Source organism: Dreissena polymorpha, chromosome 5 (assembly GCF_020536995.1).
Source record: "Dreissena polymorpha isolate Duluth1 chromosome 5, UMN_Dpol_1.0, whole genome shotgun sequence".
Classification (NCBI taxonomy): domain Eukaryota; kingdom Metazoa; phylum Mollusca; class Bivalvia; order Myida; family Dreissenidae; genus Dreissena; species Dreissena polymorpha.
The window spans coordinates 72,711,851-72,783,939 of NC_068359.1; the positions used below are offsets into that span (position 1 = coordinate 72,711,851).

General features: G+C 36.3%; 2 protein-coding genes across 2 annotated transcripts; one reads left to right on the forward strand and one right to left on the reverse strand.

The window, feature by feature from the left end:
• Window positions 1-13,908: 13,908 nt before the first annotated feature.
• LOC127831338 (uncharacterized) lies at window positions 13,909-47,457 on the reverse strand. Its single transcript, XM_052356305.1, has 8 exons — window positions 47,355-47,457; window positions 25,370-25,506; window positions 24,635-24,706; window positions 22,373-22,469; window positions 21,515-21,690; window positions 19,979-20,054; window positions 16,038-16,177; window positions 13,909-14,630 (listed from the first exon to the last, which is right to left on the reverse strand). The coding sequence occupies exons 2-8, from the start codon at window positions 25,467-25,469 to the stop codon at window positions 13,909-13,911; spliced, it is 1,383 nt and encodes a 460-aa protein (XP_052212265.1). The 5' UTR covers window positions 25,470-25,506; window positions 47,355-47,457.
• A 10,680-nt stretch (window positions 47,458-58,137) lies between these two features.
• LOC127831339 (uncharacterized) lies at window positions 58,138-61,743 on the forward strand. Its single transcript, XM_052356306.1, has 4 exons — window positions 58,138-58,566; window positions 58,600-58,833; window positions 60,481-60,578; window positions 61,728-61,743. The coding sequence occupies exons 1-4, from the start codon at window positions 58,138-58,140 to the stop codon at window positions 61,741-61,743; spliced, it is 777 nt and encodes a 258-aa protein (XP_052212266.1).
• The last annotated feature ends 10,346 nt before the right edge of the window (window positions 61,744-72,089 follow it).

Consider the following 72,089-nt stretch of genomic DNA (forward strand, 5'->3'; position numbering starts at 1 on the left):
GATAAAAATTTCTACAAACTGTTTTTCTTTATAGACTAAATTTCCTTCCATATTTTCATATGCATCAGTCGCAAGAGATAAAAGTCGCTCAGCGTATATTTGAAAATTTTCGTCGGTCTTTTGTTTAGTCGTCTTTAATAATGAGAAAGCGTATTGTGAGTCTTGAATTTCTGCAAATCTTAATTTAAGCTGTTCCTTTAAATCTGTCCACGTCCCTGTCGGATCATCAGTCAAAAAACGATGTATGTAATCACTAACAAGCCCTTTACTAGATTGGTAAGCAACAAATTTCAATTTATTCTCATCTAAATTGGTAAGCGTTCCATATTTTTCTACATTTTTAATCCAATTTTTAAATTCTTTTGAATTTCCATCAAATGATTGTACAACCTGTGAAATAGTCTGAGTGCTTATGGCCGTTTTAACATCTTTAATTTGTTCATTCAAATTTTGAAATAACTCAGGGATTATTTGATTTGCCATTTTGATACAAGCGTTAGGAAATAAAACAGTCACTCACCGAAAGTTGCAGAATATGTGTGGTCTGATGTCGTTGTTCCTGGCTCACGGTCGGTGTTACTGTTTACAGAAGTTGCCGAAACGGAGTTTCTTCGCGTTGTTTTTCATGGCTTCGTAATCGTAAGTGGTAGTATTTCTTTGTTCGAATCCTTGGTTCACGAGCACCATTTAACGTCCTGTGTCACGTAATCGTTCGTAGTTCATAGACGACACATAGTTACTAACAATGTTCATTACTCTTAAATTACCGGTATGTAGCCTATCATTCGATATCTCGTCATGCGCGAATTGCCAAGATGACGAGTTTTGTATTAACTCCCATTTTCTCGTGCCGCGCATGGGACAAGTCGGTCCCTCTCTATTTATGTTAATTTCTCTGCATAATACAGGATAAAATATTCAACAACACCATGTATCAGTTTCTAGTCCAATTTAATGTCTAACATACTTAATATTTTCGGTTATACAAATACAGTCTGATAGCTACATGATCGTATCTTTCTCGATCCGCACACTTCCAAGTCTAAACGCTAACTGTCTTGTTTCCCTCTAACATCTGCCCGTGAAACTCAGTTATGAAACCCATTGGTCAGTGTTCTATGTGTGTTTATTTCTAATTGGCTGAATTACAATCTGGACAAGTCACTATTCAAGTATGCACACGTTAATGAGCGTTGTGGTACAAATAATAAATAATGCAAATACAGCCTAAGGCTTGTGTCAACAGCATTGTAACCCCTTTGTTGTTAATGCATACTCGCTACTGATATACTTGTCAATATTTCGTACATAAAGAAAACCCAAATATTTCACCCAATATCTCATCATTATTTGACAGCGTCAAGATGTGGCTAAGGCATTTTGTAGCAGTAGCATCACAACTACATTAGTGGTTTTGGAAGTCTCAGAAGTTGTGGCAAAACAGTTGTCCTCTTGTTCTTCAAATATTTGTGTGGACAATTTTAATCATGGGTGCTAATATTTGTTCAAGGCCTTAAGAGAGCACGTGACATGTCAGACCTGCAGATCAGTGACTCAGACACAGATAATGATGAAAGAAGATGTCTGAATTCCTTGTGTTAACAGTTTGACAGACATTTATTGTGAATAAAAACAGAGTCAGGTGCTTATTATGTTCATCTTTATCGTTTTCTGTTTCTTAAATCAAAATAAAGTTACAAATGTTACAGAATAATCAATGTTATTCGAGCCATTTAAAAGTGATGGAAGTATACGAATCATTTATAATTGTACCCTTAATACTAATCAAGAGGTCCATTGTGGCCCTGGGCGCTCACCTGAGTAGTGTTTACGTTTAAAAGGGCTAATAGTTATGTTTTAAGAAAAGAAAGGGTTTGTTGTTTCAGAAGATATATGAATAAGCATAGTCTAATTTTTAAATTTATGTTTATGTGTTTTGAAACACACGTATTCCCAATCGTAAAAAAATTATGTGTTGGATAAAAGTAATACAAGGAAAGTAATTACATGAGCATAATCAGTAAAAGAAATGGAACTACTTTTTCCACAAATTGTTGTCAGGCTTTGATATCATGAGACGAGATAAGCATATTTGGATGTAATAGGGTATGGCTAGTTACAACTTGTTTTTGCAAGGATAGCTTTTAGAACTGAAAACACCTGGATTTTTTTCAATATAGGGAGTGTTAATGAAAAAGTTATATTTTCATTATTATTACTTAATACAAAAAGAATTGTCATAATGTATCAAAAATGAGCACATAGACGTAATTAATAATAAGAAAATCTACTAGAAATTCAAAATGTATCTTATTTGAAGGTAGCAAACATCTGGTAATGGATCTTCCTCATAGTTACAAATAAGCTACCTTAACTTATAAAATTGTCTTTTATCGTTGTTGAGAGCTCATGAGGAAATACAAATATTCACAAAAACGTTTTTTATCACGTCATCAACTGGCGCAGAAGGCCTATATAGTGATTGGTACGGACGTTCGTCTATCTGCCCATCCGGGTGGCGTTTACTCAAAATAACACGTTTCTAAAACATCAATCATTATTGCTACAAAATTGCCAATTGCATGGATATTTTTTTTAAATATTATCAACGAACCAGCATCTCCCTTGACATTGAACTTTGTTGGACTAACACTAGTTCTTTAAATGATTTGACATTCGTATTCTTAAAATATTTGAACGCACTTCAGCGGTCCTTGTTTTACCTTTGCACTTTACACTGGGATAGGTAATACAACAAAACGTTTGAACCCAGACAAATTAAACACAAACTGGTGCACTTGAACACTTAGTACTACAAAACGTTGGGCAATTAAAACTACAATTCTTGAATAGTCTTTTGTCTTTAAAACAACGTTAACAAATCACACACATATTTCGAAAAATAAAAGCAATTAGACAATACATGGCAAAATTACATTTAAAGAATCTAGCATGCAAATAACATTCACAACTAGTTGAGTGTCATACAAATTATTGTTCTAAACATATTGTTTAGCATCAGAGTCTGCCACCGTTAAATCTGATAACATATACCACCCCATGGCTCATTCTCAGTTGTATTTATACTAAATATTTAAAGATAATGGTAAATAGATACTGCCTGATTAAAACAAGAGATATGTTTGTCAGAAACACAATGCCCCCTACTGCGCCTTTTTGAAACCATACATTTGACCTTTGACCTTGAAGGATGACCTTGACCTTTAACCACTCAAAATGTGCAGCTCCATGAGATACACATGCATGCCAAATACGAAGTTGCTATGTTCAATATTGCAAAAGTTATGGGCAATATTAAAGTTTTCGGATGGACAGACGGACAGACTGGCTGACAGACGGACGTACTGATGCACAGTTCAACTGCTATATGCCACCCTACCGGGGGCATAACAATGGAAAATATTCTGAAAAGAAAAGTATAATTTTAACACCAATTAAAAAGATTCTACATGTGAAAACACTAATAGTCATTATTAAAGCTTTTTAATATCAAATATCAGAAATGCACATATCATATCATTATATGACCCGCGTGATGTGAAAATAGTCTTTTTTTCACTTCTGGTGAGAAGTTAACTTATCAGCTAATAAGAACACGAAAACTTCAATGACTTTGCAGCGGACTGGGTAGCTCCTGACAAGACTGCGCGTATTCGTTTGCTAAGAGCTATGCTAGCCGCTTCTGCCATTATATTGATATTCCCATTTGAGCATGACGCGGGTAATAAAAATAATGTTGAAATAATGTTTGATTAACGGACAAAAACACACAAATACCAGTATTACACCCTCGCAATCAACTTCAAACGCTCTCGAACTCCAAATCGTCGTTTATTCCTCACAGGCTAATCATTAGCGACACTTTCCGTTAAAACTGGTTTTTATATAAGAAGAAACTTCATTCGAACGGAAAATTCAATAAAAGCGGAAAGTTTAATCCCCGACAGTCTAATCTGGGACGACGCTTTACGCACGTGCATTAAGCCCCGTTTCATGGAGCGCGGCTCAAATTTACATTTTCTTTCTTTCTACTCTTCCTTAGGGGAGATTTTCATGGACGTATTCGGCGACTTTGGCGGTGGAGAGATGTTTGGGGACCACTTCCTGCCCATGTGGTGCGCCTTCCGAATGCCCTGCCACCGGCTACTGTGGTACAGGATGCTGTTCCAGTGACAACCGATACATGGTTGCAGCGTTCACGGGCAGCACGTTGCAAGGTTTGTTGCAATGCGTTCGTTTAACGCAGTCTTAGTTGGTAAATTAACGTCGTATACTGAAAATCACGATACAGTTTATACTGATTTTGAGTGTATACCGGTAAGTCTATTTTGTGAAAGGCTTTTCTATTTGCTTAATCGTTGGTTACAGTTTTTATTACGATTCCTATGGTTCAGAGAAAAAAAAACACCTATTATACTGTAACCTAGCCAGAAAAATCTCTAACCACAATGGGGATTGAACCCGGGACCTCCCGGTTCTAAAAAATAGACAGACACTACCGCGTCGCTATAAAAGCTAGCTCATATAGCAAGGCAGTACAAGTTCTCCTTATACTGAACCCTACTACATACACCCCATCCTGTTGAGAAATTCTTCCACGAATTTCCCCATGCCACGACATCTGAGGGACGTCTGACACACATGTTTTTTTTACGTTGAGCGACAATGTAACTCAGCCATAAAAATGCCCAAGCCACACTGGTGTTCGAACCCGGGACCTCCCGGTTCCAAATCAGGCATACACTCTACCGCGTTGCTATAAAAGCTAGCTCCTTTAGCAAGGCAGTTCTCCTTATACCGAACAATGCTGCAATACAAACAAGGCCGACATCTTGCAGTGAACATTTTTAATATGTTTTCTTCGTCATTGTTGATCGACCAATTAATGTTTTCTGTACAGGGGCTGTTTACACCGCGCATTTAATAAAGTATTCTCTTCTTTTTCAGTACGAACTGTTCCACAGAAGCAATGATCTTATGCTGAATCAAAGAAGTTCAAATGTATATTGTGTATTGTTTTTGTTAGCGGATTTATTAAATCACATTTTTTTCGATGTTGTCATTTGTGGTTTCATTTCGGGGATTACGTTTTGTAAGAATAATGTTGATGCCACAAAACCTAGTTTAAGACTTTTTATCTTTTCCTTACTTGTGCAAATCCAAGAAGGTTGTAAATTTAATTTACCAAGCATACATACAAAATATCATAACATTTCACGTGCCTGCACTCAAACTAAATAATTTTGCAGACACATTCGATCTTTTTAGTAGCAGTGATCATGACCCGACTAACGCAACATGCAAGTCAATGCTCAGTGTGACCTTGACCTTAATGTTCTTACATGCAGTCTACCCTTGGTGAAGTGGACCATTGTAACAAGTTTTTATATAATTGCACATGAATGATTAAGTTAACACCGCTTTAAACATGTAAATTATGCACAAATTTGAACGTTTCAATCTAATAGTGACCTTGACCTTTTGAGCTTGGGACAGCAGTCTTACATGGCACACTTTGTCCCTAATGAGTGAATATTTCTGATAACTTATTTTAAAATTAAGTTGTTTTTTATCTTGTTAAGTGACCTACATATTTGATACATGAATATGGGTCGCAAACAAAATCTCTCCCCATGGTTACTGTTTGGATATAGAAATATTAAAGTTTGTATGTTGAATTTTAAAATGATGTCTAAATGAGACATAGGCCCTTCATGCGACACATCGTCTTCATATGGTAAACATTTCTTATGAGTTACACCCATTTTATCATTTCACAGCTGAATCAAGTTAAATCACAAACAAGAGGGCCAAGATGGCCCTAGTTCGCTCACCTGAGAGGAGTCAGTTCATTCAATCTTAACCAAACGTCAAACTTGACCTAGATATTGTCCAGACAAACATCCTGGTCAAGTTTCATCATTATTGAACCAAAACTCTGGCATATGGAGTGATTTTGTTTTTGTAAGATTTGACCTGGTGGCCTATATTTTGAGTTGACCCCGCTAACCAAACATCAAACTTTGCTTACAAAAATAAATATTATGACCAAGATTCATAAAATCTGAAACAAAATTGTGACCTCTAGAGTGTTTACAAGGATTTTACAAAATATAATGAAAATTTGGACAATCTAAGGGCAATAATTATGGCATTAATTATGTGATATATATAAAACCAATCTTTTCACCAAGTTTCATGATGATCGGGCAAAAAATGTGACTTTTAGTGTTCACAAGCTTTTATATAAATATAAGAAAACTGCCCCCCCCCCCCCCCGCCGGCCATGTTATTCAACTGACCGGAAACATTTTCAAACTCAACTCTCATATCAAAGAAACAAATTTTCTGACCAAATTTCACGAAAATTGGGCCACAATGTGACATCTAGAGTGTTCACATGTTTTCACTATATACATATAGAGAAAAATACCCCACCCACTGGCAGCCATGTTTTTTCACCGATCTGGACCATTTTCGAACTCGTCCGAGATATCAATAAAACCAATTTTTGACCAACTTTCATTATGGTTGGGCAAGAATTGTGACTTCTAGAGTGTTTACAAGGTTTCTCTATAGCCAAATAAGAAAAACTGCACCCCCCCAGCAGCCATGTTATTCAACTGACCGGAACCATTTTCGAACTCAACTCTCATATCAAAGAAACAAATGTTCTGATCAAATTTCATGAAAATTGGGCCAAAATGTGACTTCTAGAGTGTTCACATGTTTTCACTATATACATATAGAGAAAAATACCCCACCCACTGGCAGCCATGTTTTTTCACCGATCTGGACCATTTTCGAACTCGTCCGAGATATCAATAAAACCAATTTTTGACCAACTTTCATGATGATTGGGCAAAAATTGTGACTTCTAAAGTGTTTACAAGGTTTCTCTATAGCCAAATAAGAAAAACTGCACCCCCCCCCCCAGCAGCCATGTTATTCAACTGACCGGAACCATTTTCGAACTCAACTCTCATATCAAAGAAACAAATGTTCTGACCAAATTTCATGAAAATTGGGCCAAAAATGTGACTTCTAAAGTGTTCACATGTTTTCACTATATACATATAGAGAAAAATGCCCCGCCCACTGGCGGCCATGTTTTTCACCGATCTGGACCATTTTCGAACTCGTCCGAGATATCAATAAAACCAATGTTTTTACCAACTTTCATGATGATTGGGCAAAAATTGTGACTTCTAGAGTGTTTACAAGGTTTCTCTATAGCCAAATAAGGAAAACTGCACCCCCCCCTGGCAGCCATGTCATTGAACTAACCGGAACCATTTTCGAACTCAACTCTAATATCAAGGAAACAAATGTTCTGACTAAATTTTGTGAAAATTGGGCCAAAAATGTGACTTCTAGAGTGTTCACATGTTTTCACTATATACATATCGAGAAAAATGCCCCGCCCACTGGCTGCCATGTTTTTTCACCGATCTGGACCATTTTCGAACTGGTCTGAGATATCAATAAAACCAATGTTTTGACCAACTTTCATGATGATTGGGCAAAAAATGTGACTTCTAGAGTGTTCACATGTTTTCACTATATACATATAGAGAAAAATGCCCCGCCCACTGGCAGCCATGTTTTTTCACCGATCTGGACCATATTCGAACTGGTCAGAGATATCAATAAAACCAATGTTTTGACCAACTTTCATGATGATTGGGCAAAAATTGTGACTTCTAGAGTGTTTACAAGGTTTCTCTATAGCCAAATAAGGAAAACTGCCCCGCCCACTGGCCGCCATGTTTTTCAACGGTCCGGAACCACTTTTGAACTCAACCAACATATTATTAAGACAAACATTTTGACAAAGTTACATGAAGATTGGGCATAAAATGTGACTTCTACAGTGTTTACAGTTTTTTTCTTTTTTTTGACCTAGTGACCTAGTTTTTGACCCGGCACAACCCAGTTTCGAACTCGACCGAGATTTCATTGGGACAAAGCTTCTGACCAAGTTTCATGAAGATCGGACAATAAATGTGGCCTCTAGAGTGTTTACGAACAAATGTGGACGGACCGACTGACAGACGACGGACAAAGACCGGTCACAAAAGCTCACCTGAGCAATCAGGTGAGCTAAAAAGCTTATTAAGCACAATTGTATTTATACCCTGAGAAATCAATGTCATAATTTTATTAACATTTTATGCTTATTAACAAGGGCTGTTTGTAAAACATGCATGCCCCCCATATGGGCTCTCCGTTGTAGTAACAGCCATTGTGTGAATATGTTTTTTGTCACTGTATGTCAATGACCTGTGAAATGTATCCAATTGATAGTGCAAAAACCAATCAGGACCTATACTAATCAATTATATCCATTATATGATTGAGTCTTTGATTTTTTGGATTCCTTTCACACATTTTGACTTATTTGACAATATGTGAAACGTGCACACAATTTGTAATGTTTTATTTATTAATGGTAATGAAACATGTTATTTATAGCAGTTAACTCCCCTAGTCAATGACCACCATAGATAGCAATGCAATCTGATTAAAAATAGCCAAGGCTTGTGTTGTGTATTGGGCAAATGTATACAAGTGCAACTTGACCACATGACCAGTATCATGTGTTTACCACACACAGAAGTCAGTTATGTAATAGACCATTAATTCCACTCCCAACTTTGGCCACTTGCCAAGATACTGACCAGTATCAGATGGGGTTGTGAAACTGTGTAAACAGTGAACACCAGTCCATGTAATACTGGCCTACCACTTGTACTAGTTGATTTGGAGTTAATACAGTAATGCATGTACAAATGAGACACTAAGCTCAAAAGTTAATTAATGTGCCTCTGAAAACTAACCAGAGAAGTGGGTTTAAATTTACAATCTTTACTTGGCATTTGAGGAAATCTGAACTCTCAGGGTTTGGATAGAACATCCCCAAATTAACTTTTCTTTACACTTTTCTTTCTTATTTTTGTTCAATACACAAATATTAACCTAACTTTACAAATCCTGTACAGTAAAGGAAACTAAATCTAAGTTGATATTTTAATATGCTTGATCCTATTTATGTATTAACATTGTTTTATACATACAAACTGTGTTGCTGTTTTTCAATTAACAAGCAGATTAAAAATTAATTATATTTTTATGTATAATTTGAATTGACAAAATTAAATGCAAGTTGCGTAGCAAGAATCACATGTTTGATTTATTGTCAGTGAATCGTGACATTTTCTCAATGTTTCAAACCACCAGTTTGTCAAAGCTAGAAACCGCTTGGATGGTCAAGCTAAATAGAATTGACCCAGCAAATCACAACTGTCCTGTTGCCATATAATATTACATATCATATTACATTGGTTTTTTAAATGTTGAGTTCTCACGTCATTTCCATAAACATAGTATTTACTGGCACAGAAACAAAGGCTTATACATCATTATGAATGAACATGTGTCAAAAATTCAATTTGTAAGTCTCTTTACTGGACAGTGTGAAAACAGTATAAACTAGTGACCTGAAAATCAATAGGGGTCATCTGTGAGTCACGATCAATGTACCTATGAAGTGTCATGATCCTAGGCAAAAGCGTTCTTGAGTTATCATCCGAAAATCATTTTACTATTTCGGGTCACCGTGACCTTGACCTTTGACCTTGTGACCTCAAAATCAATAGGGGTCATCTGCGAGTCTTGATCAATCTACCCATGAAGTTTCATGATCCTAGGCGTATGTGTTCTTGAGTTATCAACCGGAAACCATTTTACTATTTTGGGTCACCGTGACCTTGACCTTTGACCTAGTGACCTCAAAATCAATAGGGGTCATCAGCGAGTCATGATCAATCTACCCATGAAGTTTCATGATCCTAGGCGTATGCATTCTTGAGTTATCATCCGGAAACCATTTTACTATTTCGGGTCACCGTGACCTTGACCTTTGACCTAGTGACCTCAAAATCAATAGGGGTCATCTGCAAGTCATGATCAATCTACCCATGAAGTTTCATGATCCTAGGTGTATGCATTCTTGAGTTATCATCCGGAAACCATTTTACTATTTCGGGTCATAGTGACCTTGACCTTTGACCTAGTGACCTCAAAATCAATAGGGGTCATCTGCAAGTCATGATCAATCTACCCATGAAGTTTCATGATCCTAGGCGTATGCGTTCTTGAGTTATCATCCGGAAACCAATTTACTATTTCGGGTCACCGTGACCTTGACCTTTGACCTAGTGACCTCAAAATCTATAGGGGTCATCTGCGAGTCATGATCAATCTACCTATGAAGTTTCATGATCCTAGGCATATGCGTTCTTTAGTTATCATACGACAACCACCTGGTGGACGGACCGACATACCAACCGACCGACCGACCTACCGACCGACCGACTGACCGACATGAGCAAAGCAATATACCCCCTCTTCTTCGAAGGGGGGCATAAAAACACAATACAAACACTGTCATGCATACATAAATTGATATGATGCTCATACATACTCATCATGATCATTCACAAGTTATTACACTTAAATGGCATTCATATGATGTATGTGTTTACACAATGAAATACAACATTCTGTAGTATTAAAGGGGCTTGTTCAAAGTTTTTTGAGTTCTCGAAAAATGTTATTATAAAGGATTAGCTGTCAAATCTACAGTATTTATAATTATTATAAACTCAAAAACGGTAAAGAAATGCATGAGCTGAGATTTGAACCAATATCCATTTAGAAAAAAATCTACTGCATGACCAGTTTAAATGGTCATTGGTCGATCTGTTAACAGGTTCCTATTATACATGTGTATACATGTGTACTATCAACAACATACTAGTATACAAAATATGCATGATGTTAACAAAACCTTTTGTAAGCACACAGCATATTGAAAACAATGTTAGCACTCTCATTCACACTTCCTGTCTTTTGTAAGAGAACACAGCATTTTGCATAAATGTACAATCTTGATCACAAATACCTTCTAAAGGAACATTGAACAGTGCATACATGTATCACCTTATTGGAGCAAAAAGGTTTCATGTGCCTTCTACCGGTGAAACCGGTAGGGGACAATAAGAGTAATTAACGTAAAACATAACTCAATTGACTCTGTTGAAACAAACAAACATATATTGTGGAATGTTCATAAATATCATAAAATTATTGGCCTTGATCACTAACGTTCTTTGAGGAATGGAATTAGGTCAGGGGGGAAAATACATCACAACTTTTGTTTATAACACCATGAAGTAAATTTAAAGTCAGCACCTGTTGTAGTTTGTGAAATTACAAACAAAATATATATGAAATAATGTGCTTAGCATGTATATCCGTATTATCGGCCCTCTTCATGAATACATACACATTTTGGAAGTGAACAAATACAAAACACGCATGTGTTATATGCCAATCTATAGTTAAATGTGTATTCTTGGACATAACAACGAAAATTGCATTTAAATCGGCAATGTTTTGACAAAATAATGGCTAGACTTAGCTCCCTGTAGTAATCAGTGTCATGTACAATTGTCTCATAGTATCGGCTCTTCTGACTGGTTGCTAAGATTTGTTACTATGCGCTTGTGCTTGATCTAAAAAAAATAACTTATTGGAAAAAACTAAACTCTTGCTCATGTTGTTCTTAAAATATTTTTAGATTTTATTCAAAAATTAGCGGCAAATAAACCATTTGATAAAGCTACTATTAATCCATAAACAAACTAACATAATTGTGTGTTAAGTAATTAAAATTCATAGCATCACCCTGGAATAAACATGACCTACTCTCCAATGAACACCGGAAATCATGAGAATGATCATCATAATAGTCATGGATAACCATCAAATAAATTACAACTTCTTGGAGGTTTTTCGTTAAAGGCACGATACTATGAGGAGGACCTATACTATGAGAGTAAGGGATAGTAAGTCCTTTGCTTTGCCATTCTATAAAATCTTATTTGATTCAGTAGCTAAGGCAAATAACAATATAACACAAATTAATTATGGGCAAGTTGTTGTACCCTTTATCTGATATTGGACTCACACACATAAAATAAACATATAAAATCACACACAAATTACAAATACACCATAAAAATACAAAAAATATAACTTACATCATGAACATATACCATTTGCAACAGTAACTGAACTTAATTTATTCTTTTCCATTTATTATTATTTTGTAAAACTTTAATGCAAATAAATAATAAGTGTGTTAAAATAATTGTAAAAATTCTTAAAAATTAAAGCTATTATAATTCAGCACAGTCTACATTCCAAAAAAGATTTTGTACATAAAATGAAAATAAAAATGTTTAAAACAATTTTTTATTATACTATTTCATTGTTTGCAAAAATAATTAACTGTTTAAGTTTATTCAAATATTCAAGCACACACAGATTTTTTTTACTTTGGAACGAGTCGTAATAAAAAGAATGTTCAAAGGTCAACATGTACAATTTTATGCATGAAACAGAAAATATATACAAAATTTAATATTGTCTGTAGAAAACAGCAAGCAATTAGATATCTTTAACAAATTCTGTCATGGAGAGCTTATTTAAGGCGAAGAAAACATTAACATGTCTGTTTGAAAGTGGATACTAGCATGTGTGCTATTGGTTTGCTCGTTTATTTAATTGGTGATTTGGTAATATATGTTTAAACCCCTCCCTTTTACATTTGTTAACTAGTTTTATGTAGGCAATTAATCAAGCCAGTTGTCAAGATTTCAATTCTTAATGATTTAAAACGAGGGTAACCTTAACCTATGAACAGAGGATAAATATTTTGTATTACATACAACATACTGTTCTGCATATTTATAGCCATTTGATTTTTGTCTTATCATATAAGCCTACCTTTATGTCAAAACAAGAGGGCCATGAAAGCCTTCAAGCGCTCATCCGAGTTTACGGACACCAATTTTTAAAGACATGATATGGTGATCTAGTTTTTTAGTCTTAACTTCAAATAAAATTTGCCACTCTGGAGGCAACAACAGTTTTTCTAAGATTTCACCTAGTGACCTAGTGTTTTATTCTCTACCATGGTATTTTTAAAATAAACCTTCTGAGAAAGTTTCATCAATTGAATTGAACGGTGATAATTAATTAATTTGTTTTCTTACTCCTAAACTATCCTGAACGACAGCAGCGTATTTTAATTAAAGGGATACGAGAAAAATAGGAGCAGTTTAATTGTATTTAAAGTCAAATTAATTGCAAATGCATATGTCAAATAAATAGGCGACTCAAATAAACATCGGTACGCGTTTGTTCATTGCTATCTCCTTGAAAGAGCATTCAATTAAATGATGCAAATAACCGGAAAGGATAATAAGCAGAAAGTAAAAATTTAGCGGAAATAATTTTCGTTGAGAAAAATTTTTTTTTTTTGGAAAGTAACAAAAACAAAATTCAGTCGGGCCGATTTAAGTGGGTCGGTCGGGTTAAACCAAACAAAACAATTTTTAAGGATGGCCTAATTTAACATATTGTATAATAACTTATTGCATGAAATCAGAATTATTTGTTTTATATTGGTTGCCAAAGTGGGGTATGCATTTACTTAATACTGTTTCAATTATATATTTTTCAATGAGGCCATTTACGTAGAAAGATCCTTTTTTATACCTTCATAATGTAAAAAGTTTACTTCTTTATTTAATTTTTTATAAATAATAGTGAAGTCCAAAGCTAGGTCTGGATGTAACCTACACACAAATTTCAAAACACATATGTTATTGAGCGAAATACTTTTATAATATTTTTTTAGCAACAGTTTCCTTGAAATGACTGGCCCCAAATGGAATCCTAAATATGGTAGTCTTAGATGGTATCATGGAGGGCTCCCTTGTCATCTATGTTTGAGCTTAATGCAGAATGGCTCTACTAACTTGTTTCATTTTGATCTGTCATGTCATAAGTTCCCCTGTTAGTGCCAAAAAGCCAGCGAATCCACTTTCCTACTCTCTTGCGAAATCCTATTAACAGAACTATTATAATCATAAAGATGACAACCAATGTGACTGCAATGATCACATTGCGCGAACCAGAATTGTTATCAATCAAATTGGGTGAGCAAGGCAGGCCTTTCAGAATGTCATAGATACAATCTGTCCCATCCGTACTTGTGAAAGAAATGTTGTTGTCCCTCCCACAAGGCAAATTGTTCAGGGTAACACAGCAATGTGAATCATTGAAGCTAACAACATAACTGTTTTTGTGGTCTGGATCCACCCATCCACGGCCACGGCCAACAAGAGTGCTACACCCACCAATTGTTACATTGCCATCATTAACATTGTAATCTTTGTGTTGAGAAATCGGAAAACATGTGTGACTGCGTCCTACTGTGGCAGACTGAGGACTTTGCATAGGTGGGCAAGCTTGGACAAATGACATTCTTAATAACAACACCCAAGCAACAAACACAGTCTTACAGACATTCAATGGAAGTTTGACGTTGTCAGTTGATTTTCTGGCAGTTGCATCTGTTTCTCTTGCTCTTTCTGTAGAAATTCTTGTCAAGTCCTTTGTGGATCTGAATTCCCTTTTATTACGCTTGTGTTGAGGCTCAGGGTCTGATGCTGGCTCTTCTGAAGAGGAAACATCTGGAAACACACACAAATGTTACCTTGTTTTTTACTCCACATCAGCGATTTCGAACTATGTAAATATATCACTGAAGACAAATAATCTGACCAAGTTTTATACAGAAATATAAATTCTTTTGTTTACAAGGTTTTTGTTTTATTTCCAGACTGACCTAGATTTTTATTCATATTACCCAGTTCTGAACTTGACCATGATATCATTAGGTCGAATGAACTTACCAAGGAAAAAGACAATAACAAAAGGTCACTCAAAGCACGCTGTATGCTCAAATAAGCTTAATGTAGGCTGTATTAAAAATGTTATATTTACAAAAATAACAAGAGCTGTCATTCTTATGCTAGATGCATGCAACAACTGTGCTAAACTGGTGGCTGCTTATAAATGTATAGTGTTACTGTACAGAAAGAATGGTTGTAGACATAATGTCTATAACAACCAACACAAGTTACATGGCTGGGCAAGGAATCTAAGCAAGATCCCTGCATTGACAGCCAAGCGCTCCATCAGCTAACTGGGCCAGCGTGTTAGATTTCAAAAATTTAATTTTTCCATTGATTTCCATGTTGCTGTTTTAAACAGTAGCACAATCATATCATTATCATAGCAGGTGGTTCACTTTTGAATCTTTTTGCAAGAAATAAGTGATCTCAATTGTTTCAGATCTTGACACACTGAAAAATCAAATCTGAGGTAGTGATCAAATTGCTGTAGAAATATTTACATTACTATTCAACTCATAACTTGTATAGCTGGGCAGGAATTCAAACACCACAATTTTAGTTTAGCCCACTAGCAAATGAGCTAAACAGGCCTAACATCAAACACTTTCCAGCTCAGAAGCAAAGTAAAGATAGCTATATGCAACCAGCATAAAACCAGAACAGCCTGCAAGTAACTGGCAGTCTGTTTAGGTTTTATGTCTTTTGCAGCTAATAATTGTCATAGGTTTAGAAATGAAGCCTTTAAAACTTGTATCTATTAAACAAGAGCTGTCTCCATCATAGACATATGGCCCCGAAAAACGTTTTTTTCGAACCTAAAGGCAGATTTTGAAACCTAAACACGAACCCCGAGTTCAAGGTCAAGGTCAAATCAGTCAAAATTTTTGTGCATATGGAAAGGCCTTAACCATATACACATGCATATCAAATATGAAGGTTACATTTGAAGCGACATAGAAGTTATGAGCATTTTTCGAAACCTAATCACAAAAGTGTGACGGAAAGACAGACGGACAGCCAGTGTAATCACTATATGCCCTCCTTTGGGGGCATAACAAGGTTTAAAATTTCATTTGCGTTTCTTAAGGACCACAAACGCGTCATAGTTCATATCTGAGCAGTTAAGGGTAGAGAAATTTAACAACGTGACTTATTTCAAACAACTAAATTTAAATGCCATACCTCTGGTCATGCCAGCATGCTCCATCCTCACGCCAGTCTTAGGCCTCTCTTTGGACTTCCTGTTCTGATGCTCCTTCTGCTGCTCTCCCTTGCGCTTACGCTTGTGCTTTTTCTTTCTCGATTTTTCCTCATCTAATTTTCTTTAGAAAAAAAGAATAAACATTCAACACTTTCGGCTACTAATAAAGAGATATGGCTAAAATTTAAAATGTAAACAAAGTGTAACTTCAATTGCACCTTATGAAAAGAAACCTCATTTTTGCAAATGGTCCTGCACCATTTGCAAAGTGCCAATTGACAAACACTATGATACAAAAATGTACAAGACATGAAAAACACATAATTAACAAACATACACAGATGAACAAACTTGGGTTACTGAGGTTTAAAAGTTTAACTTTATATAGTTTATCTATAATCACTGATTTAGCTTTTTTGGATGTTTTTTTCAAATATTTGACTTTTTTGTGGGTGGGTGTTGAAATATTTCAATGTAGCTATTTATTTCGACACTAGCCCAGACCTTAAAGATTTATATTTCCACCATTTTTGGATTCTCTGCAGATATTAAGTGGCTTCATTTACATGACCCTATGACTGAACACTAGCATTTTCAAATAACAACATTTGTTTATACAATGTTTGTCCAAATATAATCTTTTTTTTTTAGATTGATGATTGTTGAACAATGGCGATTATATTGATTTGTTGGATTTTTATTTGTTTGAATTTTTTTTTGTTTCCCGCAGTTATTAGTTCATGTTATCAGAAGATTTTGCAGCAGCATGAAATTACAAAGATTCACCCAACACAAAAGAAACGTCAGATCATAAATATCAAAGATTTCAGTTCTTTAACTACAGTCAAAACTGACCTAACAGCCACCTGAGAAAAACAGTCACCTTGACAACGGTCAGTCTGGATTCCCCCCAATGAAAATCACTCTATATTACACTTGAGAATAAAGGTCACCTGTCCATAACGGCCAACGGCCACTATATTCCACTCCGACATTCATGTTTAAACTGAAAAAAAAAACGGTCACCCATCAGTCATCTCAGCAGCACACAATTAAAAACGCAGCACATCATTTGTCCGTCTTTTTTGCGGGTAAAGGGTCTGATAGCGGTAATTGCCTTTGATATTATAAAAGCGGCCCGCTGCGACTAAATAAATAATAGGGTGTTGAGAAACGGTCGAAACCAAGGATCACAATCGCCTTTTGTGCATCCATGACTGGTTAGTAAAATTGTCTCACCATTATTATTGATTTGCATTTTGATTGCATGAAACAAGTGAAATTAACAATTAACAATGAGTATTAATAGCAATTATCGCCTGCAGGCATAACACATGAGCGCGTGACAAAGTCAATTGATCTTTATCGCTAATTACGTGTTAAAACAACATTTAGCTGGCGAGTGTTTTTATAAGAAGGCAATAAAATAATTAGTGATCGGCATTAAAGGCAAAACATTCACTGATTTGCAACATTTATAACAAACTTAGGCATTAATAAAACAGGATTTTTTTTGCGTGGAGTGAATCGTTTCGATTGTTGCAAGTGAGAATGGTTGTGTGTTTTAAGTTGTTTGCGTGATAAGTTATCTTCTTTTTTGTGCATGATGTGCTATAATTTTTTTTATTAGGAATGAATGAATGTTTGTATTTTGTATGCGGTTGTTGAATGAAAATGCTGTTTGTGTGATGTTTGCGTACGAATAAATTTTAACAATTTTTTCCGTCTTTTTTCTTTGAATGAGAACGGTAAAGTTACACCGTACTATCGGTTTATGACAGCGAATCCGCTTTTAAGACTTGTTTGGACGTGACGTCAATGGCACGTAATAAGCTTTATTTACTGAATGAACGAGATGCATGAGTAAACAATTATACTAGCGTTGATTAAGTCATTGATTTAGTTTAACAATATGAAATTAAATCAATCTATAAAATATTCTGTATTATTCAATGTAAGTTATTTCTGTTATTATGCTTAGTTATTGGCAATGAGATTTTGTTTAACACTGTATGCTTACGATTGGGTGGGGTAATGACGTTGCAATACTACCAACTGACCAACCATCTTAAAATTGTGATCCGAAAACAACGGTCACCTGTGTACAACGGCACTTTGATCATTCCCCTTGACTGACCACTGTTCTCAGTTTTGACTGTACATTCATTCATCAAAGCATATATAAACAAGAGATGTGTTTGTCAGAAACACAATGCCCCCTATTGCGCCGCATTGAAATAAAATTTCAATGTATCATTTGGCAGGTTTAGAAATTATCTCCCTTTTAAAGCTTATTACTTCCCTTGGATTGTATTTTTTGACTTTTGACCTTGAAGGATGACCTTGACCTTTCACCACTCAAAATGTGCAGCTTCATGAGATACACATGCATGCCAAATATCAAGTTGCTATCTTCAATATAGCAAAAGTAATCGCAAAACTTTAACCAAGGTTAAAGTTTTGGGACCGAATGTCAGACAGATAGGCCAAAAACAATATGCCCCCGATCATTCAATCCGGGGGCATAAAAATGAATAACATTTTAAATGAAATAATTTAGAAACAGTCAATAAACAAATTATGAATTATACATTAGGGATTACTTTCCCTATTGAATAAAATTACATAATTCCCAATGGCCGTCTGAAAAATAGGTCAGGTACAATCAAACTACTGTCAGCAATTAACTCTCATAACTCTCACTTAAAATCAGCCAACTCTCTGTATGGATATAAGAGGATTATAAGGAACAGATTATTTCAAATTGATAAGAATCACGTTTTACAAGCACATTCTACACTAAATGTATAGTATTGGTTTTACATCACAGCAAATGATTTCAACATCATTTAGGCCTATAATTGATGTGGCAATTCGCTTTTTACTTCTGACCTGTTTCAATAATAAATAGTGTTTTTGTTTTTTTACAAATCACAACTTGGATAATGAGTTCAATTGGATTAAATATTTTGGAACTGTTGCTATTTTTCCATGTCTCAATAAATTGAGGTAAAAAAAACAAACTGCATGGACATTTTATAGGAATTTTATATAGAGGAAAACAAGCAAAGTCGTTGAATTGATATCCTCCGCCAATATGCTTCTGGACACAAAAGTGTTATATTTGACACTCAAAAAAGCATTTTTTCAAGATAAAAAGGGCCATAACTCGGTTATTAACAGATGGCGTACAATGCCATTGGGCGTGCATCATCCTCTTATCCATATATATACACACACCAAATTTCAATGAAATCAGCCAAAGCACTTTCAAGACATGGCTCCGGACACACAAAAAAGCATTTTTTCAAGATACTAAGGGCCATAACTCCGTAAATAACAGATGGTGTACAATGCCATTTGGCATGCATCATCCTTTTATCCATATATATATACTCATACCTAGTTTCAATGAAATCCGCCAAACCACTTCCAAGATATGGCTCCGGACGGACGGAAAGACGGACAACGCCAAAACAATATCCCTCCGCCTATGGCGGGGGATAATAATAAGTACAATTGACATAGCAATTGGGACAAATTTAAGCCCAACAATTAACCTAAAAAAACGATTCTGTCCAATGGTTGAACAACAAGCAAATTCGTTGAATTGATATCCCCGCCAATATGCTTCTGGACACAAAAGTGTTATATTTGACACTCAAAAAAGCATTTTTTCAAGCTACAAAGGGCCATAACTCCGTTATTAACAGATGGTGTACAATGCCATTTGGCATGCATCATCCTCTTATCCATATAAATACTCATACCAAGTTTCAATGAAATCCGCCAAAGCACTTCCAAGATATGGCTCCGGACGGAAAGACGGACGGACAACGCCAAAACAATATCCCTCCGCCTAAGGCGGGGGATAATTAACATAAACATGACAAATAAGCACAAACACCACCACTGAACTTACATGAATTCTCTATGTCTTCTCAAATGGTGCTCTGCCTTCTCCTTCTTACTCTCAGAACGCAAGGACACTGGTATATCTGTATACAATGACAATATAGAGAATATTTGTTGGATTCGGTGGATTATCGATTTTAATTCACGAGTGATCATATAAAATATATATTTTCTATGATCACGAGTGAATTAAAATCTATATTCCACTGAATCCAACAAATTTTTATTTTATGCTTTTTTTTTACAGTTTATTAACATTGTTAAAGAGTTTAACTAAATAATTTCGCTGGGATAATGACGACATTTCGTTAAAAAAATGACGTCATTTCACAGTAAACAGTGAAAATTATCGATAATTTTCACTGATAATTTTCAATTTTAATTCACTGATATTTCTCTATAAACCACTGGAAAGCATAACAAAAATGTCTTTCCACTATTTTACATTTGGTACCAATAAAAATGACCTTAATCTATGGTGTTTTGAACTGTTAAGCAAACTGTCCTTATATTTCTTTCAATATGTGAAACTTCATGTGAAATGTGTGCATTTAACCAAATAAAGTTGTTTTACCTAGGCTTTGGTTGATTTCTTTTTATTGATAAAAGGTGTTCACAAAAGCTAAACATGAGCACTGTGGACTCAGCCCGGTGAGCCAAAAATGAGACCTTTTTTTGAACAAAAAGACATGATTTGAACAATTTTCGTACACAACTTCTACTACACAAAATACAAAAAAAAGATAGCTCTTGGCAGTGTGGTTTCAGACAATATTGCATAAAATATTTCATCGCTGGGCCTACTTGTTACAAAGATAAATACTCTAACAGTTATTTTGTTTCTTGGTATATAGTGAAAATAAAAAAATGTGACCCCTGGGGCATGGCCACATTTGACTACAGTGAAATGATTTTCACAAACTTTGTAGTGAACCACAATGCGATGTTACACACCATATATTTAACCTCAGAGTCTTGCATTTTCAGAGACAAAATAGTTTTATTGTTAAACCTTTTTTTGCATTTTTGATCTTTGTATGCAATTTGAACAAATTGAAAGACGGTAACACAAGGATCATTCCATAAATGTTAATAATCATTTGCCTCCCAATTTAGAAGAAGTAGCTACATGATAGAAAAGCTCATGCACAACAGACAAAAGTTGATCCCAAAAGCTCACCCTGTGCTCTATGTGCTCTATGTACATGCGATTCAGTATTCTGTTTCTTACACAGTTTTAACAGCGTTCTCGTCAGTCTACTAAAAAAAGCGACAGGAGAATATTGCCGGGCTTAAATTTTAGACTAATGAGCCCTCAGGAACTTTAACTAAATGGTGCATAAGGTCTATGCAAAATAGGATAGCTAAAATTCTATTTGTTGTTTTAATAACATCTTTTTGGATAGACAAGTCAAACTTGCTCAATTAAGAGGGTTATTACACGTACTGTTCTTTTGTAAAGTCAATACCTGGCCATAAATTTTACAAGAATTACAATCAATGTTTCCACTGTCTGTTTATTAAGTAGGTACTATCTTACAACCTTTCCTCTTGGCCCCGTGATCTCGCGAGTCTCTCTGAACATCTCTCTGTCTTGAAACCCTGTTAGGACCCTTAGCCTTCTTTTCCTTCTTTTTCTGTCCCGTCTCCTGCTCAGTGTGTTTATCTTCCATGTGCTCCTTTTTTTCAAGCGCTGTCAATCTTCCATCACCAGAATGCCTATAAAAACAAGAGCTTTGTAACAAACAAATTAAAGGGATCTTTTCACGGTTTGGTAAATTGACAAAATTGAAAAAAGTTGTTTCAGATTCGCAAATTTTCGGTTTAGTTATGATATTTGTGAGGAAACAGTATTACTGAACATTTGCCATGGTCTAATATAGCCATTATATGCATCTTTTGACGATTTAAAAACTTAAAAATTATAAAGCGTTGCAAAGCTATCTGCGTTTTGGGAGCAGAATAACCCTGCTATTTTACTCTTTACCTTTTCCTACATGTGGTTGCATTTCATAACAACTAGTACGGCAAAAACTTAAATAATAATTTGTGCAACAGAAAACTAAAAATCAATTATTTTTTGTTACTTTTCATTCTATCTTCATACCTTTTCAACACATGTTTTGTGTTTCAGCTTTGTAGGAATGTTGGTTGAGAGGGTCCTTAAAATTGGAAATGCTTTGATAGAAAATATTTTTTCATGTTGGTATTTTACTTTATTATAAATCCAAAATAAACTGATTTTCAGTACAAAAAATTACAAAGATTATGAACCAGGATTGTGATTGAGGTGAAGTCCAAGGGGAAGAAAATTCTGTTAATTAATTTAGGACACAGTTGGATAAAAAAAATCTGATTACCCTCCCCCCTCAGCCCGAAAACAAATCACAACTGGACTTACACTTGTTCACACTGAATGTTTGGATAACACTCCGATTTCCTTTCACTGCCAGAACTGCTATGCATAGTCTCACCCTGTTCTGCATACGCCATGTCTTCTATAAGGATCAACGGAATAAACGTTCAGGTGTAATTTACCATGTGCAGATACTTGTCAATCCATGCATTAAGTTAACCAAGATTATTTAATTTAAAGTCATTTTAGAATCAGTTTGTGGGGTATGCTTACGAACAGAAACTGTGCATTTATCAACAAAGAAGAAGTATTCTTTCATAAAATTATGTGCCAGTAACACAGAATTGTTACTTATAAGGGAAATTCAATGAAAACACACAGGGAAGCCAATTTGATTCAAAAGATTGTCACAATTTTCTATATAATTAAAAACTTTGACCAGAATGTGTTTGAACCTACCAGTTTTATCCTAAGGGCTGGTCAAATTTTAGAAAAACACCAGCACAAAATGGGTTTCTTGCCAGTTATATTTTTTCATGTATTAAATTGCCATATTGCTATTGATAAAGAACTGAAATGGATACATGTAGATCTTAACATAAAGATAAATAATGAACTTATAAAATACTGAAATGGATAGATCTTTCTATGAGGATGAAAAACGAACTCATCAAGTACTGAAATTGATAGATCTATAAAAAAAAAAGAGATAAAACAAGATGTGTCTGTGAAACACAATGTCCCCCTATATGAAGTTTGACCTTGAGGGATGACCTTTACCTTGTGAAGGATGACCTTGACCTTGACCTTTCACCACTCAAAATGTGCAGCTCCATGAAATACACATTCATGCCAAATATCAAGTTGCTATCTTCAATATTGCAAAAGTATTAAAAAAATAAGCAATTAGGGCCACATATATTTGACCTCTGACCTTGAAGGATGACCTTGACCTTGACCGTTCACCACTCAAAATGTGCAGCTCCATGAGATGCAGATGCATGCCAAATATCAAGTTGCTATCTTCAATATTGCAAAAGTATTTATAAAATAAGCGATTTGGGCCACATATATTTGACCTCTGACCTTGAAGGATGACCTTGACCTTGACCTTTCACCACACAAAATGTGCAGCTCCATGAGATACACATGCATGCCAAATATCAAGTTGCTATCTTCAATATTGCAAAAGAATTCATAAAATGAGCGATTTTGGTCACATATATTTGACCTCTGACCTTGAAGGATGACCTTGACCTTGACCTTTCACCACTCAAAATGTGCAGCTTCATGAGATACACATGTATACCAAATATGAAGTTGCTATCTTCAATATAGCAAAAGTTATTGCAAAATGTTAAAGTTGGCGCAAACAGACCAACGTACAGACCAACAGACAGTAAGGGTGTCACGATACGCTCACCTTACGATACGATACGTATCGCGGTACAGTGTGTACGATACAATACGTATCGCGATATGTATCGTCAGATGGAAACAACATACAAACCATTTAAAACCATTTTTCAATTTTATTTAAAGATACTTCATACAATATACAAAATACCATATAATGTCATGAAAGTACACGAATTGACAATTAGTAATTATTATTTACAAATCTAAAACTTTGATTAAATATGAACACGAAATTATGAATATGTTTACAAAATACGGACTGCTTTATGTTTCTTTTACTTCGATAGATTATTTAAGTTAAAAATAAAACGTGGTTACCAACTAGTCAAACTGGCTATCTTTGCTTGTGCCGTAAAAACTCCAAGCGCAATTCGTAGAACAAGTCAAATATTGCACCTTGTTTCATGACGTAGGCGACACAGCACATGTTTGAGTGGATGAAATTTAATTTTAATGGTTTCAAAGATTTTGCAAAATTCTCAGCGGAATCACAAAATTACAGCTCCTGCTTAGGAAATTCGTAGCGACTAAAGTCGTGATATAAAGCAAATGTTTATACGAAATAAGCGCCTACCACTTTCTTACTAAAAACACAAAATGCTTCCATATCTTTTATTAGAAGCTCGCTGGAGGTGATTTCAATTCAACTTCCGCCATTTTTTTGGGCGAATTACAGTTACTTCCCTTGAAATACGTCATGGAAAATACCGTACCGTACCGTACATACTCAGAGGTGTATCGTGAACCGTACCAAGAGGAGACTGTTACGATATACCGTCCCACGGAGTACCGCGACACCCTTAACAGACAGGGCAAAAACAATATGTCCCCCACTACTATAGTGGGGGACATAAAAATGAACTAAACATTTTACTAGAGCTGATATACCTTGATTCTTGTCTTTAACAGCACTTGTCGTTCCAATGACTATTGCATCAGCACTCTGAACCGGGACTGTTCCTGAAGCACATGAGAGGACAGCCAATAATAAACAGCATCATGCGGGTAAATGCTATTGGAGCAAAAAACAACATTCAATGTCTTAAATGCATGTTGCCAGTAACAAATTTAATTCAATTATTTGTATGCAGCTACACTGTATGAGTAAAAACAGTTATATGAAGTGTTTATTAATGGTTTCAAAAGAAAATAAATGCCAGTAAAAATTGTTGAAAACAGCGATATTTTTTGCCACATTTGGTTTAAGTACGTGTACCAATTGCGAAAAAATAGCCAGAAAAAAACTGAAACGGGGAAATTTTGCAAAGTGAAATCTTCAGATAAGGAATTCTGTGATAATCAATGCAAACATTCATTAACATGCATTTTGGATTAAAATGTCCAGTTTATGTGATAATTTTATTTGTTAACTTACAGGTACGGCACTTTTGGAAAAAAATCAATGAAAGTTTCCTTCTTTCTGTGAACTTTTCAGTTCCCAATTGGGAACTTAGTATTTTTTCCTTCATTTGAAAAGTATCTATGCTGGTATTTTATAAAGAAGTAAAAAAAGCTGGTTGAAAATTTCCATTTTATTCAACTGAACTTAAAGCATGTTAAATTGTATATGATTTTAATACAAATATATTTTAATTTTATATTCAAACTGATTGAAAATAATACCATTTTTGTGGTCTAATTCCACTAAATTTGGAATAGACCATTCATTCTTCTCCGAGCCAGCAAGTACATCAACCGTCGCATCTTCATTGAGACTTCCCATTTGGTCTTTATGAGATAATTTGCTTGAATATGAGGTTCTGTAAAACACAAAAGCATCATCAAAAGTGATCAATGCATAGTTGAAAGATGAGTCATACTAGTCATAATAAAAAATGACAAATGTCTTGCGAAAACGAATCCTATGCCATATGCGGCCAGCATAGCTCCAGAAAAGAAAATGCCTTTATCCTGAAAACAGAGGAGCGGGCAGCTGCCCTAAGCAACGATTTCAATCCCTGAGTCAGAAAGGATTTTGGTTAAGTGTAAAAATACCTATGTAGTTAGAGAGTTGCCAGGAAGACACAATTCTTGTTTCTTGGCTACCTGCACATCCTAGTAGACACTAGAAACTGTACCATCAATGGGGTAGGGAGATGAAGCCAATTTGGCATTGAAGAAGATGGACCTTAACAAGCAGCAGACGCAGCAGGTAGGTTTTTATTAGCTCCAGTCCCCACTGTTGATTGTGAAAGAGGCTTCAATAAGCATAAAATGATCAAAACATGTACACAGATCATAATAAAGACATGCCTCAGGAGTAAATTAACTGTTTTTTCAACTTGAAAATCTAATGAGGATCTCTTTTGACACTTGTGATTAATCAGAATTTCCCTCTACCTCATTGTTTGTAAACTAAAAACAGAACACTATCAGCATTATAGATAAATGTTTGACCCATGGGGGTAAATACCCCCTCTTTTCAAAGCATGGGGGTAAATGGTCAAATTTTGCCTTGCTTGAAGGGTAACAGGGCTCTTGCTAGGATTTTAAAACAGGAGGCCATTAACTCTTTCCTTGGAAAAAGTAGGAGTCCAAAGGGAAAAAGTAGGAGTCCAGTTGTATTTTGCACACATCTTCAAATTTTCACCAAAACATACATAATTTTCTTATTGGTTTTATTATTAAAACCCACATTACACTAGTCCTTAATTGAATGTTTGGTTTTATCAGTGGTCATAATACAATTAACATAACACATTTTTTTTATCAAATGCCATTAACCCCATGCATATACATTTTTGTACACATTAAAACATAACAGGGCACATAGATTGCACACTTTATTAATTAATAGTAATATTTAGATCAGCATGTACTGTCTGTTTCATTACATTAACAAATTGTCAAACATCAAATTTAAACATGCACAAACTAAGTAAGAAACACAACACAAAAATTTTACTGTCTGATCTATAATATTAAAATAATACTAAAATGGTATGAACCCTTCTGATGGTGTTCCAGTTTAAACAATTATAAGATTCACATAAGATTGACAGTTTCAAACACCTTGAGGCAATCAGTCTTGTCAGCATTTTATTTTCTTCTCTTCCTCTTTTCACAAAACAACTGCACACGCTGCGAATATCTCCTCATCTGGGCCATCTTCTTTTATTCGCATTAGCATCTTCGCTGCTTTTTCTTGCCATCTCAGAGCAATATAATAGTAATAACCAACATGTAAGTTTGCCCCCGTCAAATTAATGTGCAAACTAAAAATGTTGCACATGCTTTTTTACTCCCAATATATTGCGTCTAACTCAGACTATGAACCATTAGCTCCGTCCCTTCTAACATTTCATTCAACAAAGTTATCTCAGGTGTAAGCGAGATTAATATCGATTGGCCCAGCTAGCATGCGCGCTTCCATAACATAAAGGTCATGCGTGGTCGCTTACTATGGTCCAGACCGGGTTTCGCTTTTTGTTTAAATGCTTATGCTGACAATGAAACCAAGTTGAAAACAAGGGACAAAATTGTCACAAAACCAGGTTTTCATTGTGAAAAAAAAATCTGATAAAGGGAGAAAACTCAAACTGAACTTTTGAAATGACCAAAAAAAATTAAAAATCTGATAAAGGGAGAAAACTCAAACTGAACTTTTGAAATGACCAAAAAAAATTAACCCCCTTTGTAAGTTTTTTTTTTTTAAATCTATTTTTAGTCGTGGCGACCTTGACATTGGAGATATTGACGTGATTCTTTCGTGGGACACACCGTCCCATGATGGTGAACAAATGTGCCAAATGATTTTAAAATCTCACAATGAATGACATAGTTATGGCCAGGACAAGCTCATTTATGGCCATTTTTGACCTTTGAACTCAAAGTGTGACCTTGACCTTGGAGATATCGACGTAATTATTTCGCGCGACACACCGTCCAATGATGGTGAACAAATGTGCCAAATGATTTTAAAATCTGACGATGAACGACATAGTTATGGCTCGGACAAGCTCATTTATGGCCATTTTTGACCTTTGAACTCAAAGTGTGACCTTGACCTTGGAGATATTGACGTAATTATTTCGCGCGACACACCGTCCAATGATGGTGAACAAATGAGCCAAATGATTTTAAAATCTGACAATGAACGACATAGTTATGGCCCGGACAAGCTTATTCCGCCAGCCCGCCAGCCAGCCAGCCAGCCCGCCAGCCAGCCAGCCCGCCCGCATTCGCCAATCTAATAACCAGTTTTTTCCTTCGGAAAACCTGGTTAACCAGTCCGGATTTCAATCATATGATTTATAATATTTCGCATTGTTTTCTCCAGAAATTGCAACTAGAAAGACTAAAAAAGTACAATAGGTTAGGGCTCAGGGCGCTAACAAAACTGTATGAAAATTGTTTCATGATTAAGGACAAATGTCCTGAAAAAAATGACCATTTAGCCATTTGAGCAAACCTGTCCTGAGGAAATTCAGGGGCCAATCTGAAACACTGAGATATGGAGATGTCCGGAGAGCATGCCCAGTCTTCACGGTAATATATTTAAACCACTAGCCGGAATTATTATGCTTTATTTGGAACAGCTAAAAAATGCAATAGCCCGACTATTTAAATTATTAATTACTAGTAGCCCGAATAACATTTCACCAGACCCGGGCTGTCGGGCTTATAGTTAGCATGAAGACTGAGCATGCCTTTGCTGTTATCAAAAATAAATAATACAGTCTGTTGAAAATGGGACAGGAAAATGTTTTTACTCATTAGAAGTTATTTCTGATTGGAAATGAATATTTTTGTTGCTCCAAGCCAAAAAAGTCATAAAATGTTTGTTAACCTTTTCGGGCTATTGAAACTGTCTTCGGGCTACTAAAAATTCTATCTGATTAGCCCGAAGGGCTATTGGTCTAAAATATTTAGCGTGAAGACTGATTAAATGCACTAAAAATTTTGCAGACACACAGAAAACAAGAAATAACCATAACAAGCATGAGTCGAAATCTAAATTGCTAAAAACCAGAAGACAATAGGAACTCCATATAAACGGACTGCCAGAGCCTTTGATAATTTTTGCTATGGCGGTTCTGGCAGTCCATATGCACCCCATCATAAACATGGGTGCAGTTCAGCGCAGAGAATCTGTGCGCTTCACTAAACAGACGACGTTCGAGACAAATTAAGGAAAATAATGAATAAACTTCATAAACATGTTAAATTTACCTGAATGGCAACCTACAGATGTTATCCTTTGCATGCACCCTATAAAAACACGACGATGTTTCAAAACACTTTCCTCGCTGACATGTTTCATGTTTAAATTTGAAACAGTGTATTTTGTATCGAATAACACATCGTTATCGACTTTGTAGGCGCCAACACATGACTCGACGTGCAAAATATTGGTGTTCTGCGACCTAACCAATATTGGGTCAATTTTCCAATATGGCGCATACAGCGTACGAAAGCAAAACCAGGTCAATAAAAAGCAATTATTCATTGTTTTAATGGTACCATTCATATGAGTTTGTGGTTTAGACAGGTAAACGTTCATAAGATCTTGCAGTTTCAGTGTTCCTTAACCATTGCATTGTTGATTAAATTTTGCACCCATGGGCAAGAGCCGGCGCATTGCAACTATCAGCTAACCATTGGGTTATAAAGCTGAGAGTTGAATTATTGGAACTAATGTAACCTTTACTTCACTTCTGTCAATCTATCATTTCTATGTTTGATAAAATGTATCCGAATTTTCAACATGATCACGCAGTGTGCGAAATTCGCACTAGCCCGAAGGGTTTTGGCTATTGAAAATCCATTCGGGCTAGTGGGAATTAAAAAATTTATATAGTCGGGCTAGTAAGAAATTTTACTTTTTATACAGTCGGTCGGGTAGTTCCGGATCACTAGCGTAAATAATGGTGCTAATATTTTTAAAAGACAGCAATTGCTTTCAAAATACTTGGATTGTTGAGGCAAAATATTTCATCTTTCAGGCCATATTAATTTATTTATACTTTCCAATACATTTCTGATGCCAATTTGAACTTATTCACTTGGATAAAGTCGGCTAGTTCTGAATCGAGTGAGGTAATTTCGGATCACTTGGGCTATTTGAAAGATGTAGGTCAGGGAGCAACACAAAACTTATTTTGACTTTCAACAATTACTTTGACTGTCAAAACAAATGATGCATGTATTTAATTAACATCAGATAGGTTCGTTTGTTTCAGTTTAACAACTGTCTGACAAGTTAAAAACATTATAGGGTGTGCGTCTGTACACAAAACGAATAAATCTGTTGGAAAGTATTTATGTTTTGATTTGAAATTCCTCTGTATTATTGGTTATATAAAACAAAAACAAATACTCAATAAAAGCAATATATTGATAAACTCAAGATACCTTATTGGGAAATAACATAGTATGATAACATTTAACAACAATAGGAATCACAGTAATTCAAAAAATGTATGAAAATGTGACATATATGCTTATGACTAGAACATGTTATGTATGACTAGAAAATATTTTTATAACTTCGGTCCTAAAAAATACAGAACTTTATATAAATGTATTTATAACAAGAGATGTGTTTGTCAGGAACACAATGCCCCCTATTGCTCCGCTTTTATTTTTTTATCATTTGGCAGGTACAGATAAGTATCTCCCTTTAAAGCTTATTACTTTCCTTGGATTTGTTTTTTGGACCTTTAACCTTGAACGATGACCTTGACCTTTCATCACTCAAAATGTGCAGCACCATTTGATACACGTGCATGCCAAATATCAAGTTTCTATCTTAAATATTGCAAAAGTTATCGCAAAACTTTAACTAAGGTTAAAGTTTTTAGACAGACTGATAGACAGACAGACAGACAGGCCAAACAATATGACCCCGATCATTCGATCCGGGGGCATAAAAATGACAACTGAACATAAACAAGTACCTCTAGAATGCATTTACTAATAATAGGATAACAATAATGTAAAAATATATAAAAGTATCCATAAAGATGATAACATAAACCAGAGACGCAGATAACTATCTACGTCTAGGCATAAACCAGTACCTCTGGAATAAATTTGCTAAAGAAATGGAAAACAATACTAGATATCAAGTTACTTTCTTGGTAAATAACATAGTATGATAACATGTAACAATAATAGGATCACAATAATGTAAAAATAATGTAATAAAAGTATAAAAAAAAATAATATAACATAAACCAGTACCTCTGGGATACAAATGGTAAACAAAATGGAAAACAATACTATTTATCAAGTTAAATTTTTGGTAAATAACATATTATGACAACATTTATCAATAATAGGATCACGATAATGTAAAAATATATAAAAGTATCCGCTTCAGCCTCTTTGCCAATGACTGTGCAGAGCACCCGTGCTTTTTAGGACCCATCAGTCCAACTTGACAATTATCACATTAAAAATAGGATGAATATTTAAAATATTACCAATCTCCTTCCAGCATTACATCTTACCATTATTTATTAATCCATATATTTTTCTATAGTACAGTTTTTAGCAATCCGCTTGTTTTTTTATTACTCCGCTATTATACCTTTAAATATTATAACTTATTACTACACACATAAACATAAAAACAAACCAAGATGCATGCAAAAAATAAAATGCTTACTGTATGTGTTAGCCTTGACCTTGTGACTTAGACCCGTTAGACCTAATGCCTCATAACTGGTTTGCATAATAGATCTCAATCAGATGCATGAACATGTAAAGTTTGGAGAACCAGGTCCATAAAGTTTCATTTCATGAGCAAGGTTAAAGTTTTGGGGCAGACAGACAGACAGAATAAACAAAATTCAATCTTAATCTCTGTATTTCTCGACATTGAAGTCACAAAATAGTATTGATTATATAATTCCAATGAAACAATATATCAAATTTATGAGAAACTTTTTTTTTAACATTTCATATATATACAAAAACTTTTATTACAAACACAGTATTTAAACAATAAACAACTGTTTTGAGATTTTCCCCAATCAGCTGATCCGCAACTGACATGTACACAAGGTGCAATTTTCATGCTTTTATTTCCATAAATCTTAAACATATACTAAAATCAATCACAGGAATTTAAAAATAATAATAAATAAACAAATTCATACCAAATGTACAAGCATTTACCAAGGAAATGTGTTTCTAAATCGTCTTTCAATTGTTGACGCGTGTTATAGATAGACGGTGCGACGGTAAAATGACACGACAGTGATAGTTACCAAATCGTGATTTTCAATGAAAACACCGTTGAAATAAGAAACAAAGCTTTGTTATTGCTTGAAATTGATCACATTTTCCAAAAATCACAGTTATATTTAAATGTCAATATCTTTTAGACTTATATCTTAATTAAATCATAGAGTTGATTCGGAATTACCCGAGATCCGGAATGAAGTAATTTCTTAGCTCTATTCCTTAGAGATTGCTAGTAACTAAGGGTTTATAACAGTGAACAATAACTGATAAACAATTAACGTGAATAGAACAAGATGAGTGATTCCGCAAACTATAATAATCAAGAACTGTGTAATTAAACGTGTATTCTCATTGAATCCCAGCCAGAAAGAGACAGATTCCCGGATTAATGTGCTGCAATATTACACACCCGTAATAATCGCTCACGGTTACATTCTACCAAACCCATAAATCACAACACTCCTCCCCACTTTAACTAAAAAGTTTCCAGCCAGAGGTGGGGTAGGGTGACTAATAGCCTTTTCATAGTTTGTTGAGCAACAAAGCCCTAACAAATGTCATGAATCTTTCCGGGAAACATATTTTCATTAGTGAACAAAGAAGCCCAACTAATTCGTCTCTGGAGCAACTTTTAGTTGAACAAAGAAGCCAAACAAATTCTTGCTCCCTCCAATGCACCAATGCTATTTGTTAGACAATGAAGCCCATACAAATGCCCCTGCATTAGCTGAATAATTTTCCTCTCATTGAGCAAAGAAGCCCTAAAACAGAGAAAATTAACAGCATTAGATATTCTGCCTACACAAAGTGCATCTGTACTTGTCTATGTCCAGTGCGTCAGTCGGTGAAACATTCACACAAGAACCATGATACCAGGTGACCCGATGAAGGAATGACATGATGGAGTTCAATAACCGTCGCTTTAAGGATCCCCGGAATAACCAATTCCTAATCACCTGAGCCCTCCTTCGACTTGAACGCGTACACCAGTCTAAAACATTCGTTGTTGATCCAGATAACTTCACCTCTGGACTTGCAAACAACAACTGCCCTCCATCTTCCTCTTGTGCCTTTTCCAACTCTTCATAGGAGAAACCCCAGCACTGCGGCTTGCCACTGTCTGTTACATCTGACACAAACACAGTACATGCTCAAACGTCTTCACAAACGAGTGAACCACTTAAAATAGGGTCCATTTTCCAATGGACCCTCCACTTTGACAGTATACACTCTGTTGTGATCCAGTTGTCCGGGGCAAGTAAGCCCTCTATTCCAACTGGTATCACCATGACCTAGAGTATGGCAGACCAAACAAGAAAGCCCTTTTGTCTGACCAGACTACGTTGATGGTCCCGTTGCCTGTTTCCCTCCAGGATCCCAGACAAAGATGACATCCATGGATAATGGACATCTACTGCCTTCAGAGAGTAAAGGAAACCCACCTGATGCATCCTTGGACTCTGGGGGTAAAGGAAACCCTCCAGAGAAACGGTCCAACTCAGGGAGTAAGGTAAACCCACCTGAGTGCAGCCTATCCCCACTTTGAACGTTCCCTGACAGCGTATACCAACAATCCTCCACAATGGGTAGTGGAAAGGTATCCTTCACAGTCACATTGTTCAACGCACAACAGTCAATACACCAGCGGTCTGTACCCTCGCGCTTCCTTATCAGAACTGGTTCTGACGCCCATTTACTTGTCGACTCTGTTACAACACCAGCATCTAGTATTCTTTTCAGGTGCACTTTTTCCCCAACCAAGCAAGCAGGAGTCCTTCGAATCCTGGGCTTAACTGGTTTGAAACTTTCTGTGTCAATTGAGTGTTCAATGTCAGAGAAATTTCCAAGGTAATGCTCATCCTGGGTACAATCATCCGGAAAATCACACTGTTCGCCATTCATACCAACAATTGACTGTACATACTCTTCCTGTAAAGTGATAGCTATCTCCGCATTTTCGCTGTCAAACTGGTAACAACGCAATTCACCTTCACTGATTGTAGCACATATAACATCAGTAGCCTGTTCACAACTATAACCATCTTTCTTTGAAAGTTTCTGTTTGACATCCAGAACTGGACTAGAAATCTCAGAAACTAAATTCACTTGAGGAAAGCAAAAAGCCACTTCTTCGAGAGATTCTTTCTTATTATTGTCCACCAGAACTTCAATAGAAATCTCCGGACCCGAATGCACTTGAGGAGAGCAATAAGCCCCTTCCTCAAGACATTTTTCCTTATTATTTCCAATCAACACTGGAGAAGAGAAACCCACATCCGGAACTGGATTAGAGAACTCAGGAACCAAATGCACTTGAGGAGGACTATAAGCCCCTACCTCAAGACGTTCTTCCTTATGATTGCCAATCACCTCTGGAGAAGGGCCACACACATCCGGAACTGGATTAGAAAACTCAGGAACCGAATGCACTTGAGGAGGACTATAAGCCCCTATCTCAAGACATTCTCCCTTATGATTGCTCATCGACACTGGAGAAACCCTACAAACAGAGTATACGCTGGTGTGTTGACCCTTTACTTTCTTGGGCGGACTGGTTCGACCAATGTCATCTGCCCTTCTTGAGTTTAAAAGACTCTGGCCTTTTCCTGACTCTCGCCCCTTCTTTTTCTTATCATCTTGTTGCGTTTGACAATCCTTCCGAAAATGGCCAACCTCACCGCATTTGTAACACCTTTTGTCTGACCCAGGTCGACTTGGCTGCGAACATGTCAGCACTGTTGATGTTAAACATTAGACCATCCTCTCCAGTCGTTGTAACCTGTCTTCTTCCCCTGACACTGCCTTCACTGCATACGAATCGGACATTCTGGTACCATCCACCGCCTGTGTAACATATTGATGATGTCGTACAAGGTCAATGGCCTTTTGCATCGAATGAGGACGCCCAAAGCAAGCATGCTTCCCTGCCTCCTTGTCCACACAGCTCTGGCAAAACTTTGAAATGGCCTCCTGCATGCTATGCTTTTCTGGCAGTTTTCGGAAAGCTGGTATTGCCAATGTCAGCACTCTGTCAGCCCAATCCTCCAAGGACTCTCCGGCATTCTGTGTGGTCTGCTGGAACTTGACTCTAGCAGTTTCCGACAGCTCTTTGGCACCAAAACGAGCCTCCATTTTCCTCATGATTTCGGAAAAAGAAAACATATCACCCATCTGTGTCGTGATAGTGAAGAAATCCAGTGCCTTTCCTTCAAGACACCAATTTAGGTAGTCTCTACACTCACTATCAGTCCATGAGTTGACACTTCTGTAGCTGTCAAACTTCTGTTTGAAAGAAAGCCAATAAGACTTTCCATCATACCTTAAGTTCTTGGGGAGCTTATCTGGATTTCCCCTTTTCTCTTCTCTTCCCCTCAGTGTCCGATACTTTTCATCGGAGTCCGAGTCACTATCGGAGTAATAAAACTTGGACCTGCGATGGTGACCACTATGATGATCATGGCGCCGTCTGTAGTGATCCCTGTCACTCTCTCTGTCCCGCGACCCATGTCGACGTCTTCCACCCGATGACCTCCTCCGGTAGTCTTCTGGCGAGCGATCATGCGCACTTCTCCGCTTCCTGTAATGGTATTCATGTTTACCATCGCGACTTCTAGATGGAGACCGGTAAGACCTTCTTGGGGAGTAGCTCCTGTCCCGCGAGAAGTGACGCCTTTCTAGACTATCGCGGCCCTCCTCTCTAGCTCTTGAACGGCGGTTGCAACTTTTTCTATCCCTGGCAACTGAACTCTCTAGTTTAGTAGTTTCCTCTTTCTTAGGATATCCAACTGCTGCTGGATCCATCGGGAATGGATGGGACAAAGTGAAGCCCGCAATCCTTTCCTCATCCTCTGCCTCGTCTTCACTCAACATATTCATGTCAAGATAACCATGTTTCTGCTGTTTCTGGACAATGTTCCATGCCTGCCTTTCAGACACACCCGGCAAAGACATCAATCCTGACACATCAGCATATTTTACACATACTGACATGTTAGAATAACCCGGTATTAAATTAGATTTATAATACACTCATCAATCCCACTCAATACCCATTTAATCCTTCTAATTATAGCACCCTTAACCGTTATTCTAGATTTTAACTCAAATGACACAAACAGTAAACAATACAGTACACTCCACGCGTTTTCCCCAAAAAACGCGCTCCCTCCGCGGGTTTTTTCTGCTAGCGAGTGTTCACGCGGCGTTGGAAGAGCGAGGTGAACTCAATAAAACGCTCGGCGTTACGCCGCGTTCGCTAATTCCCGCGGCGTGTATTACTTTAGGCTAGTCGGTAAATGCAGACACTTTCCGTTCTTATCAGTGATCGCCGCGCAACGCCGCGTTAGCAGTGTGCTACTGGGCATGCCAAAAAATAAAAACATTGTTATAATAAATTGTTTAAATACTGTAGTACATGTATAAAAAAGATAATTGTATAGAAAATTAATACGTATAAAAATTATGTTTTTAATTCACAGGTACGTCTACAATATGAATTAGTCTAATATAATACATTTGACAAATTAATATTTAAATCATAACACATATGACACAAGAATAATGTTCCGTAAAATTTCCAAATGAGAATAATAATTAGTAATCTGTAACACACTACGATTTTTAATTGTTAACACGACGTTTACAAATGCTTCCAATATACAGTCATCATGTATATATTTCCCGACAAAAGCGCGCGAAAATTATGCTGCAATGTACAAGGTCAAGGTACAATGTATACTCCTGCAAAGCGTGCGTGTATTGATTTTTTTGATACAAACTTTGTAGCGCAGAGAACATTGAATTTTGTTGATTTCGGTTAAAAGTTTCTTTGGTATTTATTAACGAAATTATATCGCGAATAAGTTGATATTTCCTCTAAAATAATTTCAAATCGAACACGCCGAATCTTTATCGTTACGGTATTTTAGTAGAGTAATTATTTTAATACTAATTGTACTGTAAACTGAATAAAGAAGACATCTGGGCGGAACTGGATTTTAAGTGTTTGACGTTATGAAAACACGCAAAGCTTGTCTACTGACCAATTGTGTAGACTGCTGTCTTCGGTGTTTTGACAAAAGGGATTAACATGTGTGAATGTCACTCTGCCGATTTGGTCCATAATTACTGGTAAACATTGTTTAGAATGTCGACGCAACAAGAATACAACTGTGAATATTAAATGCAATTATCAAGTCAATAGTTACCACCTTTTAGCAATCAATGGAATAACCTACAAACAAAGAGAAAATCAATGCATTAGCGAGCAGAGAATTGACTTTGTTCCGACAATTAAAACCATTCCTTATGCATTCGTTGAACGTGTTCACTTGAGTAAGTTATGCCTTTAGACAGGAAGCGGCTTTTCTTTGATTACGTCAAACTGTCAATTCACACAGATTTGCGAGATTTTTAGGGTCCTTGGTCATTTGTATACATGTTCAGTATAGAAAATCACCTGCTAACATGAAAACTTTGGATTAAATTATCAAAATAAAAACAATGTTGCAAACTGTGTTTATATTAATTGGTAAGTATTAGTTAAAAGACGACGTTTTGTGTGTCGTAAATCAACGAGTTTTCTATACAACAACAACTTCTTCTACAACCACGTCGGGATCGATCTATCTTGGTTGTTTTTTTAATTGTAAATATTATACTACATGTACATGTATGTACTTGTAATAAATGTAATTTTATTTGAAAATCAGGAAGTCAAACAAAATTAAATTGATCGTTATCTCGTAAAACGCGGAGTTTCCCCCGCGTTGCCAACGCCGAGGGCCGCCGCGTCGGCTTATCAGTTTTGCAGATCGTTAACCGCCGCGTCCAAAATCATGCAAACGCCGCGTATAGCGGGATTTTCTTAATCTCCCTCCAGGTCAAAACCCGCGGAGTATGGAGGGAAATTGGGGAAAACGCGTGGAGTGTACTGTATCTATGGCCCACTATACAAAGGTGCATAGTATTTATGACCCTCATAGCCCACCATACAAAATAACCCAGTCATTATGACCCCTATGGACACCATTAACATGTACACATAAAATATGACACTATGGCCCTCCATAGATTCCCCAATATTACACTATTGGTACCACATAGAATTGTTTACATGAGTTTAGACACTAACAGCCCACCATAGAAACCAGTGCAAATGTCAACAACAAGGGTTAACAATTGGAACAAGTCAACAGATGTACCTGAAAACTTTAAATTTCAATAACCATGCAATTAAATTAAATTGTGAGTAAGCATGCACGTTAAAACTTAGAGCACGATTAATCACGCCAACAAAACCAGTAATGCGGGTTTGACTTACCCCAAACCCACAACTACTTAACAAGGGCGTTTAGACCCTTCCTGTGCATTAATGTACCAAATGCACAGAAAACCCTGATTGCAAAACCGCAAACAGAACAGGTAAACAATAACCAGTCTTACCTACAACAGAGCCTGAAAATCAAATCAATGAGCACAACACGCTGATGCGCTCCAGTGAAATGAACGTCACTGTCCGTCCGGCAATGTCCGTCCCTTTTCCGTCCGTCAAAGACAAGTACAGATGCTGTCCGACAAACAAATCCAATATTACACTCAAAATGTTTTAATTAATGAGAAATAATATTAACCGCACCCGTAAAATTAAGGATTTGACTTTGCTATGAAAAATACCCCAAAGTTACTAACTGTATGCTAACCCACTGTAAGTATTCACTTAATAACCCTCTTTCTCCCCAATCAATGTGTTTTAAGTCTTGACACGCCCCAAAATTAGGAATCACCTGACCCGTAACCTGTGCTAATACCACACCCTTACCAGTCAGTAACCTGTGACCCCAATTTTATCCACCCAAGAGCCTCAAACCCACACTGAATGGTTCAATCTATACCTTACAGTGAAATCCAAACAAACTTTGCAAACCTTTCTGTTGAGATGCTGCCGTCTTCAATCTCTACCAGAATCTACCTGCGTCCCCTGGATGTCGTCAAGTTATTGGACAAGGAAGCCCACAATAACAAGCACACAAATGTCGAGCAAGGAAGCCCTGAACACAGTCACAGATGTCGAGCAAAGAAGCCCTGAACACCAGCACTTTCACAGATTGCAAAGTTCGTTTGCCGGCTAAATACACTAGCCGCAAGATCCTGACTCAATGAGAAATGTCCTAACTTTTGAAAATTAACACGAATTTTTCTTTGAATTTGTTGTTCTTTTTCCTCGTCGCCAATGAAGTAATTTCTTAGCTCTATTCCTTAGAGATTGCTAGTAACTAAGGGTTAATACGGGCAAAAGCCCGCGAAGCGGGCGTTGACCGTTCATACATATGGGAATTTAGACATAAAATTACATAAGAATACCACATATGGATACGTCTCAAAAAAATTTGCCACGCGACATATATTTTCGCGATGCTATTTATGAACTTAAACAAATCAAAAACACTTTGACATATGCTAAATCACATGTAAATACATACCTCAGGAAAAGTTATATCAATGACATCATAATTGTGTAGCGAATCGCTCTAAATATTCTCGCATTATTTGTTTTTCTTCGCAACCGTTCCAGAATTAGGTCATTACTCAATTATCTCCCCTGAATGCTCTTCTTCAGTGGGGATAAGCCGAAGACTGGTTCACTACATATAGTAACAGTCTTCACCGAACACAATTTACGGGAACGTAACCCGTCTTTAATATATTGCCGAATCTCATATTTCTGTCGAATTTATTTGCTTTGATCTTTTCGATATCTTATTGTTATTATTATCCTGACAAATCACAAACGCTTGTTAAAAAATTATTTGTTTTAAACACTAGAGTTGGCATCTCTATTCTTCCAGTATTCTCGCGGTATTTCAATAACGACACCCTACTGTTTATGTATCAGAATTTGTGACGCATTTTCCATTCGCTCTCAGAAAGAAGTTTTACGTGTGACCATGAGCAATATTCTGGTAAGTTGTCGTTGTTATCCACCAGAAACACATTTATTCACAAATTTTTAAGATATGCAGATCTAACTTTTTAGTCTTTTAGCTTTAATTTTTAACGTATTTACACCTCGTCTGCTCGCACTTTACCGATATCCCGAAAGGTTACATATCACTATAATTAGTTTAGGCCTAAAACCACAAAATCCGATACCGTTGGAATTTTCGTACCACAATCTTACGTAAAAAATCTCCCAGATTCGAAAAAAAAGACATTTATACATTGTCTGCATTATTGATCAAATTTTAATATATTTGTTGGTTTTCCGTTTTTAGAAGCTGTTCTGCCAAGGCAAGAGCTGGGCATTATACAAGCCATTCTATCCAGCAAAACTGACAGTAAACCACAGTTTTGGTTTACAGAAATCAACAAAGGAGGGATTCCCGAACTATCAAAATTTCCAAGCTATACACACAGTTATTATCTGTGGTGATCTTTATTGGTTCTGTTTGTTTACTTGGATGGAACATGTGTGAACTTTTATAGAACTTTGAAAAGTCTATATTTGTCTATCTATAAACAGAAACAGCTATAGTATAATAAGATCAGATGTGCAAACAATGTCAAAGGGTTGTTAAATTAACAATTTGAAGGCAGTTATGCTGAAAAAATATGAAAAGTTTCCATGCAAATTTTGTCTGTATATCGACAAGTGTCTGCCGATTATTGTCAAACTAGTAATACAAAACTTACCACAAGTATGTAAAAGCACTAAGTACCTGTGATCATTTTTAGTAAGATAGTGTAATTCTTAACAGTAGCAAATAGCTTGTTTAGTAAATGCATAATGCAATTAATATGATTTCCGTTCTATTGTGTAATTAATAAATTGGTTGTTACTTGCTAATCCATGATAAATGTTGTATGGCTAGTGCAAAACCAGCAATGTTAATTTTGTAAAAGGTAATACAATAACACCACTTTGTAATTTCATATACGTAAATATTCTTGAAATGTAGGTTGATGAGTTTTACTTATTTTGTAACTATTATTTTATGTGCAAATAAATGATGTGAAGTGTTTTGTATATCCACACAATACCACGTATCTTTTTATATATGTACTGTATTATGTGTTATTTGAATGTTTAAATAAAAAATATGGATGATATAACATGATGCATTCTAATATTTGCATTCAAATTGTAACTATAGAGCTAAGTGTATGCAGTTTAGACTGTGATTTTAGAATTGCTACAAAATGGCTAGTTTTTTAGTGGCGACAAAATTTAAACTATTCAACAATAGTTTGCGAAAGGAAATTAGAAACCTGCAAGATACCTGTATTAATTAAATATTTTAATTGCGAAACGAGTATGTTGTTATGCTGTTACACATAATTATACATTGATAATAAATAAGAAGACAATTAGTGGTGTTAACGTTTCCCAACAGTAGAAATCAGTCTTCTGATGAAGTCAGTGATATACAGACGAAAGCTCCAGGTATGGCTTTCAATACGTAGTGTGTGTTATTTGGCAGTCTAAAACTTATTGGATTAAAAAAAAATCCTGTCAAATTTGCCAATCAAAATTGATTTGACACATCACATGATTTTCATTATGTTAAATCAGTGTACTGTATGCTAAATGCAACTGCTTTAGCAAGCTGTCAAGTTGAATTGAGACATTTGATGAAACAAACTGTTTCGTAGGTAGGACCAGTACATGTACTTAGTGTCTATATGACGTACCATGACGTCGAAAGTCTACAAGACCTACTAGGTAGAACAATCAATGTACTTCGACGTACAATTTTCACCGACTCTTGAGTGTTAGCCAATCAGAAGACACCTTACGTCTGTTGCTTTTAGAGATATTTGACATTGAACATTATTATTATTATTATTTATACCGAATTATGCGACTATCGACTGCTTACTCATAGATATTGTGGGTATTTATTAAACATTATTATTATAATTTATACCAAATTATGCCACTATCGACCGCTTACTCGTAGATAGAGATTTTAAACATTTATTATAAATAAAACTGAATGAAAAGCGGCTCAAGAGACTAGTGTTTTGATTGGCTGTTCAGAAAAATTAATGTGTACTTAGAAGTACAAACATGTATGTTGAAGTATAAATTGTACTTTGACGTACAAATATATACTTCGAAGTGTATTTTATATTTATGTCGACGTACAATTATTGTACTTCGACGTACATTTCTCTTTTTAACTTGTAGGTCTTCTTGACTTTCATCCCAAATGGTACGCCATAGTATGTCTTTAGGGTTATCTAAAGAATGCTCCCACTTAAGGAATCAATACATAGACCTCCCAGTGACTAAGCCAGTTAGCAGACAACCCATCCACTATACCACAGACACCGAACCAGCTATAAATTCCTGTGGCTAGAAAAAAAAGATGCTAGATCTTTAAGCTTGGAACATGTAACTCGTTTTAAGATTGTTTTTTTGGATGCATTACTTAATTAATGCAACAATTATAATATTTTGAACACAATCATGTCCATTTATTTATTAAAAATACATGGTCATAAAAAAACAAACTTAAAAAGCTTTTGCCCGTAAATTAGGTAGCACCTATAATCATATTAACAGTGAACAATAACTGATAAACAATTAACGTGAATAGAACAAGAAGAGTGATTCCGCAAACTATAATAATCAAGAACTGTGTAATTAAGTGTGTATTCTCATTGAATCCCAGCCTGAAAGAGACAGATTCCCGGATTAATGTGCAGCAACATTACACACCCGTAATAATCGCTCACGGTTACATTCTACCAAACCCATAAATCACAACAGGAACTACCCGATCGACTGTGCATGTGTATCAGAATTTGGGCTATTACTATTAAATCTGAATTTCGCACACTGAATTATTTCACGCATCTTCCGTTATATAACCTTATATCGCTGGAAAATAAAGAATAAAACTTGAAAAAAATGAAAGGCTCAAAAGAACGAGCGTTGTAACTCAAAACATTTAACTTGCCGGTTCTCCAGACTTGCATAGGCTGCCATCTTGAAATAAGAGTGACGTCATGGGACGTGACGGGCACATATTATATGGATCGAACGGGTCATGTCTGATTTAAAGTTATTTTAAGTTATACTGTTCTAATGAAATGTATTTATCGAAAATGAACTATGAATTAAACGCATGCGTTCTAAGTTTTTTATTTTTTTACCACAAAATATCTCTAGTTTGCTCATCATCACGACCATTTTTAAAGAAGACCCCCCTCAAAAATTGAAGTAATTTTTAGAATAAAATAAAAATATAATTAATAAGCAAAAACAAAACAGAATAATTTTTTTGACCTTGAAGGATGACTTTGACCTTGACCTTTCACCACTCAAAATGTGCAGCTCCATGAGATACACATGCATGCCAAATATCAAGTTGCTATTATCAATATTGCAAAAGTTATGACCAATGTTTAAGTTTTAAGACACATACAGTGACAGACAGACAGACAGACAGTTATGGGTGGTGCGGTGGTCGAGTGGTAACACTCTGGTCTACCATTCCAGATGTCCCCGGTTCAAATCCCGGCCGGGGCACTGGAAATTTCAGAAATGCTTCAAGTGTTTCCCACCCAACTAGAGATGTACTGGTATGATACCCAGGTAATTCTCGCGTGTATCGGTGCTATACACTGAGCACGTAAAAGAACCAAGGTATCTATTCGCAAAGAGCTAGGGTATCGCACCCGGATTCCTTGTATCCCAATACTGTCTCTTCTGCTTGCTGTCTCTTCAGCAAAACCAAAGGACCCCATTGGAAATAAGTGCTTGCACTTTCATGGGTTATCCTTGACCGCAAGGTCAAAATAAATACACAGACAGGCTAAAAACAATATACCCCGATCATTCGATCCGGGAGCATAAAAACGGTAGAGTAGCATTATATGATGTTAGGTGCCAAATATTACACCTCTTTGCCTTTCTGTTTTAGAGAAAAAATTAAACGTCACTATATAAGTATACAAACATTATTTGACTCCTGTGGTTTGCCAACTTTGACCCCATGTGCATAATTTGAACAATCTTTGTAGGGGTCACCACTAGATAATGCTACATACCATCTTGTTATATCTCAGATACGTATAAGCGAAGACCGATGTATATAATTATAGGGAAGTCACAATACAACCTAATGGGATATCACTTGATCTTGTTATCAGGAAGAAACAACACAATTCAGTTGTGATAATGAAGTTTATTTCTAAAGTACATGATTGTACATCAACAATTACCAACATCAACATCAGTACAAGTGCACAAATAAAGTCATCAAGACATAAAACAAAGATTAAAGTCAAGAGCTCCTAGCTCAAGAATAATTAGTCAGCTTAAGTGTTGACAATTCAACAATCTATGATTTGGGGAGTCGTGATATTGCGTTTCAATTTTAAGGCCATGAAATAAATTTCAAAGCTGACAGAGAGTTTAAAAGGACAAGGGCTGTTTGTAAAACATGCATGCCCCCCATATGGGCTGTCCGTTGTAGTGGCAGCCATTGTGTGAATACGATTTTTGTCACTGTGATCTTGACCTTTGACCTAGTGACCTGAAAATCAATAGGGGTCATCTGCGGCTCACGATCAATGTACCTATGAAGTGTCATGATCCTAGGCGTTCTTGAGTTATCATCCGAAAATCATTTAACTTTTTCGGGTCACCGTGACCTTGACCCTTGACCTTGTGACCTCAAAATCAATAGGGGTCATCTGCAAGTCATGATCAATGTAGCTATGAAGTTTCATGATCCTAGGCGTATGCGTTCTTGAGTTACCATCCGAAAATCATTTTACTATTTCGGGTCACCGTGACCTTGACCTTTGACCTTGTGACCTCAAAATCAATAGGGGTCATCTGCAAGTCATGATCAATGTAGCTATGAAGTTTCATGATCCTAGGCGTATGCGTTCTTGAGTTATCATCCGAAAACCATTTTACTATTTCGGGTCACCGTGACCTTGACCTTTGACCTAGTGACCTCAAAATCAATAGGGGTCATCTGCGAGTCATGATCAATCTACCCATGAAGTTTCATGATCCTAGGCGTATGCGTTCTTGAGTTATCATCCGGAAACCATTTTACTATTTCGGGTCACCGTGACCTTGACCTTTGACCTAGTGACCTCAAAATCAATAGGGGTCATCTGCAAATCATGATCAATCTACCCATGAAGTTTCATGATCCTAGGCGTATGCGTTCTTGAGTTATCATTCAAAAACCATTTTACTATTTCTGGTCACCGTGACCTTGACCTTTGATCTAGTGACCTCAAAATCAATAGGGGTCATCAGCGAGTCATGATCAATGTACCTATGAAGTTTCATGATCCTAGGCCCAAGCGTTCTTGAGTTATCGTCTGACAACCACCTGGTGGACGGACCGACAGACCGACAGACCGACAGACCGACATGAGCAAAGCATATACCCTCTATTCTTCGAAGGGGGGCATAAAAATAAAACAAACAATGCGTAGATCGATTCCATGCAAACAAAATATAATAACTTACATAAGCATGTATATGTCTGGAAAAACTAACCTTATTACATATTAAATGCATTGTATTTATTAATCTTTTTATAAATTTATGTTTGCACAAAGACCTATAGATGTATTCTATAGGTCTTTGATCAGTTTTTTAAAGTTAAATAATAAAGATTAGTTTTTTAGACAAGGCGAATGGTCGAGTTTATAAATGGTGTATTCTTTTCTAGTGCAAAGAAAAACATCACGGAAGAATGGTTAATTTTTCCCCAAAAAAATAGAAAATTCGGTCGGAAAACAGCATAAACTGGATGAACAGTAAACATTTCAACAAAATAAAACTACTTAGAAATATTGCAAGAAATTGTTTGATATTTCAGCATGTAGAGTAATCACTGTGTTTCAAATACTGAAATTTTGATAGTATTCAATGAAATATAAACAAAGAAAGAGCATGTTTTAATAGGTGGAATTCATGAAGTTGCGGATACTTTGATTCCCGATATAGGGCACTTCGGATAACAGAGACTTTCAACAAATTGGACACTCTGATAACCGAGTTTATTCTTCTACCTGAAATGCATTTAAGTATATTATGGCTATTCTTACCAACCATTTTGAAGTACGAATAAATTGGCATTGTCAAGCCCGACACATTGGGAATCTATGCATAACGTAATTACATTCACATGTAAAATATAACCAATGGCGTTGTTCGTTTTCAAAAATCGTATTACTATTAAATTATATAATTAATATTATAAGTGCAAATTGTAAATAAAATTCAAATGCTTATTTCTGAAGTAATATATTTCAAGTGACGACCGAAAATAATTGTCTAAATAATAAACTTGTTTTTAAGTGGTAAATTGAGATTAAGAGAATTGAAAATACAACGGATCATGTGGATCAACATGACTGTGATAAATTGAATTGAACAGAATTCTAGATAAGGGGAGCAAGGGGTCTTTAAGCGGCCAATACACCTCATAAAATCCTTTGTCATTGGTGCTCATTAGAATCGCATCATGAAGAGGTTACTAATGCGTAGCCACAAAATTTAAAAGAGATTGGAAAACTCCCTTTATACTGAGCTCTACTTATAGGAAGCACTTCCCTAAAATCACACTTCCCTCTCCCTTTTATTATCATATTCCAAAGGAATAAGAACATGTTTCGGTAATTCGTTTTTAATTTACGTCAGTACATGCATTTTTATTTATTGCCTGCTTACTATAGCAGTATTCCACAGCGAATTCTGCATTTGTGATTCACTAAATAGAGTGTGTTATATTTGGTAAAAAGTGTCAAGTTATCTGGAATCGAAGTGCCATTGTCTTTGAGATGATCGGTAAAAGAAGTGTCCATGAAAATTTGGCATCCGACTCATTAAAACATTTGAATTTCCTTAAATACGTTATTCAAATAAATTTAACATGTTGTAACATTGATGGACATATTGATCTTTTATTTCGATTAGTTGGCACGTTCTTGCTTTATTTCCAAGTATTTTTATTTTGTTGAAATACGTAATTATCATCGAATTCATGACGAATATCCATGAAACTTTATCTCTTATTTTTATAATCCACTGTTTTTTGTTTCACGACTTTCTTGCTCCGCAATACGAAGTACTATACCATTAATCGTCTGAAAACCAAATTAACAGAACATAAATGCAAAAAAGCTGAAGAACTCAACTTTTGCGCGTGACTTTTGTTGTTATCTGGTATCGAAGTGCCGTCTGTTATCAAAGTATCCGCATACCCGGCGTGGTCGCGCCTATTGCTGCATTATATGTGGACTACATACTGTGCATTATAAGTGCAATTTCCATATACAAAATGTTTTCTTTTCTTGTAAGTTGTATAATGGATATCTAATTCACAAAATTATTATTATTATTATTATTATTATTATTATTATTATTACTCACATCTTAGTTGTCCATTTGCACCAGAAACTTGGAATAGTTTCAGAAAAATAACAATAATCCAACACGATCGCAATATTGCCTTAAAGCAATTAACTGCCTTGTTGCTTACATGAAAATGCACGCTCGACAACCTAGCAACGGTTTACTGTACATATATACAGCGCATCACTTGTTGAATGTAGCACAAGCACGACTGTGTTGTGATTTAAGAGATGAAATTGTATACTTCTCGAAAAATAATTGCAACGCCGCGTTAACAGTTTTTCAGGAAGCGGATAAAAAGGAGTTATTGCTAATCAAATAATGGCTTTATACTACTAGTTTAAACAGTAACACTAAAATAATGTTAATGGATATTTTAAATGTAAACAATATAATAAACATTTACATCTTAATTTTCAAACATATGAATGTTGCATGGGAAAAGAACGGTTTACGCTTTAAATCGATATATACACTAGTGTATGAAATACACTGCAATCAATTAACTTATATGGGCATTTATTTGTACAGTAACCAAATTAGTACAAAATATTAACGTTTATAAATGAACTGTATGTCTAAATAATCGAATAAACCTTCAGTGTGTATTCGCGTGTTTTCGCAATCTCCTTTATATAACATATCAAAGCTATCTATGAGTACACATTTCCAAACTGCACGCAATGATATACACATGTATGTTAATCTAAGCACAATATTTTTTACAGACTGCAGAACCAAATCGTACTCGCTCGTGCTGCATACTGCTCAAATTACATAACAACACCGCACCACCTATGCATGTATATCGAGAGCAGGTAAATGCAGCAAAAGGAGTACAGTCTTAATGCATAGTCTAAACTCGAGGATACAGAGCAAGAAAAGATAAGTTTCTTTTGATAATATGATAATATGTTTTGATTATATGCCTTAACACTCTTAAAGTAAAAATTTTTGTCGAGTGTTCATGAAACGTGGTTAGAACATTCGCTCTAATCGTATCTCGGCCTAGTTCGAGATTGGTTCCGGTCCGCAAAAAAACGCTGCTGCCAGGAGTAGGATCAGTTTTCCTAACATATCTTCAGTAAAACCATGTACATAATATAAACGTTACACGTTTTGCCCCAACAGCAGAGAAGGTGATTAAATAATTAATTTGGAGCTTAACACATCGCCGCCGAAATGTAAACTGGGTTGGGGTAACAAAATATATTTGCCAGAAGCCACATTTCTGTGTGCTGTTTGATCCTAAAACACGACGTGCTTTGATCACCTATCAAGCGTTTAATTTTTAGTAGTGAAAGCAAAATGCCAATACGTTTATATTCGTGCACCACAAGACACGGGGTTGTTTATTTTGCCATGTCTAGCTTTGCTTTAGTACGAATCCACACACATATATATTTTGAGCATACTATAAGCTACGCTCTTTCAATGGCTGTATTACTATACAGCACATCGACAATGTTTAAGTGCTGCGTGCCCTTTCTGTGCATTGATAGTGTAATATTTTGAATAGTATAGCACACGCTCAATCTTATGACTTTTGCGATTGACATCCAAACATTCTACATCAAACACAGTCAAATGCGAATGGATCAGTCACTGAACTCAAATCTAAATGCAATTGACCTTACATGTTAAATACTTATACCATACAGTATATGACATGTGAACGTAGGGTTCTTTCGATATATTTAAACAATTAAGTAACTTAAAGTTTACTCTTTAAATCCTCAATTTAAACTTCATTAGCTTTGGAGCGTTAAAACACACAACGACCGAATAGTTCGAAGTGCATCTCTTGGCCTTTATGAAGTATAACATGCGACATTTGTTTACGATATCCAAACGGATAATGCTGTAGCGTTTTAATTTGAAAGGACAGGATTTCAGTATTGCTACTTTCTTTTCATAATTATTTTTTACTTATATTGCTTAAATTTGGACAAAACTGTATATTTATACATTTGAGGAAATTGATTTAAACAATATTTATTTAGGTTTTCGTTTTAAGTGGTCAGATTTCCTTTCGCAAGGTCTTAAGTAGTCATGGCAGATCACATGTTCGTATCGTGAAGAGGCAATACATGTGATCGAAGGAAATTGATGTTAATGACTCCTCTTTCAAAACATGACATAAACATCAGATAAACGAGCAACATAATTCATAAGTGGATGTTATGATTACAACTCCTATGCACTTAATAAGATATTAAGTGTTTCGAAGTCTCTTCACCGCAATACAATACAGTGGTATACGTTGTTTAAACTTAATGGTTTACTGTTCAAATATCATAACTTATTGACACACCTGCTGCATGGATTTTTAAACAAGCATTCAAGGGGGTAGTGAAAATCAACATTTGTAATTTCCGGTATATGCACATTAACAACCACACCTCGCACACAAACACACGCTCGCTCGCACGCACACAAGCACGCACGCACCGACACACTCACACGCAAGCACACACGCTCGCTCGCACGCACTTACACGCACGCACACGCATGCACTCACGCACACACAGTGGCACAGTGTATCTACCGCCGGATCCCAACGATGTACTTCCACCATAAGGCGGTCTGGGGTCACCGACATTAACCCATATATGCCTAGCGTCTTGAAAAAAAGGCCTTGGCAAACAGCGTAGACCCAGATGAGACGCCGCATAATGCGGTGTCTCATCAGGGTCTACGCTGTTTGCTTTATGGAATTTCTGTAAGAAATATTATAACTATAGAAATAAATATACTACACATCCCTAATTTTGAAAATAAATTGATAAATTTAGAAGGATGGGAGAGTCCACTAGACATAAATGGGTTAATCGGGCGGGTCTGTTCCTTACAACTGCAAACACGCTGCTGAAAGATAACATAGGCCTTGTAAACACATTTCCTTCAAAGTCAGACCTAATTCGTTCATTTACGTATGAAAATGATCAATATTATTCATTGTTTTGTTCGTGATAATGAGAACATAGAATAAAAGACTCAAAATAGTTGTAATAAACTATTTTTATTTCAGTCTGTTTGCTGAAATTGTGTTTGTTGTCTAATTCAGCAGTGCGATAACTAGTGGTGAAATGCAAACGTGCACGGTCTGGCATATTTAACATTGAAAATGAGCCAAACATAACTGAGTCTGCTGTAAAAATTCATGTAACGGGCGATAACGAATCAGTAAACTGTCAAGTTTACGGCTGACTTGTCTTTCATTCCTATGGAAACACGTCATTCCAGTGATCGCATGAATCAACGACAATGGTGGCTTTCAGTTGAATACCTATTTCTTGAACATTGAAGATAGTTCAGAAAAGAAAAAAAAACACTACTGTTCCTAGTCTGTTCCTTAGGACGACATTCTTAAGCTCGTGTTTAAAGTATTATAAACATAACTTATTAAACTAATATCGCACACGATAGATGATTTGACCCCTGATGATGATTTTACCCCCGATGATGATTTTACCCCCGATGATGATTTTACCCCAAAGGATGATTTTATTCCTGATGACGATTCTACCCCGATGATGATTTTACCAACGATGATGATTTGACCCCCAATGAGGATTTTACCCTAAAGGATGATTTTATTCCTGATGACGATTTTACCCATGATGATGATTTTACCCCGATGATGATTTTACCCACGATGATAATTTTACCACCGATGATGATTTTATCCCCGATGATGATTTTGCCACCGATGATGATTTTACTCCTGATGATGATTCTACCCCCGATGATGGTTTTAAACCTGATGATGATTTTACCCCCGATGACGCTTTTACAACCGATGATGATTTTACCCATGATGATTTATTTTACCCATAATGATAATCGTACCCCCGATGATGATTTTACCCCGATCATGAATTTACACAAGATGATTTTACCCATGATGATAATTTTTCCCCGATGATGATTTTACCCCGATGATGATTTTAATCCTAATGAAGATTTTACCCCTGATGATTTTACCCATGAGGATGATAAACCCCCGATGATGATTTTACCCATGATAATTAATTTACCCATGATGATGATTTTACCACCGATGATGATTTTATCCAAGATGATGATTTTACCCCTGCTGATGATTTTAGCCCCGATGATGATTTTATCCCCGATGATGATTCTAATCCTGATGATGATGCAACACCTGATGCTGATTTTACCCATAATTATGATTTAACCCCCGATGATGATTTACCCCCCATGATGATTGTACCCCTGATGATGATTTCAATCATGAAGATGTTTTTTCCCAAATAATGATTTACCCGTGATGATGATTTAAGCCCCGATGATAATTTTACCAACGATGATGATTTATTCCATGATGATGAATTTACTCCAGATGAAGATTTTACCCTCGTTGATGATTTTACCCATGATGATGATTTTACTCCCCCCCCCCCGATGATGATTTTACCCCCGATGATGATTTTGCAAATGATGATGATTTAACCCATCATGATGCTTTTATCCCGATAATGATATTACCCATTAAGATTGTTTACCCCCGACGAAGATTTAACCCCCGATGATGATTTTACCCATCATGATGATTATACCCCAGATGATGATTTTATCCATGATGATAATTTTACCCGCGATGAACATATTGCCCCCGATGATGATTTTACCCATGATGAAGATTTTACCCCCAATGATGATTTTTACCCCTGGTGATGATGTAATCCCTGTTTGCGATTTTACCCATGATGATGATTTTACTCCAGATGTTGATTTTATACATGATGATGATTTTACCCGCGATGAAGATTTACCCCCGATGATGATTTTGCAACTGATGATGATTTAACCCATCATGATGCTTTTACCCCCGATAATGATTTTACACATGAAGATGATTTTACATACGATGAAGATTTAACCACCGACGATGATCTAACCCATCATACTGATTTTACCCCAGATGATGATTTTATCCATGATGATGATTTTACCCGCGATGACTATGCCCCCGATGATGATTTTTCCCATGATTATGATTTTACCCCCGATGATGATTTTACCCATGATGAAGATTTTACCCACGATGATGATTTTAACCCCGATTATGATTTTACCCATGATGATGATTTTACCCATAATAATAATTTTACCCCCTAATATGATTTTACCCCCGATGATGATTTTACCCACGATGATGATTTTGCCATTGATGATGACTTTACCCATGATGACGATTTTACCCATAATAATAATTTTACTCCCTAATATGTTTTTACCCCCGATGATGATTTTACCCCCGATGATAATTTTTCCCTTGGTTATGATTATACCCATGAAGATGATTTTACCCATTATAATAATTTTACCCCCTATAATGATATTACCCCCGATGATGATTTTACCCACGATGATGATTTAACCTACGATGATGATTTAACCCCTGATGATGATTTTACCCCCGATGATGATTTTACCCATGATGATTATTTTACCACCGATGATGATTTTTTACCCATGATGATGATTAAACTCATGATGATGATTGTATCCCCGATGATGACATTACCCCCGATGATGAGTTTACTCCTGATTATGATTTTAACTCTGATGATGATTTTACCAATATTGATGATTTTACCCCCGATAATGAGTTTACCCACACTAATGATTTTACCCCTGATGATGATTTAACCCCCGATGATAATTGAATCCTAATGGTGAGTTTTACCCATGATGATGATTTTACCATCGATGATGATTTTACCAATGATAATAAATTTACTCATGATGATGATTGTACCCCTGATGATGATTTTACCCCGATGATGATTTTACTCCTGTTGATGATTTTAATCCTGATGCTAATTACCCGAGATGATGATTTTACCCCCGAAGTTGATTTTAATCCTGATGATGGTGTTACCCCTGTTGATGATTTTACCTATGATTATGATTTTACCCCCGATGATGATTTTACCCCTGATGATGATTTACCCCCGATGATAATTTACCGATGATGATTTACCACAGATGACGATTTACCCCCCGATGATGATTTTACCCCCGATGATGATTTTACCCCTGATGATATTTTACTCCCGATGATGATTTTACGCCTGATGATGATTTTAACCCCTGATGATGATTTTACCCATGATGATGATTTTAGCAACGATAACCTTTTTACCCATGATGATCAATTGACATGACGCCTTATCAGTGATCGCTCCGCCCACTTAATCACGTGGCTCAGCGGGAAGAAAACCTAGACAAGCTAACACCAAAATGGCATCTTTGCCTATAGACTGCATATAGATTTACGCGATATTCCGGATGATTTTATGGACTTGTTTAACACCATATTACACTTGTAAAGGGGTTGATGCCATTTAGTTTTTCTGCAAATGCAAAAAATATACGATTAAAGAGAACATCAGCTATTTATAACGGGTAAATCGGTACATTAAACACGCTCTCAAACGCTTGCGCGCTTACCGAAATCGAACCCGTTATTACGTGTAACGGTGGTATTTGCAATAAATTAACACTTCACCGGTATTTACCCGTGTTATTAACAAAATCATTACCGAAACATTCCCTTCTACCCGTGTATTTGACACGAAATAGCGCTTTATAACTGGGAACTCGGTGAAGTTTTACGCGCTTTCTGACGCCGGGTGGGTACCTCAATCCCACATGTTATTGCGTATAAAAGTGATATTAATCATATTAAACATTGCTTATGGGACATTTATCAATCACTATAATTTAAAGCGCAAAAACAACACACTAAGTTTGGACATTGTCTGATATAAAATAAGCGTTGTACGAAATGGAATACGGTCAGGCTATTATAAATTAATAAGGCTACCAATATCAGACGCTCGCACAGGTACCGACTTCCCCGAAGTTACCGCATTTATTGGTTAACTAATATCAGTAATAATAACTCTTTTACAATAGCATTTATCGATACGTCTTTATTAAAATAATAACAAAATGGTTTTCACTTGTTTCTGACACACACAGAAACGCGATTTTTAACGGGGATTTCGTAAAGTTACACGAATTGGGTACCAAAATTCTCAATTATATTACATGCACACGTGACATAATACATACTTAATAATGCTTAGTTATTGCTTATATGACATTTCAAGTTTGTGAAATAAATACATGTTCTATAAAGGGGATCTCGGTAATTCTTGAAGCTTCCACTCGCTCTTGTCAAGACCGCATTGCCGCGTTGGAAATGGTATAACTTTAATTCATTTAACTTATCTTTCTGGATACCAAATGTCAGAGTTGCATTAACCCTTTTTACACCGTTTTTGCCATATTTCATTTCCGTTTTTTAATCCGAACAAATAAACGAAACTCGTTTAAAAATTGAGATCTAGGCATTCGAGCTCCTAGTGTTGATTAAAAGCGTTTATTGGTGACACCACATGACTGCAAATGTGACGTGTAGATACCGTTAATAAGATAATATATCACATGTTACCTTCAAATAACATGTTTGATGTCAATTAAGTGCATTACTATCAGAGTAATAAAACACAGCATGAATTAGGCTTCATGCTGGGTTTCAGTTCTCGTAAAGTAATGCAGATGAACATGACGACCGCATGCCTTTATCCATCTCTTACACTTCTCAAGATCTTTTATCGGCTTTGGAAACGAAATAAATTCAATGTCACCAACTAATCTGTCAGGATATCGATTGTCCGAGTTACATAATCCCCATTGACAGCGTTTAACCATTTTTAATCGTTTTTTTAAAGAGGAAAACAAAAGAAACTCGTTGGAATAAAAGTGAACCTAAACATGAAGCTTGTCTAGAAAATGGCGGACAGGTCGTTGCTAACGAGTGCGCCCGATTAATCGATCGCTGATTGGTGGATCAAGTCTAGTGGGCGGAGCGATCATAGATAAGGCGTCATGTCAATTAACCTTCGATGATCATTTAACCCCTGATGGTAATTTTACCCATGATGATTATTTCGCCCATGATTTTACCCCTGATTATGATTTTACTACTTATGCTGATTTTACCCCTGATGACGATTTCACCCCTGATGACGATTTTACCCATGATGATGATTTTACCCCTGATTATCATTCAACTTCTGATCATCATTTAACCGATGATGATGATTTTACCCCTGATGATGATTTTAACCCTGATGATTTTACCCATGATGATGATTTTACCCCCGATGATTATTTTACCCATGTTGATAAATTTACCCCTGATAATGATTTTACCCCTAAGGATGATTTAACCCCCTGATGATGATTAAACCCATGATGATGATTTTAACCGTGATGATCATTTAACACATGCTGATGATTTTAATCCTGATAATTATTTTACCGTAGATGATCATTTTACCCATGATGATCATCTTACACATGATTTTGATTTTACCCCTGATAATGATTTTACCCCTGATAATGATTTTACCCATGATGATCATTTTACCTCTGATAATAATTTTACCTCCGATGATGATTTTACCCCTGATGATAATTTTACCCCTGATGATGATTTTACCCCTGATGATGATTTACCCATGATGATCATTTTGCCCATTGAGGCCGATATCCCTATCAGTCACGGTTATGGAAAGGGAAACAACTTCACACAAATCATTGTAATGGAAATGAGAGTTTTCGTCTCCTTGATAACAGAGGTTCGATTTTAGAATTGGATTGGTTTTTAATTTTAATAACAGCCATTGGCTTTTGTCAACGAACAGTTTATCTCTCGCGCATGGCAAACCAAGATCAGAGTATGAAATAGTTTCTGCCATTTCTGCCATTATTTTTTTTATAACTTGAGGCGCATCAGCAACAATCATAGGCAACAAACATAGCCGACTAATCATGGATAGTACTGTCAGCCTAGAACTTAAAGTCAAAGTAGTGTTTCAGGCTGAGTAATATTTTTACTTTGTTATTCGTGTGAGCTCGATTAATGATTTTATTCGCTATAAACGAGCAATACACTTGCCAGCCATTGAACTGTTTTAAAAAGGCTGGCGCATAATATAAAGGGGGAATAGATTGTTTCAAATTAAAACTTATAGCTTAAAGTTGCGATTTGTAGTATAAACTGATAAACGAGAAGGAACAATCTATGTCTCATAATATGTACAAGATAAGTATTGATGCAAAGCATCAAAGGGTGTCGGGAATTTCAGTGTAAAAGGTACTCAATGAAGTTACATGGAACGTTTTTTTCTACTGTAAATATTAATATATTGGCCGATTATTTTAAACGAAATAGAAAAAGATACTGGTATAACCATTATCTTTGATTTTGTGTTATAGCCCCCAAATAACCATTATCTATGATGTTGTGTTATAACTCCCAAATAACCATTATCTATGATTTTGTGTTGTAACTCCCACATATTTCATAGTTCATTTTATTAACATTGGTTTCCTTTTTTTACTGGCATCCGTATGCAGTTTTCATTAATGGCACAGAACTGTGTAGGTATTAACAAATCTGCTTCATCTTGTAAGCGTAATTTCATACTTTTCTCAACTTCAAGGGGATATGATTCTGAACTTATTCTTGCATTTTCGCCATCGTATCGTCGCACTGTCGTTATCGTATTGTTGCATTCTCGTCATCGTACTCTCGCGTTCTCGCATTCTCGCCCTCTGGATTTTAATATATAACAACGATGGCCTAACGGTATTCCGTACAAAATGGTTTTGAATTTATGTTCAGCGATGAATCATAGCTTTACAACGTAATTTTTCAAGTTATAATACGTGCTGAGAATGTTCTTAAGGGTTTCTTGAGCTTTGTACTTTGTACGGTTGCTTGTATAACTTAAATTGTTCTCAACGATCAGGACGGAACTAGTGTGGCTTAATTAAGAGGAAACTACTTATCTCAACAACTTCGGTAACTAATGTTTGTTCGCTTCAGAATAAAACATTTTATCCAACGCAAGATATTCGACTTATCCGTCACACAAGAGTGACCGTTCATGAAAATTAGTCTCCCGCATGGGGCGCTAAACCAAAGTATATATTGGGCTGCAATTCTATCTGCTTCCTTTTCCCATGTTGTCTCATTGCTGAGTAAGTTGCATAATTGTTTATTAAGAAATTTATTTTAAGAAAAAAAGACAATAGGTTGCTTATGACGATACTTCGTGGTGTGTGTATTCAATCATGTCTTCTTGCATGATAAATTGTAGTCACATGTATTATTTATAAATAATTGTCTATTTTTAATCCTGTTAGAGGGATAAAAATAAATTACACAGCGTGTCGCCGTGAGCACGTGGTCTTGTTAAATCTTTAAATGTGCTAGTTCTCATTTTAGGGTTTGATTTTGTATTCTTTTTTTGTTTGCAACAATAAAAACACAAATAAATATTTACAAAATTTAGTTTAATTTGTAAAAAAAAAAGAAAAAAAAGTGGTCACCACGTGGTCGTTACAGTGCTGTTTTGAGTTGAGGCATACTATTTTAGTTAATATAACCTTTGTTTATAATACTAATTATGATACAAATAAAAAAAAAAACAAAAAAAAAACAAACAAACTAATTCACAAAATAAATTAAACCTTCTTTTGTGCACTTATTATTTGCTGACGTAGTTAAAACAGTGTAGCTGCTGACGTCATCGCCATATTGATTCACTCAGCTGTTATTCTATGCACTATTTATTGGCTGACGTAATTGAAGCAGTGTAGTTGCTGACGTCATCACCATATTGACTCAATCAGCCGTTATATTGGTTTCAGTGCTTGAAATTTATCGGTTTATTGATTTCATATTGCCATGCCACCACGCTCGAGGAAACGGAGAATGGAAGTGGCAGAGGCTTTGCGGGCCATAGAGACGCCGGATGTAGGTCCAGGCACCAGCACGGACCACGCGGAAGTGGCACCTGCCCCGGTGGAACCACTGGAATCCAGTAACGATCAAGGTGTGTTAAATATGTTCAACCATGTGCCAATTACCGTAAGGCAAAAAATTTGGAATGGGGAATTTATCGAACTTAGATCGTTGCTCCCCAAACATAACGACAGTACTTTACAAAAGGTACAGGTTGTTAAGGGTGAAATAATTGTGTCTGAAAAAGGGGTTGTCAAGAATTTTGACAAAATTGAAATGTGGTCTGATGCCTTTCTTATCTATATGGCTATTTTCCTCATGAAACATGGGGCTAGACATTTAGAGCTGATTCAGTACATGCACAATATACGAGTCGCTGCGGCGCGTTTCTCCGGATAGGCAGAGTATGATAGGCAATTCCGTTTCAAAATTGCACAAAATCCAAACTGTCGTTGGGATTCCATCGATCCAGAATTATGGATGATGGCTATGTATCCTGCACCACTTGTTTCGTTGTCTGAGCAAAGACCTTGCTATTCTTATAACAACACGGGTTATTGTTCATCTGTTAACTGTCAGTATGCCCACAAATGTGTTAAATGTGGCTCTCAACACCCAGCGCTTTATTGCTTCCGGCGAGTAGGTTATGCTATGCAAAGGCCTGTAAGACCTGTCTTCGCCAATTACACACCTCGTTTCCGTCCACGTGGTCCTAATAACCAGCACGATTTCAGGGTTTTCGGACAATCACCACGTGCAGATGTCAGAAAGCCTTCGGGAATTAGGCCAAAAACCTATTAATGTGAATAGACTATTCCACTATTTAACAGACTATCCGAACAGACTTGATGCGGCTTACATTCAAAATGGTTTTCAGCATGGATTTTCTCTCCACTATGTCGGCCCCCGGCTTCCGATCAGATCTTCCAATTTATTATCGGCACGGTCACATAGCGAACTTTTACATGAAAAATTGTTGAACTTAAAACACAAGGGCCATCTTATGGGCCCCTTTGATTCACCTCCTATGTTGAATTTACGCGTAAACCCCATTGGATTGGTACCAAAAACTGACGGCGGATGGAGACTTATAACTAACTTATCATATCCCCCAGGTTTATGTGTCAACGACTATATACAAACCGAGTTCAGCCGCGTAAAATATGCTAAATTTGATCACGCTATTGAAAAATAGGTAACTTGGGAAAGGGAGCATACATGGGTAAGGCAGATATTGTTTCAGCATTTGATTTATGTCCGATAAATCCAACTGACTTTAATTTACTAGGCATTAAAACTGAACGGGGATACTGGATTCAAAAATCATTACCAATGGGTGCCTCTTCTGCTTGCTTTATTTTTGAAAAACTGTCTACTTTTCTTCACTGGTTGGTATCCAAAGCATCGAAATGTTCAAACATTGAACATCTCTTAGACGATTTTCTTATGATGGCAAAAATCAAAACAAGACTGCCAAGAATTAATGGATATTTTTATTGATATTATGCGCGATTTGAACATCCCACTAAACCCGGGTAGGTGGATAGGCCCAGTGCAAAAATTAACATATTTAGGTTTGGAAATAGACGCAGAACATCAGACGATAAAAGTTCCGATGGATAAAGTTAAAAAATGTGTTGAAGCACTTGAATTCGTGATTAATTCGAAAAAAATACGTTTAAAAAGATTTCAGTCTATTGTTGGTTTGCTTAATTTCATAACCCAAGCTATCCCAGCAGGGCGTGCCTTTAATAGACGTTGTTATGATGCAATGTCTTCAGCAAAAATGCCGTATCATTTTGTGCGCATTTCCCAAAGTGTCAAAAGTGATGCAATGGTTTGGTTGACATTCCTTCGCAAATTTAACGGAATACGCATTTTTAATGAACATGAATGGCTGCAAAGCGATACAATGGAACTATTTTCAGACGCAAGCGGTAATAAAAACTTAGGTTGTGGGTGTTACTTTGCCGGGGAATGGGCCGTTTTTCCATGGCCGTCTGAATGGGATGAACACGTGTTTAAGGATATAACATTTTTAGAGCTTGTACCAATCATGTTGTCATTCTACTTGTGGGGAAATGATTTTAAGAATAAAAAGATTATTCTACGATCCGATAACCAAGCCCTAGTAGAAATTGTCAATAAGAAAATTTAAAAAATAAGCAAGTTATGCATTTAATACGACAACTCATGATTACAATTTTGGACTTAAACGTGATTTTAAAATGTATCCATATTCCAGGAATACACAATAATATTGCTGACGCTATAAGTCGTTTTCAGTGGGACAAGCTGGCCCAACTACTCCCACCAAGCGCAAAAAGAATCACCAACTGTCGTTCCAAAGGGGTTCAATCAACTATTCAGTTAGAGATCGCCAAGTTAGTTCGGGCGGGCTTATCCGAAAAAACTCATAGTTCTTACAAAAGAGCGTTATACATGTTTGAATCGTACTGCAAACGCGTTATCGATTCTCCAATCTGGCCAACAACTTTAGAAATGGTCACCCAGTACATCGCATTTTTGTCACTTCGCCAGTACGCGCATTCGACCGCTAGCTTGCATATTTCCGCTATCAGTTATTACAATAAAATAAACAACCTAGAAGATTTTACCCGGAACTACATTGTTCGTCAAATGTAGGAAGGTTTTAAACGATCACGGTAAACATCGGACTCTCGTCTTCCGATATCTCCCGCGGTGCTAAAATTATTATTAAAGAATCTCAGACACGTCTGTCGCTCACAATATGAGGAAACATTGTTTGCTGCCGCATTCTCATTTGCGTATATGGCATTACTACGCGTGAGTGAATTCGCACTGCCTAACCCAAGATCAAAACAAAGTGTTGTTTGTTACGAGGATGTTAGTGTCGGAAAAAAAGCTCTAGGCATGTATATACGATCTTCAAAAACAGACCAACGGCGGGCCGGTGCGATCATCAACATCGAAATTAACTTGAAAAATAAAGAGTGTAACGATGTCTTTCTAGAATATTTAAAATACCGCCCGAACATAGGAGGCCCCCTTTTTTGTCATTTCGATCACAGCCCTTTGACAACTTACCAATTTAATGCCGTGCTGAAAAAACGGTTATAATAGCGGGTCTTGACGATCGGAGGTTCAAATCTCATTCTTTTAGAATCGGTGGTGCTTCATGTTTATTTAACGAAGGGGCATCTGTTTCGGATATAAAATCCAGGGGAAGATGGCGATCTGATGCATACAAAACATACATACGTTAGTTAATGGCACAATAACCATGGACCCAAGATTTTAGAGAGATGTAAAACATACATCACGACCAAGGCGAACTTTACTACTTACTCAATTGGCTAAGAAAGCGGTTGTGTTTTATATATTTGATTTCGGGTCGTGTAATTATAGTTTAATTTGCGACAATGTTCTGATCTGGAAGTGGCACTTGCAGACCATGCTATTTGCTTTTATATGCCTTTAAATCGGCATTTAAGTTAAAAAAGATGTTTAAACATATATTGTTGTTTTAACTATTGCTGTTATTTCTACAGGCCATTTATCATGTAAAGAAAATTAATCAAGGCAGATCTAGTCTAATTGTATAAAATATGTCTGTGCTATAAATGCTGATACAAACTTTCATGTTGTATTCCATCGAAAAGCATCTTTGACTTTTCAAAAATATAAGATAACGATCTGGTGAAGTACGCCGATCATTTTTGTCTTGACATACATTCATACTTACTATGGGAAAGAAACCAATGACGGGTCTCTACCATTACTCGGACTTAAATCCCGAAGAACCTTATAAATAGAATGTTTCATTTACAAAATATTATGAGATAAGAATAATGTTGACTTATTTCAATTGTAAAGCGCTTATTTCAGTTTGAAATGCGCTTAAGCTCAGAGCACGTCTTGTTTTTCAAAATTATAAAGATAACGATCTGCCAAATGGCTTATGGTTAAAAGCACGGCGATCACCTTTGGCTTTTAATAAATCCATATTTATGGTTCTTGGTAGAGAACCCGGTGCCGGATCTCTACCGGAACTGGCACTTAATGCCGGAAGAACCTTATAAAGATAATGTTTCTTTTTCAAAATATAATGAGATAAGGAATAATGTTGATACGGATAATAATGCTGAATTATTGTATAAAGCGCTGAAGCTCGGAGCATATTTAGTTTTTCAAATTTGTAAAGATACCGATCTGCCAAATGGCTTATGGTTAAAAGCACGGCGATCACCTTTGGCTTTAAATAAATCCATATTTATGGTTCTTGGTAGAGAAACCGGTGCCGGGTCTCTACTGTAACTGGGACTTAATCCCGGAAGAACCTTATAAAGATAATGTGTCATGTATTGCACCATATAAGGAAATGAATTATAATAGTTATAAGGATGACAATGTCAACATATTGTATAAATCGTTCTAGCTCAGAGCAGGTCTATATTATGATTATTCCAGAACCTAAATATGTTATATGGTTATATTAGAGTAGACCCCAAGTCATTTACGGTTATATTGGAACCTAAATAGGACATGACTATATCCTTAACGCTTCTAGAAAAGCTTCGTATTTAAATGTATTTTCATAAATGCATTTAATTGGATAAATTACATCACGACAAGCATTTTTATGTATCGGGGCTCTTGTAGAGAACACCATTCACGTTTAAATCGTCGGTTCATCCATCGTCAGGGACGCATTCCATAGGACAGAAGATAGGGCAGGGGGCACTGATCTTGGTCTCCAAAGTTTGGGGGTTAAAATCACATGGGGTTTTAGAGGTGGTATGCGTTAAGATCACCTGGATGAATCTATACGCTTTTCACTCGAATTTTTGTCTCCCCCTAATTTGCTCATAATTCATTGTGGTGGAAATGAAATTGGCCCTCGCTCTATGGTAGACATATCGTACCATTTTAAATCTATTGTTCGGGAACTTAAAATATTAATTCCAAATACTACTTTAGTTTTTTCACAAATTCTACCCCGTCTAACTTGGCGTTATATTGAAAGCAATAAAGTTGCTAATAACATTAGGAGACATCTAAATAGTAACATCTCAACCTTTTTCATTAAGAATGGAGGGTGTTACGTTAAATACCCCACCATCATTGAAAATCCAAGGTTGTTTGAATCTGACGATACACACCTGTCCAGCATGGGTAACGATTATTTACTTGAAACTTTGTCAAACGCCATATATTCATTCCTATTTGAAAACACTTGTATATTTCCATCCTAATTCAATCATGTTTGTATATCTGTCTAGGGCAATTGTGTTACAATAGCCGCTTTTTGGCGGAGATTCTCTCACTCAACGAGTTTCTTTCGAGAACCTTTTTGGCATGATCCTATTATAACACAGCCTTCCGGTGTCGGGAGATATAAGCTATCATAATTTTATGATATTATTTTTGTTCATGAATATTTTGTTAGAAAACATAACTATGCTTTTGTTATCAGCCGTGACAGATATGTTTGCCAAACTTAAATAAAAAAGTAATTCTACAAACGTATTGGCTTGTCGTTGGATAACTAATGTTTGTTCGCTTCAGAATAAACCATTTTATCCAACGCAAGATATTCGACTTATCCGTCACACAAGAGTGACCGTTCATGAAAATTAGTCTCCCGCATGGGGCGCTAAACCAAAGTATATATTGGGCTGCAATTCTATCTGCTTCCTTTTCCCATGTTGTCTCATTGCTGAGTAAGTTGCATAATTGTTTATTAAGAAATTTATTTTAAGAAACCCGCCCACCTCCCTGTGCCATTTTATATTTATAATGAACAACGATACTTGCCATTTCGTCATATATTTTCAGCCATTTTTCCATGTCTTCGTGTTTACCTTCGCCTGTCGTCGTCAAGGCTGTTCAGATACTGATTGATTATGATATGGACTTCCAGTGCCAAAGTGCTGTCTGTTGGACTTCCGGTGCCAGAGTGCTGTCTGTGTTAGAACTATATCAGGAACTTCCGGTATCGGGGTCTTGATTATTTTTAACCAGGTTTTCCGAAGGAAAAAACTGGTTATTAGATTGGCGAATGCGGGCGGGCTGGCTGGCTGGCTGGCGGGCTGGCTGGCTGGCTGGCGGAACAAGCTTGTCCGGGCCATAACTTTGTCGTTCATTGTGAGATTTTAAAATCATTTGGCACATTTGTTAACCATCATTAGACGGTGTGTCGCGCGAAAAAATTACGTCAATATCTCCAAGGTCAAGGTCACACTTTGAGTTCAAAGGTAAAAAATAGCCATAAATGAGCTTGTCTGGGCTATAACTATGTCATTCATTATGAGATTTTAAAATCATTTGGCACATTTGTTCACCATCATGGGACGGTGTGTCGCACGAAAGAATCACGTCAATATCTCCAATGTCAAGGTCGCCACGACTAAAAATAGATTTATTTTAAAACAAAAATTACAAAGGGGGTTAATTTTGTTTGTTCATTTCAAAAGTTCAGTTTGAGTTGTCTCCCTTTATCAGATTTTTTTTCACAATGAAAACCTGGTTTTGTGACAATTTTGTCCCTTGTCTCAAATATGTCTTAGAGTGGCATGATCCTATTATAACACAGCCTTCCGGTGTCGGGGGATATAAGCTATCATAATTTTATGATATTATTTTTGTTCATGAATAATTTGTTAGAAAACATAACTATGCTTTTGTTATCAGCCTTGACAGATATGTTTGCCAAACTTAAATAAAAAAGTAATTCTACAAACGTATTGGCTTGTCGTTGGATAACAACCCACTTAAGTCAACGGCGGTTATTGGGTGTATCATATGGTTTTTGTAGGAAAATGTAAACAAGACGGTTTCACAAAAATGCGTTCTTTAGTTTAGTAAGTACAGATCGCATATTTCCAATTTGTATCACAAAAGAACATTACAGTCGCCGACAATTTGCCACTATTATCTTATTTATGTCAAATAAAATCAAATTACATTATATGCTTTGATATAATACACATGTAATATAGGTTAACATCGATTCATCTCACATTATCTCACAATGTGTCAATAAAGTGGGACTTTCTATTGCTAACATTTAAAAAAAAGAACCTCATACTTTGACCTTTTTGTCAAAATGAAACTTTATTCGTGAAGGTACCAATGCGGTTCTTGCTCGCAATACATCATATATCATATATGATATGTGTTGATCATTTAATGAATGAGAATTCATAGATAGATGCGGCGTTCTGGGACAAAACAGCACCCTACTTGCCCATTTTTTTCTGCGTAAGGCTAATGCATTGACAGATGGCATTTGGTTCTTGGGGATAGATCTTTTCGTATAAGTACATTTTATTTCAAAAAGTTCATAGGATTGTAAGGATGAAATAGACTTTGAACGCAGCAACAATGTAAAATCGCAACCCTACATGTATCAATTGTGTAGCGTTCTCATATATTTCTGATTATCTGAGGATTCCCAACATAGTTTTATGGATTCGGCTGTTTTTGACGAAGCGGACTTTCGATGAACTTACGTTTGCATTTCGGTGTGAGTTTGTTCCAGTTGATTCCGGTACAGATCAGCTTTTCATCTCCAACCAATTTGTGTCCTACAGCGCACGAGAATGTCGCGATTGCGCCAGTGTATTCATCGTGTACTCGCAGCACCGACGTTGGGCCGATTTTAGGGCAAGTCGGAGCTGAAAGAGGATAAATCACACGAAGAACTGGATTAGGGGTCGGTATGTTTCTAGTGCAGAATTTGACTTTCAATGGAAACTTTTATTAAACAAAAAACAATTAAAATCTAGCTATTACGCTTGTTTTGCGAAAACCATTGCATACGCGTCAAAGGAATACATGCAATAATAAGAATAATATTGAGGTTCAAGCGCGAAATATCTCGTAGACGCAAACAGCTATGAACTGCCACTTAATGGGATGCGATAACATTTACAACACCAGAACACCAATTACCTACACTATTTAGGACAACAACTTATAACACAACCTGGAGCGTAAACCTATTCATGCTTGGCTGTCTATCGCAAAATAAGCTTTTAGGTTAAACTACATTAACGCTCAGCCAACAATTCATCACAGATCAAACAAGTGTTATATACATGTTTTTTCATAAATATTATAATTATAAAGAAAATCATTATTAACTAGGCGAGTATTATTATTATTATCCGATATGAAACTTCAAACCATTTGTTACGGCTTCCTTCCGAGGTGCACGACAACCGGTATACGGTCTTTTAATCACTTTTGGGTTAAGTGTTTTATGAAACACCCTTTCGTTCTATAAATCTAGATGAAGCAGACATGAAGTTCTTTCAATATAATACCGTTAGTGCTGTTTATAACAATTCCTAAATTACCTATGCACATTGGGGGCTGTTCGCTCCATTGGGTGCCGAAGCAGATTATGATAGACGTCCCATAGAGCATGAAGCCGTCGTTGCACCTGTATTCGACCACAGAGTTACCGGACCTGATGCTGTAATCGCCGTTCTTAATGTCCAGGTCGCGAGTACGACACAGCCCTCGCCGGTCTGACACCATAGAGACAATATTTTTAGTGTGTGAATAGAAAAGTTCATTAGGTTCAGTCTTCACGCTGGGTATGCGAATACTTTGATAACAGATGGCACTTCGATACCAGATAACAACAAAAGCCACGCGCGAGAGGTAAGTTCATCAGTTCAAAGACCTATAGATTCTATAGGTCTTTGGTTTGCATCAACCTGGAAATCTAGTATTTAATAGCACACTGGTTTAGCACAAAACAAATAATTTCCAGAAAATAAGAAGTTAACAACAAGGTGTTATAAAGCACAAGTGGCACACAAATGTCTTGTCATTTAACACATGTGTGACCCTCTATGTATTATCTTGTCTTGTGTTTAACGCTACTGTGACCAGTTCTATTGCCAGCCAATCTGTGCTGATGCGCGGAAATTCCCGAATGTAAACAATAACAATCAACTGATCTACAAGCTTAAAGCGGACATAACATTTGTGGTAGGTGGTCAACGTTTAGTTCGACCCAACGACAACTGTAAAAAATATCTTTTAAAAAAGGAAAAAAACCTTCGGGAACCTACCTCAACCTCTCTTATTAACGCGATCCATGACATCCACCCCGTTCCCTCTTATGGTTCGTTAAGGTTGATATTTTTATGCAATTTAGCACAATTTGAATTAAAAAAATTCGCTGTCCATATTTATTGTATATGCATACTCGATATGAATTTATTTCAATTGTAATTCCATGTCACGGAACATTGTTACAACCAAAAATGATATCGTTTGCGCGGTACTCAAGCTATGACACTTATTTACTTACAATAAAATACGTCGGTACTTAATTTTATGAGTCTTTTCATTGCAAATAATTTTGGAATTTAACCGAGTTGCGACCATTCGATACACATCGCTTCAAAGTGGGATTAAACAAAATATTAATTAAATATCATGAATATATCGTGCATCGACTTTAAAATGGTAATGTTGCCTTTCCAATAAAGTTAAATAGCTCCTTAAGAAGATTGTTTTAGAAGAAAAACAGAAGCTTATCATATAGTATCAGAAGTGGAAAGCAACTGCTAGGTTTCAAGTATCAAACTGCAAACAGATAAAACGAATACAAATTTTTAGGATAATAATCTATTGGAAACAAAGTGTTAAAGTTTAATGCCTCTAGAGCAGGACGTATAATGCCTGAAGGAATCTGGAAACTAATTTCACAGGGTCGTACAGCAAATGAAATAAAGGACGGGAGTGCTATACTTACGTATAGGGAGGATTTAGATATAGAGCAAAACACACACGCACGCACGCACGCACGCACGCACGCACGCACGCACGCACGCACGCACGCACGCACGCACGCACGCACGCACGCACGCACGCACGCACACACACACACACACACACACACACACACACACACACACACACACACACACACACACACACACACACACACACACACACACACACACACACACACACCGGTATTGCCAACATGGTGAGGTACACGTTTTGTACAAACGTACCGAGGTCTATGCTTTCGAGTAGATCTATACGGATATGCAATACAAATATTTAAATAGGATGGGTCATGGATCATAAACGACACATTGTTTGTCAGAAAAAGACTTATTTAAGAAACCAGTATGGCACAATCGTACCGTGGTATATACCTCAGTATGGACACACACGACACACTCATAGTATGGCACAATCGTCCCGTGGTATTTACCTCAGTATGGACACACACGACACACTCATAGTATGGCACAATCGTCCCTAGGTATTTACCTCAGTATGGACACACACGACACACTCATAGTATGTCACAATCGTCCCGTGGTATTTACCTCAGTATGGACACACACCTCACACACTCATAGTATGTCACAATCGTCCCGTGGTATTTACCTCGGTATGGACACACACACAGCACACTCATAGTATGTCACGATCGTCCCGTGGTATTTACCTCAGTATGGACACACCAACAACAGCTGTTTCTTCAAAGTGTCCCAGTGTGAGGAATGACATTATAATGATGCTACAAGAAAAGTTTGATGAACATCCAACAAGCCGTTCATGAGAAGAAGGAATTTGAAGTTTTTTCTATATTTAACTGTAGTGGCCCCTACTAAGGGCCAAGTGCGTGCCCCCATCTAAACTTTGAGAAAGGATCTTATAAGAATGCTACAGACCAAGTTTAATGAAGATCCAGCAGGCGGTCGTTTCAATATATTTATATTTTTAGCCCTAGCAGCTCCTAAAAGGGGCCAAGTGCCCCATTTCAACATATATATATATGAATGGACCCCTAAAGATATTACAAAGTTTGATGAAGATTCTTCAAGCCGTTCATGAGAAGTCATTTAAAGGTTTATCTAGTTTTAGCTCTAGCGGCCGCTAATAGGGACCAAGTGCCCCCATTTTTAAGAAATTGACAAAGGACCATATAAAGATACTACAGGCCAAGTTTGATGTACATCCATCAAGCGGTTCATGAGAAGTATTCTAAACGTTTTTCTAGTTTTAGCTCTAGTGGACCTTAACAGGGGCCAAGTGTCCCCATTTGAACAAATCCGAAAAAGGACCCTATAAAGATGCTACATCCCAAGTTTGATGAAGATCCATCAACCAGTTTATGATAAGTAGCCATTCAAAGCAATTTATGCTTTTAGCTCTAGCAGCCCCAATAGGGGCCAATTGCTCCCATATGAACAAATTTGAGAAAAGGGCTTTATAAACATGCCACAGACCAAGTTTGATGAATAGCCATCAAGCTGTTCTTGAGAAAGTCATTTGAGATTTTTCTATTTTTAGCTCTAGTGGCCCCTTATAGGAGCCAATACCTCCCATTAGAATAAACTTGAGAAAGGATCTTATAAAGATCCTACAGACCAAGGTTTCATCTTCATCTTTCGTATAGAGGAAAAAATTCAAAGACTGGAATGTTCCAAGTCCTACGGTGGGTAGAGGTCAAGAGTCACCTCTCACAAGCTGTACTAAAGTCATTACGGAGATATTTACAGATTATAACTATGTACACACGTGAGCTGACTATGCTTATGAAGATTATCAAGCGGTTCATGAAAAGAAGTTGTTTCAAGGTTTTTCTAGTTATAGCTCTAGCCGCCCCAAATAGGGGCCAATTACTCCCATTTGAACAAATTTCAGAAAGAACCTTATATTGATGCTAAACACCAAGTTGAATGATGATCCTTCAAGCGTTTAATGAGAAGACGTTTGAATGTTGTTTTCATTTTGGCTCTAGCTGCCCCTAATAGGGGCAAATTGCTCCCATTTGAACAAATCTGCAAGGATGCTACAAACTAAGTTTGGGTTAATTTTTAGTTATGGACCTTGTCAGTGAGTATCTATGTCTATATTCAGATTAATACCTCTGATAGTATCGAAGATATTTAAAAATGTCCAGTTTTTACACGCAGATAATCGTATCGTGGTATATACCTCAGTATGGACACACACGACACACTCATAGTATGTCACAGTTGTATCGTGGTTTTTACCTCAGTATGGACACACACCTCACACACTCATAGTATGGCACAATTGTACCGTGGTATATACCTTAGTATGGACACTCACAGCACACTCATAGTATGGCACAATCGTCCCGTGGTATTTACCTCAGAATGGACACACACCTCACATACTCATAGTATGGCACAATCGTACTGTGGTATATATACCTCAGTATGGACACACACGACACACTCATAGTATGTCACAGTCGTATCGTGGTTTTTACCTCAGTATGGACACACACCTCACACACTCATAGCATGTCACAATCATACCGTGGTATTTACCTCAGTATGGACACACACACAGCACACTCATAGTATGTCATGTCTATATTCAGATTAATTCCTCTGATAGTATTGAAGATATTTGAAAATGTCCAGTTTTTACACTCAGACAACAACCTGGCTGTGACAATACCCAAACAGTCAAAGTAAGAAAGCAAATAAAAATCAAGAATTTGTAACTTTTATTATAAGGAAGTATTTTAACACGAGGAACAAAAATTAATAAACTATTTGTAAGGAAGTATTTAAACATGAGGAACAAAATAAACTATAGCTGTTTTTCTATAGCTTACTTGCATATTATTAATTATGCAATAAGAACTGTCTCATCGCCCTCAACTATTCGAAGTGCTTGTCAGTAGAAAGAGAGCTTGTCAGTAAAAGGTGAAGGCCATGATGGTAAACAACTATTCCCAATAGTGTGCATGGTTAACAAGAAAACCTGGACTGAAATGAATTTTTTTATCGAAAATCATGATACATGTATTTCTAAGTGTAAAGGGACCATTACTCCCCAAATTCTTGTCTTCAAGCAAGTAACACCTAGTTTTTGAGTCTGGACAATCCAATAACAACCTTGTCTAAGATTTTAGAGGGTAACATTATGACCAAGTTTCAGCAAGATTGGGACCAAATTGAGAACTTTTCGAGTGTTAACAAGATTTTTCTATAAATTGACCCAGTGACCTAATTTTTTCTCAAAACAACCCAATGTGGAACTCATCAATAGTAACATTATGACCAAGTTTCATTAAGATTGGGCCAAAATTGTTACAAAGTAACGCAACACCAGGAGTCAAAAACACCCCTCCTGCTGGAGCTTGGCAGTATTTATATGAGCGCAGTCATGGAGAAAGGTCCCTTACAGGAGGTCAATAATAAACTGAGAAAATGTAAGTAGAAAATCTGTTTTGAACTCTGGCATTGAATCCATCAAACAACATGTGGTACTACATAAAAGACCTAAAGACACCACAGCATTCTTTCAAGTAAACATGCAGCCACAAGTTTCTCAGTGTTATATCCAAGATTATTTGATAATGGTTATGGCAATATTTATATCAGTGCAGTCATTCAATAAATCCCTTACGAGAGATCAATTCCTATCGGTAATAAAGAAGTTATTTAAATTCAAACATTTTCAAGCTCAAATGTTTGCCAAAGGGATATAAACACCCTAATGAGCACATTTTAGGAAACCAACAAAGTTTTAGTATCAGAATTGCTCAGAAATATAAAATACCGAAGGCAAAAAGGCATGAGCAAAAATTCTAAAGTGTTAATTGTATGATATATAATATCAGGTGAGCTAATAAACATATATAATAAACATGATCTGTCTAGATTTATCTTTTGAAATAACAAGATGTGTTTGTGAAACACAATGTCCCCCTATATGATGTTTGACCTTGTAGGATGACCTTGACCTTGTGAAGGATGACCTTGACCTTTCACCACTCAAAATGTGCAGCTCCATGAGATACACATGCATGCCAAATATCAAGTTGCTATCTTCAATATTGCAAAAGTATTCATAAAATAAGCGATTTGGGCCACATATATTTG

What these genes read in the sequence shown, in the direction of transcription:
- LOC127831339 (XM_052356306.1), top strand. Translation starts at nt 58,138, where the DNA reads ATGCCACCACGCTCGAGGAAACGGAGAATGGAAGTGGCAGAGGCTTTG. An exon ending in AGTACATGCACAATATACGA is followed by an intron (nt 58,567 to 58,599) that starts GTCGCTGCGGCG and finishes GGATAGGCAGAG; the next exon opens with TATGATAGGCAATTCCGTTT. An exon ending in CGCTTTATTGCTTCCGGCGA is followed by an intron (nt 58,834 to 60,480) that starts GTAGGTTATGCT and finishes AGTCGTTTTCAG; the next exon opens with TGGGACAAGCTGGCCCAACT.
- LOC127831338 (XM_052356305.1), bottom strand. Translation starts at nt 25,469, where the DNA reads ATGGGAAGTCTCAATGAAGATGCGACGGTTGATGTACTTGCTGGCTCG. An exon ending in GGAATTAGACCACAAAAATG is followed by an intron (nt 24,707 to 25,369) that starts GTATTATTTTCA and finishes CATGTGCTTCAG; the next exon opens with GAACAGTCCCGGTTCAGAGT. An exon ending in GCATGCTGGCATGACCAGAG is followed by an intron (nt 14,631 to 16,037) that starts GTATGGCATTTA and finishes GTGTGTTTCCAG; the next exon opens with ATGTTTCCTCTTCAGAAGAG.